A 72,089-nucleotide genomic window follows, 5' to 3' on the forward strand; every position below is an offset into this window, starting at 1 on the left:
TGCCAACTATGGCAAAATTGCTGCCCCGCTGACCTCCTTACTCAGAAAAGGTGGGTTTCAATGGACGGGCAAAGCAACGGAGGCCTTCGAAGCCTTGAAGACAGCTATGTCTACTCTCCTGGTTCTAGCACTACCCTGCATTTCGGCAAGCCCTTTGTGGTAGAGTGCGGCGCTTCGGGTGAGGGCATTGGAGCAGTTTTGATGCAAGAGGGCAGACCCGTGGCATATATGAGCAAAGCATTGTCAAGTCGAGTCGCGACAGCTATCTACCTACGAGCGCGAAATTCTAGCGATTCTACACGCCGTCACCAAATGGCGACCCTACTTGATTGGCCAACGATTTACTATCCGCACGGACCAGCATAGCTTACCCTACTTCATGGAGCAACGGGTGCACACCCCAGCCCAACAACGGTGGGTCACGAAACTCCTTGGGTATGACTACAAATTAGTCTACAAAAAGGGGATTGAAAATCGAGCCGCCGATGCTCTTTCGCGCCAACCGGACACAAGTGAGCTTGCCGCTCTTTCAGCACTAGCATTTCCGATATCTTCAGATATGTGGGGAACCAATGCAGAAGATCACACCAAGGAGGAACTTAAGCCAGAGTTCAAAGATCGCTTCACAAACTTCAAACCTTGAGGACAAGGTTGCGGAAGCGTGGTGGATTGATACGATTCGGACTTCACCGACGTCGTCTTGAGCATGGATTCACTTTAGGAGTGTTTTATTTCATGTTTTAGTATTTAATTTCCATTAAAATAAGTTTTCTGTAAGTCGCGTTCGAACGCGGGTGGAGTGAGTTCGAACGCGGTTTGTGAACGGGGTTGTCAACGTGGTGAAGAGAATGTACTGTGTGTTCGAACGCAGTGCGTTCGAACGCACTGTGAACGCCTGCATCGCGTTCGCAAATACCGACAGGCGCGTTCGATTGCGCGTTCAAACGCCTGCATCGCGTTCGCAAATCTAGAAGAGCGAACTCGGTGCGTTCGAACGCGGTCTAGCGAGTTCGAACGTGGTCGACGAAAATTGTGTTTTTAGGGTTAATTTGAGTTGTTGGTTAGCCTATAAAAGGATGTGGTAGGCAACCAAATAGAGGATTGATTATTGAGATTGAGTTTTGCCTTGCCTGCTTCGTCTTCTTTGCTCCCGTTCTCTCAATCCCCGGCGACGCCGCTTCTAACCTCCCTCGTCCGTCTAATCACCCTAGTCCCTTAGGGGTGGCCCTCTTCTCCCCCTTCGTCCAATCTATCCAACACTTGCCCTAATCCTTCCATCAACCACAACCCTTCCACCATCACTTTTCACCAGTGCCACCACATTAACGCCGGTCCACCATCCACCATTACCTAGGATCTCGTGCCTCCATCCACGGATCCAAAACAGAGCATCCTGACGTTCGTCCACTAAACGAACGATATCTCGAGATCCCCAACTCCGATTCGCCTGAAACTTGATTTGTTGGAAAGCTCTTTTCCGGGCCTACAATATATCAACATTTCACGTCGATCCGACGGCGGAATATTTCGGGATCTTATTTCAAAGTTCTGTGCCAGATCTAGTCCAAATCAAGAATTGGAAGAGATCGACCCTTCACCAAAAAGGCGAGATCGTATCAAGCTGGTATCAGAGCTCCATAGCCAGAGGCGTGATCGTATCAAGCTTGGTATCAGAGCTCCATAGCCAGAGGCGTGATCGTATCACAGCAGAGATGGGTGCCACGCGCCCCAAGCGCCGGCCCCGCCAACCTGGCTGAGCCAGCTGGCATGGTGGGCCCCTACCACCGCCGCCGCCGTAGCTCTCTCCCCATCGCTTCTCTCTCTCTCTCTCTTTCTCTCTCTCTCGGATTCATTTTCATCTCCCTCTCTTTCTCTCTCTTTCTCTCTCAAACACCCCTTCTCTCTCACTCTACCCGCTGCCGCCGCCACCTCCACTAACGTCGGTGAGCTTCCCTCCTTCTCTTTCTCTCTTTCTCTCTTTATCTCTGTATCTCTATCTCTCTTTCTCTCTTTGTCGGCTTTCTCTTGGACCGCCGGAGGATTGAGCCGTCGGCGAGAGGCCGGCCGCTGAGTGGCCACCAGCGGCCGCACCCCTCCCCCATGGCCCAACCTTCTTCTTCTTCTTCTCCTCCTTCTTCTTCTTCTTCTTCTTCTTCTTCTTCTTCTCTTTCTTCTTCCTCTCCTCCTCCTTCTTCCCTTCTCTCCCTGGCTGCACCCTGCAAGGGGTGCTGGGCTCGGCCCAGCGCCTTGCTGTGCATGGTGCTGGGCTGAGCCCATCACTATATATATATATGCACAATTAATTTAGCTTAGTTAATTTAATGTATTTAGGTTATACAAATTAAATATAATTATATCATAGTTAGTAAATAATTCTAATTATACCATGTTTAGCAAAACACCTGCAATATAAATTACTATTATTATCCTAGGTAGGTAATAGTAATTATTAGGGTTATGTACGTATATTCTTACGTAATTATTTATAGTAACTTAATTCTTATTTTCTTAATTATCAAGGAGAATAATAGGTAGATAATTATGCTTTAAATACACTATTAGATAACATAATTATGCTTAATAAATAGCAAAACAATTATATAAATGAAGAGTACATAATTACAATAAGAAACTACCTTTTTGTCGAGTTAATTTTAATTAATAGAAAGACTGATATATTTGTTATAAATAATTTTAGCTCCCGACCCCCATGTTCAAGAACCCGTGGACTTAACTATCGAGGTTTGATCGTTATCGTAGCAACGTGAACAAGTGGTTGTTTGGTATTTGTAGTGGTGGTGAGTAGTCTTATCCCTTAGACGCCTCTCTCAAATTAAGTTATATTATATATTTATGTACATGCATGTTTTGGCCTCCAGCATGATTATATGATTTTATCTAGAGATGATTATAGTCGAGCATATTTTATCATGCATTCGATTATGCTGATTTAGAATATGAGTACATTGGTGATATATATAGAGATGAATAGAGATGATTCTACTATTTTGATTGTTTACTGAGTTGATCTGTTAGCATGAGTCCGGTGTTGCTCCCTTCTTTTTGCCTTCCGAAATAGTGGTCCTGACCGAAGCTGCACCGCATATAAAAATGTGGTAGAAAATATATGACTAAACATTACTTGGTCATAATTTTGCGTTATGATATGTCATTGTGAAGCTACGAAAATCACTTATATGGCCTAGAAAATTAATTTCCTATGTCTAACTATCGGACTCGTGCACTATGTGTTGCTAATGTGGCTCCACAAGGGAGAGGATCGTCCACTGCCTCTTGAGGCTTATTCTTTTCTTATATATATTAAGTAGAGTAAATCCTTCAGATGCAGTCATATTAGCACTAATGCACCGTATCCATCAAAACTCTGTAGTCAAATGTGCTTGCTCAAGAGTAGTAATAGGATGCTTTCCATGTTTCGCCCTCACTCGTGCACCACCGTCTCTTGAAGCTCATCATCTTCTTATATATATTTAGTGGAGTAAATCCTTTAGACGTGCTTCTGATAGCTCCTTCAAATTTTAATTTTAAATTTTAATTTTTGTGCGGCTATTCTCGGTTTTCTTAAAAAAGGGAATTTTTTTAGCATTCTATTTCGGTAAATAAAAGTTAGGAGAGGGCTAGTTCGGTCGAAAACTAAATCGATGAGCTCACGATGTGGTTAGTATCACAACATAATCTTCCTCTACCTTTCTCGTCTGCCGTAACAGATCCACCAATCTGTGTTTTTCTTCTTCGTCCTAACAAGTTCACCAAATGACCCGATTGCTTCTGATACCTCTATATTCTTGACATCTGCCCTCCCGAAACCCAGAAATCATCTATTATGATGGAAAATCTCGCCATGGCCGCAGCCAGTAGAGGCACTGCATGCCTCCAATTCTCCGTCTCCGCGAAGCTACGGCCCACCCCCTTTCCTCCGTTTCTTGATCGACGCTGCGACCGTTCTGACCCTCTTCGTTCCTGTCTGCAACTAACCAAAAGTCCTCTCTGTCCTCCCTTTAGACCACCCTGGCTGCCCCCTCGTCGATCGATGACATGCCGTGCCCATGACCACCACCACCGTCATTACGATCACCACCACCACGAACACCACCATAGTCATGGGCACAGTCATGCTCATGGAGAAGATCGGGAGCCGATCACAAGAGCACAGAAGGCGATTATCTTATTCGCTAAGGCGGTTGGGTGGGCCGACCTAGCGGATATCCTGCGGGAACACCTCCAGCTCTGCTGCTGCTCGATGGCACTGCTGCTTCTCGCGGCCACCTGCCCCTATGCGGTCCCCAGCCGAGCCGTGAAGCCGTTGCAGAGCACACTCATTACTGTCGCCTTCCCTCTTGTTGGGGTATGTTGATTTACTTTCTATGACTGAGCATATTTTCACTCTATCAAGAAGCAGTTGCCCTTTTCCGGATTTACCCGGTGATGGTGGCGCTTGTGAGTCAACGTTGACACTATCTTGTATGTCTATCGGGAGGAGGGAAACATGGAGTATAGATGGGGTTTGTAAAGTGATACATCTTGGCTTTGATTGTAGCAGTAGGTGATGGCATTTCATTTATTGGTAAATACGTTCCTTCTCTGGAACATCATTTAGTGTCTGATTACTACTATTTATGGAGGACTATTTACATATACCAAAGAAATTTCTCAAGTGTCATACCAAAGAGGACTAGGACTGAAAACTACTAGTATTATCTTCTTTATGTACACGGGCCTATCATTTTGATCAAATAAAGATTCGTTGGTATATGAATCCATAAACATTCAATTATGCGTTGCATCTCTGTTTCCTCTCTGAACTTTGAAAATATGAGAAGTGCTTGACGGGCTCCAAATATTTCTAGGTGTATATGGTACTCAAGAGTGAGGTATGTCAATATTGTTAACCGTGCTCTTGGCTCCACTTGAATCTCGTATTAGTCCTAGGGTTCTACCTATCATCACAATAAAAAGGTTCTTATGGATGAATTTGGAGGGGATTTGTGGAAATCGATGTGAATAAAGCCTCCAATTGCACTAGAACGGCAGATCCTTCTTCATGGTAGAAGCTAGAGAAACACATAGTTTGCATAACTGACTCCATGTGCTTCGATTTTGTGACAGAATGGATGTTAGACACTGAAATCTGCCTTCCTTCAATAGGTTGCTTCCATTCATTGGTGAAGAAGCTCAATTTGACAAAGCAGCTAGGCTCAGGGTTTGTGCTATGATCATTGTGTGAGGATGTCAGTGACTGACCATGCAAAACGTCCTCCACAAACAGTTTGATAAATATTATAAGCTTGGGCTTCAGGGTCACTGCATGATGATTTTAGTGGATTGACATTCCTAGCTCCTCATTCTGCTCATCCCTTTTATTTATTTATTACTTTTAATTTCTTTCTCAATTCTCTTTCTTTGCATCATTCCCTTGTTGGCTATTGTGCCCTTGCTTGTTCGATCATGGTGTTACTTTCTAAATGATAACAATGAGAACCTTCATACGAAAATCATAACTATGTTCATGTGGATTGCGAAATGACGAAGTGTACTATGTTCAAGAAAGAGCCACTCCACTTCATTATTGGTAGTGTTCTCATCATAGACAGGACAAGGAGGTCCAGCTTAGCCTCTCCTACCAAATTAGTTTCCAATGGGGCGGCTCTTTGTTGGTCTATGCAATACAAATTACACGCTAGCAACTCATCTATAGAATATTGAAGGTTGAGGAAATTAGTTAAATTCAGAGTTCAAGATTCAGTAGCATCATTTGCAACACTAGCACTATTGCCTATTACTAGCTTTGTTGGATGGCGGTGCTGACCTTGGCTCAAAATTGTACGTATTGCTGGCCTGTTGTCATGGACTTAATCGCTTTCTTGGTTGAAGATCGATGCGGCACTCCTTCATCTTCGCAAAGGAGAGTAAGCCTCACCCAATTTGAGCACAAGAGAGAGGTTAGTAGAGGAAAAATAAGGTAGCAAATCCACTACAGGAAGGTTGCAGAAATTGCAAAGGCTTTCTTTAGTATTATTAGCAACTAAATACTCTAAATGAGATCTCTTATACATAGAGGTTTGCCCTTGATATAGCAATAAGGAAGGTACAAATGGACCAAGGAAAGATTGATGGTGAAGCCTCAAAGCAAGACAATTTATCCAGGAATTCCACTTGGTCTTTGAAGGACTCTAGCTAGATAAGGGCAGCAAATTGCTAAGAAAGGACTCAGCCCTTTTTCCCCCCATGTGCTTCTAATAGGGTTTAGCAACATTTTAATATTTGAAGTAGTGTAGTTCTCAACATACTGCAGCCAGAGGGCACAAATCTAAAAATATTATTATTTGCTGCAAATTGAAAGGCTCTAACATAGTGAGGGTTCCTGAAATACCAAAATCACCAAATACACATGTAAATCGCGTGGGTAAATCCCCTTACACGGTGCATCACATGACCTGTTAGTAATAGTTATTCACAAGACACATAGCAATATAAGTTCATACCATAAATAAACTCAACAATAAGAGTCCGGATACAAGTTCCACAGACCACAACAAGCCTTCAAGATATACATCTAAAATACAACTCTAAAGTCCAAAATACAATGTCAATTATAACGCCCTCACAAATGCTCAAGCCATATGTAAGATTAGCGAATTAATAAAATTAATTACCTTATTAGAGAATTTAGGTTTAGGCATATACATGGGTCAAGGGTCCTCTAGGGTGAGCTCTACGTTATCTTAAAATTCACACTACTTAGATGATAATAAATTGTCTTTAAGAGAGTGGTTAGGCTAAAATAAAGGAATAGGGCTATAGGGTCTAAATAGCCCCCAATGGGCTAGGCTGGGGAGAGGGAATAGCTCATGGGCTGCAGTCCAAACTACAGCCCACGAGCTCCATGGGCTGTGGTTCATACTACAACCCAATAGGCCCGAGGCTTCATGGGCTGCAGTATGAACCGTAGCCCATTTAGCCCTATGGGCTGCGGTTCAGACCGCAGCCCACAACAACCCCCACCCTCGCACACTCTTCTTTTCAAAGGGAAGGAGACAGAGGGAGGGGAGAGAAGGGCTCGGTGCTGCCAGTGGCCCACGCCGTCGGTAGCTCGCCCTTGACGTCGGCGTCCCGCGGCTCTCACTCAGGGCGGGCGGCTGGCTGAAGGGAATGGAAAGGAAAGGAGGGAGGAAATCGAGGAGAGAAAGAGAGATACGGCGACCATCACAATCGATGGTGCTGGCGGCGCAGCCACGCGACCGAGAAGGGTAAGGCATGGTGGCCGAGGGGGTGAGTATAGGGAAGAAAGAGAAACAACAACAATAACAAAAAAAAGGTTTACCGAGGGGTCGCGCGGTTGGCTTCGTTGGCCGTCGGCTTCGGGGCTTCGTCTACTGTGTTGGCAACCTAAGAGAGAGGAGAGGGAGAGAGAGGTGGCGTGGTGGAGAAGAAATAGGGGGTTGGGGATGGTTGCGTGCACGACAAGAGAAGAGGGAGAAGAAGAAGAAGAAGAGGGAGAAGAATAAGAAGAAGGAGAAGGAGAGGATAGGGTGGCAGGGTGCTAGGATGCGCGCTCGGCGCGTGCGCGGGCCCCCCTCTATTTTTTTTATAATTTTGGGGTGTTACAGTTCTTTACTAAATGGAAAGGCAACCTAGCTGAATAAAATATTCTTGTAATCTCACAATATAATTGATTGCGAGCACCAGAATTAAATGACTTCTCAATAGGTGTCATTCCTGTTGCTAGGGAGAGAGAGACGCTAGAGAGAGATGGGGCACTGGTGAGAGAAGAAATGAAAAAAAAATTAGAGAGAAGAGAGATGGAGTGAGAGAAGAGATGGAGAGCCCGTATTGTGAGGGATCGGGCGATACGGCCGATAACTCGGGATCGGCGATATACCTGGCTGAAACCAGGATCGACTGAAACTTGGAACCATGACTATTATATAACAAATTTGAGATTCAAATTTAGAGGTGTTATGGTCTTTATTTTGCGATTCTGAGCGCAGATGGTTGAGGGAAATGACTACGTCATTTTATCTTATATATTTTTTTCATATTTTCACAATAATATATTTTATGACCGAAACGAATAACCCAATGCAAAGTTACGATAATTTAAACTTTTTCTTTATATTCAGCCTATTGGAGAACTGATTAATTTACTAAAAGTTGCTGTGTGAGAGAGCGATTTTGCTGTTGTACTTTTTGAGAAATAGTTTGAACAGTGTTATATTTTGAATTTTTTACTGTAGCAACAGTTTGGTCAAAAACTCTATTAAAAACTAACATAAAAGAAATATATACAATTATGACTTTTAGGAAGTAAGTTCCTTAGGAACTTCTACTTCCCAAGATTACTTCACTTCTCTCACTTCTTGATAACCAAATACGCACCAACTGGGGGAATCTGTGGAAACAAGCCTAGGAAACCTATGGATATTTGGAAACCGTAGGAAACCTAAGAATTATGTATGGCTTGATGCTACACTGCTGATGCACTTGGTCACTCGTCTTGGCTTCTTTTGCTTTGAAATGAAGAAAAGATATGGAATTTTTTAGATGTTAACAACATAGTTGTTGTTTGATGGTCTAAAGGAAGCCTATAAAGCAGAGCTGGACATATTAAATTTATTAAGAACTAGATTTCTGTTGGCCCAAAGTTCCCCCTTTCCTTTTTTCATCTATTTATCTTTTCACACATTGTTATTAATGCTTAGAAGTTATAACCATCTTTTACTTTCATCTTTGGTTATGGTTTCAGATCATATGGATTTTCATATGTCGAGAGAATCATTTGTGGATAGAATATCTCTAAGTTCATTTCCTGCTCGTATTTTAGGTTTCTGCAGCACTTGATGCTCTTGTAAATATTGCTGCTGGAAAAATAAATATCCATGTCCTCATGGCTCTTGCAGCGTTTGCTTCTGTATTTATGGGGAATTCCTTGGAAGGTGGTTTGCTTCTTGCAATGTTTAACCTGGCCCATATTGGTAATTTTTTATCGTTGAACTTTGATGTTTGCTTCCATTTTTGGTAATGATTGAGGCATAATGTTTGCTTTCATTATTTGGTAATGATTGAGGCATCTTAAGGTCTCATCTCTGTTATTTAAAGGATGACGTTAATCTTCACAGCGGAAGAGTATTTCACAAGTCGATCGATGATTGATGTGAAGGAACTCAAGGATAGCTATCCGGACTTTGCACTTCTATTAGAAACGAGTGGTGATGGACCACATCAATTTTCAAAATTGAGTTACATCAAGATTCCTGTACGTGATCTTGAAGTGGGCTCTTATATATTGGTCAGGGCTGGTGAGGTTCGTCGGAAGAAATTCCTTGCATTTTTTGACCTAAATTTACTGTTTATGCTGCTAGTTCATTACCTGCTTCTAAGGTATCCTGTAGAACCTGTTTTTGCTCTTATTACTACTAGCCTACATCCTTGAATTCTACTTTTGTGCTTTCAAGCATTACCTGGTATTGGAGTTCGCAATTTTGTGATCAAGATAAAGAGAAATTTTTGTCAACCACTGATCTTTCATTCCTAGACCCATTGAGCCTGTTGTTATGCTATCTGCACTTATGCATCTATTGTTACAATGGAAAGGCTTGGATGATTGTTCCTTTGTAGGCTTGTTTATCGAAGTAGGAGTCACATGGTTTGCCAGATTGGCAATTACATGAGGGTCTTAATCTCTTCGTGTGATAATGACTTTACTTGGAAAACAACCAATAATCTCGTATTAGGGAAACTTGAGCTAAATTAAGATTGTCTAAAAACTGATCTAAGGGATGATAAAGCCCATGGTCGGAAGATGATTGGGAATTTGAGATGCAGAGCAATAGACAACCCTATCAAGGTCTTCCCTTGCCATAAACTATACAAATTTGTCATTCCCTTGTATTTATGGGTATCCAGATGACCATCTTTACATTTAGCCATAAAGGAATCTTAACTTGAAGTAACACTATTGGATACCATATAGGACTTTGGAATAGATAATATTAATTATCTGACAAAATTTGGGAGATTAAAAATTGTTATCTGTTACTTCTGTGAAAATAAATTGAGCTATCTTAGGGATATGAGAATCCAGAAGCACATTTGAGACTTTTCGATGGGGAAGATAGTTTCATTCACTTTTTGTATTTTCGGATGTTTTAGTTAAAAAATGGATTTATTTTTAGATTGTCTTATTTGGTTAAAACTCTTAAAATCTATGAGATTTGGTTGTTACTTTGTTTTTAGAGAAGTTTTGCTAGGATTTGGTTGATTTTCAAATGAGAAGAGTCATAGTGTGGTTATAGATTAGATTAGAAAAGTTTATATTAGTTTAGATTGCCATTTGATATAATCACAGTCTCTTTTTTTAGGGTAAAGGGAATCCCGAAAATAAGAGAATTCTTGTGGAAAATTTCACGTATATCTCTTCTCCCTCTTCCTTCTCCTCTTCCTATCTTCCCCTTTGTGGTATTTTCCATGATTTCTCTTATCCCCTGCGATCTATGTGTACTTCCTTCCCCGACAGCCATGTGTGTTGCCTTCCTTTCATCTCACAGTTAAGTGGGTTATCTTCCCATCTCTTATCTATGTAGTTACGCTAGTATGGATAAAGGTACCTTGAGGTGGAAAAATAGATCTATTGATGCCCAATCTTCTCTCCTAGGTATGGATCTATGTACCTTCTTGTTTTTCTCCTTGTTGGCACATTTTCTTATCCCATGCCACATTACTCTTTATATTGTTGGAGATATTGTTTGATTGTGCAGCTTACTGCAATTAATGTTTATATTGGTATGACTGTGTCACTAATCAATTTTCTTTGATGCTTGAATTTTCTACGATGAATTGAATAGATTCATTTTCTTATGATGTATTCTGATATCTTATGAGCTATGAATTTTGGGACCTTTAGTTTGTATTATTGGCCGAATAGTAATAAGTACAACTCTTTTGATTCATTGCCTTGTCTATTTGCTTATCCTTGACCATATTTTCACTGTAATTGCATTATATTTAATTTATTTTGTTGAAGGAACTAATCTGATTAGAAAATTCTCCAGTAGAGAATTTAAAGTCTGCCTTTTTTGTTATTGGGAAACTTGATATTGATATATCTTTTGTGGCTCTTAGTTAAATTCACTGTTTTAGTGGCAGCGATGTTGATTTTGATATTTCTTTTGTGGCTCTTAGATGAATGAGATTTTGAGGCTTAAAGTTGTGTTTATTTGATGTACCTTTTTGCTTGTGGCATTAGCGATGCTAGGTTTTCTGATAAAATTGTGGCATTAGCTAATCTTGAGCATAAGAACTCCTTTCTTCTTCTTACTCAGATTCATGCTGATCTTTGCTAGGAGTGTCTCAGTTCATTTATTTTTTCCAATTGTTTACAAAAAAGGTTTTAATTTGAAGAAAATGAAATCTTCATTTTTGTGGAAAATTTTGCTCATGCAATCATTTTGCAACTTTTACCCAATATTTAATTACCCATGTCTATTTCTATTACATTATATCGGAATTGTATGTAGAAGTATATGGCATGGGAAAAAAAAGTGATTTGGCATCGTTCCTTTAAAAGAAATATTGAAAAATACAATGTGCATTTGGTCTACTTCTAGATTCAACCTATATACAATATTCTGTGGTACTGAATTCATGAAATACTGATATCTATTTCCATGTTGCAGTCTTAACCTGGCTTGGTTAAATGTTCCATGACACTTAATTCACGAAATCTTGAAATCTATTTAAAATGTATACTAATTTCAATTTGACCATCACTCTGAACATCCTGGGACTGTTCGAACTTTGTGGTTACTTGATTTCTTGCTTCTGAACTATTTGGTATTTAATTTGATGTAATTTCCAAGAGGAGCTGTAATTATTTGCTTGAGTAATGTTGCTAGGGAAACTGGTCTGCTATACAGAAGATAGGATATTGTATTTGGAAACCTTGCAATATAAGAAAACAGTTTGGAGAGATAGACAGAAATATAAAAATGAGAGGATTAACAAACTAACAAAGAAAAGGTGACTTAAGTATTTAACTATTTCACACTCAAAAAATTCACTAACAATTCTTACAACATTTTTCACTTATGGCCCTATTAGTATGCACCCGAAGCAATTGTAAAAAATGCCCTTTAGTTTCCAATGTGTTTGATCCTAAATGAGGTAGGCAAAGGAAAACAAAAGAACAAAGCCATGGAATCCACCAATAGGTGTTGGAATCCATCAACAAAAAAGAAAGTAGATGATCGCAAAATCTCAAAATATTCATTAAGTCTAAATAAGAAGATAACAAGCCTTGATATAGGCAAACCCTAAAATGACAAATAGAATAAAATACATATAACAGGAAAAAAAGACTAAAATACCTTCAACATCATAATCTCTCTCTTACAATTCGTGGCCTAGGCAAAGTGTCACTGAGTAGGCTACCCTCCCGCGTCTGCGTGATTACACGAGTTTGAAAATGTTGTTTGCACCTACTCTCTCGAAATGGGAGAAACTCGACTTAGTCGAGTGAGGCTAAGGGCCGCAACAGTAGAACTCCCAAAGATTTGGATTGATTTACATCGATTTGTTGTAGCTCTTTGCGAGTAATCCACGTGCTGTTAACATCTAACAGTCTTTTTATTGGACTAGGAAACGGTGAACTCCATCATTATTAAATGTGATAATGTTCATCCAAAATAATATCTCTCTAATTTCTTCATGTGGATGGAAGAGAGGAAATAGTAATGTCAAAAGAAAGCATAACTGGAAGGGTGGAAGTAGGTGTATTATAAGGATCATCTGGGATGGTCATAGGTGGTTTATGAGCAACTAAATCTTCAATATTAAAAGTGGAACTAATGCCACAATTAGAGAGAACATTGATGATATAAGCATTAAATCCTACACGTTTTAATATTTGAAAAGGTCTAACACTACGGGCTTACAACTTCCTTGCAGTTCTAGATGAAAATTGCTTGGTTCTAATACGAAAAATGACATAATCTCCAACATGAAATCCTTAGCATATCTATGCAAATCGGCCAATAGTTTATATTGAATATTACTAGTTTTGATTGGCTTGCCAATCTCTTGATATAATAAATGAACATGATAAGCAAATGCTTCAGCAGATTCAAAGATTTTAAAATGAGATGACATAGAAAGGAGATCTAAAGGTTTACAACCTTTAAAATCATGGACAATCTTAAATGTACTCATACCTATAGGCCTATTAATGGAATTGTTATATGTAGACTGAGCTATAGGAAAAATGAAATCCCATAATCTGTTATCACATATGAGACATTGTAAAAGATTTTTAAGGCTACAATTGACAAACTTTGTTGGACCATCAGTTTGAGGATGATAGGCTACTTAAAATTTTAGTTTTATACTTACCATGTTCCAGAAGGACGATAGGCTACTGAAAATTTTAGTTTCATGCCTTAAAGTTTTCCAGAAGGACGATAAGTATGTCATTGGCGATTCTTTTGGCTACATCATATTTAAGATTTGGCTAAAATGACTCGAAAAGCCACCAACATGAATTCCCCAAACTAAAAAGTCACGTACATAGGAGGTATATAGAGTTTGTTGGCTTTAAATAAATACCCTCCTTGGAGGGAATAACCATTAAGAGATATATTTGAGTTATTAGATAAGGTGAGGTAGGCTTATCCAAAATCAGGGCATGAAGCGTAATCTTCTTTTAGTTTCTCAAATCCAGTGATAGTGATACTTATGAAGGAAAGAAGATTAACTTTTTGATTGAGTGCATTGCCGCCTTCTTGTATTCCTGTAAAAATTCTATTTAGTGATTATGCCTAGCATTGAACTTTTTTTTTGAGAGTTGAGGTATTAGAGGGTTTCATAGTCGGAGTATAGCACAAACACATGCGGGAGTAAATAATGACGCTAGTAGAAAAGAGCTTGAATAATTGCATATAAGTTTTTGTTATATGTGGAATGCCTTTGTTTAGTCTTATTCAACTTCTTGTTAAAATTAGGAAACAAAATGACATTCTTGGCGAAGGACATCGCCTATTCCAATTCTAGAGGTATCACATTCCACTTCAAAAAACTTTAGAAAAGTCAGAAAGGCACAGCATTACATGAGCTTTCATCATTCTTCTCTTGTTTTCCCCAAAAGCCTTATTTGCAGATCTAAGTCCATTGGAAGTCACCTTTTTTGAGATGGTCAGTAATTAGAGACGCAATTGTGCTAAACTCGTGATCAAAATATCGATAGAATGTAGCAAGCTATGAAATCTGTGAACATCAGAAAGCTTTGTGGTTCAGGCCAATCGACAATTGCTTTAATTTTTTAGGGGTCAGCACATATTCCTTTTTAATGAAATCATAGTCTAAAATTATTACTCGATCCATGAGGAATGAGCACTTTTACTTATTGCATAGAGGTTAGAGGCGCGAAGGGTGAGACAGACTTAGCGCAAATGATCCAAATGGTGTTCCTTTGAATGACTATAAATTAGAATGTCATCAAATTACACCAATAGGAATTTGCCCATAAATGGTCGGAACACTTGTATCATGACACGCAAAAAAGTCAAAAAGGCATCACTTACCATGCATACGGACCATCCTTGGATTGAGAGCAGTCTTTCATTTATCTCATGAACGAATTTTAATATGGTGATAACCACTCTATAAGTCGATTTTGGAGAAAATTGTAGCTTCTACCATCATATCAAGCATGCTATCAAGTCGAGGAATTGGGAAATGATGCTTATTTTATTGATAACTTAACTATAAACCCACATGTGCCACGAGCCATCTTTTTAGGCGTGAACAGGGATAGTGCATGGACTTAGGCTCTTGCAAATTAGGAAGATGCACTGCGAACTAAATTGATAGCCATATTGGACATCACACATTGGCGATAGGTAAATGATCTGGAAGATCTTGAGGGAAAACATCTTGAAATTCTTTCAATAAAGAAGCTATCTTTTTCGAAAGTGGAACAATAGTTTGACCTTTAGCTTCCCGGCCTAGTAAGGCAAACATATTGGATTCTTGGTTTGCCTCATTTTTAAATTCTTTTGCTTATATCATGTGTAAACACTTTTTGCTAGTGGCATTCTTCTTATTATCTTTGTTCGCTAGTTGAGGGTGCATTGAATAAAATTTTAATCTTCATGCCCTCAAACATGAAAGAGCACGAGTTCAATCTAGCAAAAATGATCATATCTAGATTGAACAACCAAGGGCGCCCATGTCCATTGGTACGATGTCGCACCAAACATTTTCTTTGCATAAAAGAAATTGGATGGGAACAAGCATCGCTTATTGATGGAGATAGAATAATCATTATTATCCTAAGATACTTTGTAAGGATTTAGGTGAGGAGTAGGTTTTAGTTCTAAGAAGAACACTACATTGGAAGAAACCGCATTGATGCAACTATCGATGATCACTTTGCAACCTTTTGTTTCACACTTGATGTATGTGTGAAAAATTGTGTCTCCGATGTGATTCGGACCTGATCAAATTACCTCGGAAGATATTGGGCTTGATGGATCGAGTCTATTTATTTTATTATTTTATTAGCTAGTTAGAGTCCTAGTAGGCTATAATTTGTTTAATTAGTTAAGTCTGTAGTTAGTCGGATCGGGAACGGCCGAACTCGATCCTGATCCGGGTCCGATCCGAACACTCTCTCTCTTTCTCTCTTTCACTCTTTTTTCTCACTCTCTTTTTCTCTTTTTCTCTCTTTCTCTCTTTCGCTCTTTCTTTCTATTTTTTCTCTCCTTACCATATCATCATTGCTTCTCTTAAAGAGAAATCTAGCTCCAGGGAACTCTGATGAACTTTGGTATATAATTTTTTAATTTATTTTCTTATTTCTCTTAGTTTTTTTTCATTTCTTTCACTTTCTCCCCTTTTATTCTTTTTTCTTCTTTTTCTTCTTCACTACACCATGGTTTTTCTTTCTTTTGTTTGGTTTTCTTCGAGTCACTCTCTCTCTAATCTCTTCTTTTTAGTTTTCATTGAACCATAGTTTTTCTTTCTTTATTTTCTTTTTTTTTTGGTATTTCTTTTTCTAAAATTTTAAAAGTTTTTCTGCATTTTTAAATAATATTCAGAATTTTACGTAATTAAAAAGTCCGATCCGATCTAGGCGACCGATAAGGCTGATACGTATTGTTTATTTGGAAGGCCGATCCTGATCCCAATCTCGATTTTTCGAACCTCGGTTAAGTCCAATTAACTTAAGTTTTCATAGTTTTAGAAATATTTAGAAGATATTCCTTGGACATCCAAATAATATGAAACTAGATGAATAAGATCGGTGACATTATGATCTGGAACTTTCGTATTTAGAATTTCTTCAGATTAGAAATATTTGCGGCAGAACTAAGAACCAATCCAAGGGAGATAAGGAGACTAGTTTAGCTAAGTTTTTGTTATTCTTATTCGGTTTAGGACTCTTTTGTTTTATTCTTTATAAATAGAGCCTTATGGATTGTATCTTAGGCATGCTTCGGAATGGAATGAATTTATCTTTCTTAATCTCTTTGTTTATCTCTCTCTAGCTTCTCCTTTTCATCTAGTATATCCTTTTCTCCCTTGCCGCCCTCTCCTTTTAGCGGCTTTCACCTTCACCACAACGGTACTCTTTCTCATAACACGTATACCTTTCGTCTTTGATTTCTCCCCATTTGTCTCTCTTTGTCTTAATCGTCTGTACCTCCTGTACGGTTTTCGTTTTTTCTCGCTACCATAGCTGTAGGCTAGTCATAGCCTTCAGCTATCTACTTCATCCGCAAGCCACCACCACTATGTATTGCTAAGCCACCTCCATTAACTACTCGACCTCCACTTCATCGTTACCTCTGCCCTACGGTTAGCCTCCATCAGTGATTGCATCATATTCTCAACCCTAGCCACGTTCCACTATCACCAGTATCATTTTTGAGAGGACCCTTACGCCAGGTCATATTAGCTGGTACTAGAGCATTTAACTATGCTGAACTAATAGATCTACCCCAACCAAAATTGGTTCATGTTAGCTGGTACCAGAGCATGTGTTCCTCGGACTAGATGTCGACCACGAGAGCCATGGCATCAAAACATCATGAAGGCACTTCCAAGACGACTAAAAAGACCATATTTTGAGTATTTTTGTGAAATGTTGTTGATGTTTGGGTTTTAGTTCTATTTTAAGCAAAAGTAAAAATGGTTCGATCAATGGGTTGCCTCAATACTTATTATTTTGTGACGATCACATAATTTAGATCGGAAGGGTAGGCCTAGTCTAGCATGGTTACTTTTCAATAAATTCTCGTCTAATATCTTCGTGGGGCTGTGCCTAAAACGGTTCAAGGTCATTCTCTCATCTTCTACAGTGTTGCATCTCAACATGTATTTCTTAAATTAGAAAACATAAGCACACACAGACTTTGCTCCTTACCTAAAATTGTTTTATTGATCCATAGGTCGCTATGTTAAGAATGAGGTAAATATTTTTCTTTAGTTTTTCTTACATTTCGACCTAATCAGTTATTGGTGGTTGATTCCTCCGAATTAAGATTTGTTTAGTGCTTTTGGCAAAATAGTTTGGCATGCCCAATTAGTTTCATTTGGGAACATTTCGATTTTCAGTCAAATTGTACCACTGAAAGAAATGGTCTATTTCACAAATCCAATCAGTGAATACCATCAGGTCCATTTGTCCAATTAAAGTCGGAGCATCCACCTTAACATTTTTCATCATTTGATCCTTTGGGTTTTTATGTTCTCTATACATAGCATTATTTCTAAAATGTTATTCTGATATTGTGCCATTATGAGAATCTATTAGTGATTCTTTCTTGGTAAGGATGGTTAGGGGCTTGCTGAGGGATCTCGAGGTCGGGAGCGACAGGCTTAGCTCCCATGTTGGAAACTTCAACATCACTTCCACTCCCTTGTCTCTTATGACAAGTTTCAAGAGCCTCAAGATGGGCATTAAAATCATCTAGTTTGGTGGCATACTTCTCAAAGGACTCTTGAATGAATTTTTGCATGCCATTCATAGCAGCAGGCTCCATAACAGACTGAGATTGAGAGTTATATGCTATCTGACATTTACATAGGTCCATGCAAAAAGAATTCCACTAATGACAATGCAGTGGGAAATGCAACAATTAATGCTGGTGATGAATGACAAGAGATAACAACGAATCTCAACTTAATTAACTAAATAATCTAAGTCCAATCTCTGGGAACTTCTAGCTGGATAAAATGTCAAAATATGAAATATAAAGTGCAATCCAGTAGTACACACCTCCGTAATCATAACAGTGACTCAGATGTTAAGATTTTCCTTTTAATCTAGCTAGTTACATAGCTAAATGTTGATGGTTCCAGCTAGTTAGGTTCAAAGTGAACAATTCCAACACGAAAATTAAGACAAGACTCACTTTTGATGGCTATTTGAATCTCGCTTCGAGGTTTTGTGGTGATGATGGGTTCTTTTTGTTGTTCAAAGATGACGATCTTCTAGTGCAATTCAAAACTCGTCATATCCATCGTGTGATGGGGTTTGTGACATTCCAACATTTGTGGTGCGATTGGTCAAACGAAGAACAAGTGCAAGGTGGCATAGAACTCGAGAGGTGGGATGTTCATATACGACGGTAGGCGAAGAAAAACAAAAGAATAACTCGTGGAATCCACCAATGGTGTGTGAGCACTAGCGAAAAAGAAAATAGATGATCTCAAAATCTTAAATAAATCTAAATAAGAAGATAACAAGCCTCTATATAGGGAAACCCTAAAAAGACAAATAGGCCAACCCATTTAAATTACCCATAATAGGAAGAAAAGACTAAAATGCCCTCAACATCAAAGTCTCTTCGTCACGACTTGTTGCCTTGCCAAAGTATTACTGAATGAGCTGCTCTCCTACGTTTGGAAGAGTACATGTGTATGAAAGTGGTGGTAGTCTCGGCAGCCTAGCAACATCTAAAACAAGTTCAAATTTTAAGGTCAATGTTACGAACCAGAGTCTGGACGTAAGAAAATTATGATATTTTTGTGGTGGTAGACTTGGAAGTTAGGATTGCAATGGGTTTAGGTTTTACGTAAATTGGAGATCGAGATGGAAGTTAAAAATAAAACAGAAGTAGTTTAGAACGAGACATATCGGTAAATATCTGACATTGTGTGCGGTCGTTGGAGGGTGACAGACAGCCAAAGGTGGTGGTGAATGCTCGTATAATAGGGGGAATCATGGTGGAGTGGTGGGAACAGCTAGGGAAAAAGGTCTCATTAGAAGTAGTGGGCATTAAAGTCTTGACCTCAACCTGAATGCCAGGCCTATGCCCACTAATGAAGGTACTATTTAGGGCTAACTTAGGCCAGCTAGTGACCTGATTGCAGATCCGCTCGAACTCTTTCCGGTAAGCTCGAACCGTTGATCGAGTCAGTTTAGTCAACATGGCTTGAAAGTCCTCGTATTGGGTCGGACTGAATTGAGCACAAATTGCTTTCGGGAAGTCCTGCTAAGACTCAAATGGTCGATTCGCTTAGCTGACTAGTACTATGTAATCGCAACTTCTTCTAAGTGGAATGATGCTAGCCCAACCTTCTGGTGGTTAGGCGTGTTTTGGTACGTGAAGAATTGCTTTGCTAGATAGGTCCAGTCTAGCTGGTCTCCTCTAAAGAGAATTTTAGGATTTCAAGCTTGACGGTCTAAGCTTGGATTCCAAAATGTGGCCTATCGTTGTGAGCCAAGCGACCTCGTAGTCGATGTTGGTCACGTGGGTCATAAGCTTATGGGTTCAGCTCATGTTGCACTAGAGCTACATGCGAGTTCAACTCAGTCTGATGGCGCGGGCCCACCAGGTTGTTACACCAGTCATCCTCAGGTTCGTACTTGGGCTCGGGGTCATGCACATAGGCCTCAAACTGGTTCGCACGAGGTGGTTGAATTGATTCGCAAAAATTTGGCCTGCCTCGAAATTTGCACACTTCATCTTCCCTATGCAGTTGCCCTAACCCTAACCCTAACCCTAGGGTTATGATAGAATTTCGGCCTAGGGGCGCTATCGTAAGCCGTTGTAGCTTCTATGGCGGCTGGGTAAGGGGGCTGGCGACCCCACTTTAGGGGAGTGGTGGGGGTAGGAAGCTCTGGTGAAGCCATCCCAACGAAAGGATAGGCCCTCGTGGTGGTTGCCATTGGATTCAGCCACCTAACGATCTTTGGTGTCTGTGGCGGCCATCGGCTGCAGTCGGTCTGAGGAAGCCAGTTGTGGCCGTCGGTGGTCGTGGGAGCATCGGACCCGCTGCAACCAGTCGCGGGTTGGTTGCAGCGGTAGTGGCTCTCAATGGCGGTCTTTCGGCTGTCTCTAGCGGCTATCGCTGACCTATCTAGGGTGCCAGGGTCTCATAAAAGGGGCTAGATGTCGAGGTCTAGGCTGGAGGAGGCTGGATCGCCACCGGTGGAAATCTAGGGATTTTGGTCCTTCCATCACGGGTGGGGAAGACAACCCCACGACCACTGCTGTAAGCAACTCTAGCGTGGTAGTGGCGTCTAGGAGGGTCCGCAGGGCCGGAGGGGTCTCCACCGCGGCTGAAAGAGGGGTTGAGGCCGTGGTTTGGGCTGGCTCATCCCCTTCCTCATTGCTGGGTATTGATGGCCGCCACTGGCGAGTTTTTGCCGTGGCCGGCAATGCTGGCGACACGGGGTAGTCTTGCTGAGTCAGAAGGTATGCCATCAAGGCTTGAATAGTCTTTTCCATCTTCTCGGTTCTCTGCACGATGGATCTAGTGACCTCGTTAGAATTTAAAAAAAAAATGCCTTCACCCATGCCAGCAGGTCAACATCGTCGATGGCTAGTGGTGGCGGAGGTTCCAGAGAAACTCCCACAGGAATGGAGATGAGTTCCTGGTCCTTCATGGTTGTTTCTTTCTCATTCGTCTTGGGTCGCATGGAGGAACATCGACTCTGATATCATTGTTATGAACCAGATCGATACTAATCTGGAAGTTAAAAAATTATGATATTTTTGTGGGTGGTATCCTCAGAAGTTAGGGTTCTAATAATCTTGGTTTTATTTAAATCGAAGATCGAGGTGAAAAGTTAAAAATAAAATAATGGAAGTAGGTCAGAATAGGACAAATTGATAAATATCCGACGTTGCGGTAGTCGTTGTAGGATGGCGGACAACCAAAGGTAGTGGTGGACAGCCGTATAGTAGGATGGCTCATGGTGGAGGATGATGTCTAGGGTTTGAGCGCTTGAATGTGGATCTAGGATTATGATCTACTCCTATAAAAATAAAGACGATCTAACGGCTATAATAAAAAATAAAGGTAATAAGAATAAATTGTCTAAACTTAAGATTCATTCCACGATAATAATCAACTCATGATCATTCCTATTTATAGGAGGAAAGTCCTAGTGGATCGGATACACCTACGGATTAACCGTTTTATAAAAAATATAAAGCAATAAGATAAATCTAACTAACTGACTCAATTTAACTCGACTTTGACTCAACTGACTCGCTCTGACTTAATCCACGTGGTAGGATCGTATTAGTCAACCTAAATATTAAAATATGATAAAAGGCATTGTGGTGGACATCTCGAATAGACCTCTATAAAGCCTAGGAGTCCTCAGTCAAGGAGGGTCCCTACAGCGGCATGACCACTCTTTTTTAAACAATGGTTAGGACATATGGACGTGAGTAGGAATTGAGATACTGCCTAGTATTATACTAAGAATTGAGATACAAAATGCACTTGGTCTTGTTTGAATCACACTGAAGGGTTGGCTTGGCACTGAACAATGCTTCACGCGAATGAAGGAGAGCTTTTCTTTATTTATTTGAAACAAGACCTCACAATAAACCTTAATAAATTAATAAAAATTTTTAGTTGGATTTGGTCAAAATACTCCCATATAAGTATTAATAGAACTTATCTAACTCCTAACTAATCGACCTAAAAGGACTTAAATTGAGCCTAAAATAAACCCAAATACAGAAGTTATGAAAATACGTAAGAACATGTCAAATAAATGGTGAAATAAACCCATGCCGACCATCAACTAGCACTAGAGGTGGTTAACTCGACATAGTAACCCGACTTTTAAATGGATTTGAGTTTAGTCTAATCGGGTTCGAGTCACAAACAAATCAACTCATCTAACCCTATTATTAAATGGATCATGTTCGTATTTATTACCAAAATCCGATTAACCTGTTTATAACTCAACCCGTCAACCTATTGATGACCCACCAACTCATTTATGACACGGTAACTCGTTTATCTGATTAATTCATTTATGACTTGACTAACCTATTTATGATCCCATTAACTCGTTTATTAACATGAAAAAACCTGTTTGAAACTCGAATAAACTCGTTTGTAACCTGAGTAACTTATAAAAATTTGAATAACTTGTCACCCGAGAACCCATTTATGACTCGTGTAACATGTTTATTGAATGGGTTGTATTTATGTTTGCATTAGCATGACCCAACTTGCATCCTGCTAACTCAACCCAATTGCCACCCCTAACTTGCACGACACATCACATGCCACGACACTCGCTGAGGCCTCAAGAAAAGAAGCTCTATGGTCGGCATAGAGGGAGCGAATAAGAGGAGCGAGGGAGAGGGATACTACTTACTATGCAGCTCTCTCCATCACTCGCGTTCCCTCAAAGAGAGGTGCATGCCTTAGCATTGTTCAAAGGAAGAAGACAACCTATATGGGTTGAACCGTCGAAATAACAAAGATTCGCTTCATGAGTCTGACTCAAGTAGCAGATGATGCCAATTTGCACTGCCTTCATTGATCCTAACTAGACTTCACTCAATGAAAACACTAAAAGACCATCTATCAATTCTCTAATTTGAAATATCTCTTCAATCTTTATTCCCCTGCATCAAACACTTACACTGTCTAATAAATTCTCCCGATTTTTTGCAATCTGAAGTACATTGGAGTCATTTGCTTAAAAAGTTAGCAGATGATGTATTCCTACAAATTGACGCTTCAATATAATTAAGATTGTGATGTCTTGTATTCAATTTTATAGTCAGTTGAAGTTATTATCAATGTTGAACATTTCTTATCACTTCCTTCTGCTCGGCGCCTAGGGTTCCCTCATCTGGGATCCCTGGGGAAGCAGAAGAAGAATTAGGCCAAAAATTAGGCAAGGAATGGAATATTACCAAGTACCCTCCACTCAAAATCATTCCATTCGGAATTCTTTGCTCATAGGAAGCTTGAAGAACACCAAATAATGATTTGTTCTCTGAAATCTTCATCTCATCAAAGCCATTTCTCCTCTTCAATATGACTTTTAAGTACTTAGGAAGAACAATGCTGATTATATGACGTCTGTTAAATGTATTATCATCATTTGATTCAATTGAACTTAATATGGAGAATAATACACTTAATCACCCTATTCAATGGACATTCAGTAACAATTTCTCCAACTTTACTATCTTCAAATTGAAATTTTTTTCCTTAAAAAATATCTTCTGTGGGTTCCACTTGTTCTTTCTCCATCTCTAGTGAGTTATCTTTAGAATTCTCAATAGGGATTGTCTCAATTTGCATTATAGACTTGACATCTGCTTCTGAATTTTCCAAGTCAGGTTTGACTTCTCAATATAATAAATTAATTTGACATGTGATATCACTAAGAGATAGATCTTCCCTGTTGGGTTCTTCCAGCAATTTTTGATTCAAAACTGCTGAATTGATGCGATTATTTCTTTCTTTTCGAGCTTCCCAATGTGGAAATTCATTGTCTTTGGCAGAATATAATGATTTTGTCATTGGAGGATCTTCATAGTTTTCGAGCTTCCCAATGTTGAAACTCTTGCCAGAATTCTTTTACTGTAACATTGAAATAAGCTTGATGACTGCAATATTTCTCCCTGATCTTGTCTAGCTCTAGCGTCACAACCTACTGGATAGATATTTTGAGCAGGTTGACGAGTGATGATGAAAGCAATTGTGACTCCTTGTCCTACCATTTTATTGCTTTGCCTCTTAATCTAAATTTCGTGAATATAACTCAATATGCATTGCAATCACATCTTGAAAGACAATTAACTTTCCAAAGCTTTAAGACATTCAATGACTCGTTTGGCTCTAATTCTCCCCAAGAATCTAAATCAGAAGAATGAATTTCAGTAGAGTGGTTCATAGAAAAAGATGGACTTTTTTACTTGACAGATATATCCTCTGAAAGACCTTTTCACATCTTCCTGACGGAACAGTTGCCGCTGCATTTTTTTCCAACATGCTTAAATTAGCAAAATATTCTTCATATCAATAAACCATCTCCATGCTTGATGTGTCTCCTATATTCCAGCAAAAACTAGGCTATGATTTATGAATAGGCCCTCGATAGACCACTGCATCCGTATTTTATGAACTTTGGATCAGCCACTATGACGGAACGTGATGGCTAAGCGAAGCTCTGAGACTAAACTGATGTAGGACAGATATAAGATAACAAGGGATTCATGGAAGAAGATCAAAGATGAGAAAAAAAGTTAAGAGTCAAATAGAAAAACAAGAAAAGAACATAAGGAAAAAAAAGAGTCAGATCTAAAATATAATTTAAAAAAAATGTTTGTATGAACTGCTACAGTACCTTACTCTATCACTGCTGTAGTGCCCACGGCATGGTTGCTAACTGCAACCCCAAAAAGATCTTCTGGTTTTCAGTAGTGAATAGTCAAATAAAACATAGCAAGGAAAAGGATATGTAGAGAAGAAAGAGAATAACCCAGGAAGAAAAGAAGAAAGAGAGGAAAGAATTAGAACAATTGACTAGATATAAGGGATAAATATCGTCTCATAGAATCACACTGAAGGATTGGCATCATATTCAATGCTTGACCTGAACGAAAGAGAAACCAACATTTTTTCTTTATTTCTTTGACGCAAAACCATAACTATCATTACAAAAGGCCCATATCTTGTTCTTTTAATAATGGGTGGATAAGAAATCGTAAAGTCTCACATTCCTAGCTTGATTAAGGCAAAAAAGACTTTACCCATATATGCACCAATAAGAACTAACCAACTACTTATTGACCTGAAAAGCCTTAATTTGACCGTAAAGCCGGCCCAAATATAGAAGTTATGAAAATACATACAAATTGATAATTAGCCTAAATGAGCTTTAATCCTAACTAGACTTTGACTCAACAAAAATACCCCAAGACTATCTATGAACTCTCTAATCTGAAGACGTTCTTCAGATTTTATGCTCCTTCATCTTTTGTCCTCTTTTTTATCCATTGGGTTTGTTATGCAGTCTTTTTATTTTTCCATCCATTAAGTTTCTTATTAAGGTTTATTACTCGCCTTATATTATACAATGTAAATCTGTTTTAGTTCTGGTATTTTCAAGGATCCTTTGTTCATGTGTATGGTTTGCATATTTTCACCTCACAATTTGACAAATCATATTTTGATTAGGCTGTGCCAGTTGATGGGGAAGTTTTCCAAGGGTCATCTACAGTTACTATTGAACATCTTACCGGTGAAACAAAGCCACTAGAAAGAAAGGTTGGAGATACTATTCCTGGAGGTGCTAGAAACTTGGAAGGAATGATGATTATTAAGGTATGGAAGAATATTTCATGGCAACTAATGATGCCACTGCTTGACTTATCCATTGTTTGATTTCTTTAGCAATGCTAAGTATAGACAATGCCATCTTTTTATCTATTGTTTCTTTTGTCTATCATTTTGCTTCTTAGTAACACTAGTTTTTCCTTCTTTGGACATAATTAGTTCAAATCTTTTTGTCAACTCTATTTTTGCCTCCAAATTTTGTTGCCCTTAAACAATTGAGACCTTGAACTTTTTAGCAAGCTAAGTGGTCAAAATTTACATGTAGTGTAAATCTTTTTATTCATGTATGTCTACTGTACCAATAGATTGCTTTGCTGGTTGATACAATCGACACAGGTCGATATGTATTGTGTTAGTGAATTATCAACATTGATACAAAGGGAGTATCTTGATACTCCTTCATGGCCACTTATGCTGGTGTGTGCCATTAGGAATTGAATGTACCATTTTTTAAACAAACATAATTTGAAGTCTCACTTCTTTGTATTTTAGTACTTAATCTATATAAATTATATTTAAAATTTTAGAAATCCAAGAGAAATTTTAATTTTCCGCAAGTTATTTTCCTTAACAAATTGGTTCCAAATTTTTTTTGTGGAAAGATCATTAGATTAGAATCTAGGGAAATTTGTATATAACACCCTACTTTCTAATGTAATTGTGGTTTACACCCTGGATTTTTACTATTTACAAATTGAGCCCTATAATTTAGTGAATATGTGTAGAAAATACTCTATGTTAGATTTGAATTAACACTGTGAAAATATTTAATCACAATTTTAGCAAATTAAATAATTCAATAAATATTTAATTTCAATTTCAGCAAATATTTAATCTCAATTTTAGCAAATTAAATAATTCAGCAAATATTTAATCTCAATTTCAGAAAATTAAATAATTCAATAGATATTTAATTTTAATTTCAGAAAATATTTAATCTCAATTTCAGCAAATTAAATAATTCAGCAAATATTCAATCTCAATTTTAGCAAATAATTCAGCAGATATTTAATTTCAATTTCAGCAAATTAAATAATTCAGCAAATATTTAATCATAATTTCAGAAAATTAAATAATTCAGCCAATATTTAGTTACAATTTTAGTAAATTCAGCAAAGAACAATTTGGATTTTAAAGAGTTATTTTGTAGAAAAAAAAATCAGTAAAGAGAAGAAAAAGAAGAGATTAGAGAGAAGAACATCAAAAGAAGAAGAGATTAGAGAGAGACATAAATTATGAAAACGAAGAGATTAGAGAGAGAGAGAAAGAAAACAAAAAAAATGAAAAATTATGATGCAGTGAAGGAGAAGGAGAAGAAGAAAGATAGAAGAAAAAAGAGAGAGTAAAAAAATTAAAAAACTGAGAGAAAAAATTTAATAAAATTATAAAATTATATACCGGAGTTCGTCAGAGTTTGCCAGAACTAGGAGTTCACCGGAGTTTTCGTCGGAGCTAGATCTCTCCGTTAGAATTTAGAAAGAGTGTGAGGGTTGGAACTTTGAAGAAAATGAGAAAGATGAGTGAAAGAGAGAAAGAGAGAAAGAGAGAGAAAGAGTGAGAAAAAAAAAAGTTAAAGTTGTCTGGCTTGGCTTGGGGACATCAATGATTGATGTCCTCGGGTCGGATCCGGTTCAGATTCATAATGGATCTGACCCAGTTTAACTAAAATAGGCTGATCTCGATTCGGACCAGCTGATCCGACGAACCTTGGTTTTAAAGTGCAAAAATAAAAAGATAAAAATAGAAAACCTGTGTCAACCAGCACTGGGCATACTGACCGGTATAGATAACCTAGTCGATATCGTTTATGGTGTAATAGCTCTACATCAAGAAATTTAATCTATAAATTCTATGTGTAATTTATGTTGGATTTAAGTTTTCAGTGCTCAGCTAAAAGGGAATATTCTATCTGTTATGTTTTCAACTCTTTCACAATATGTTCATATAGTGCTATTTCAATAATTTCCAAGATATTTATTTCCATTTAATTTACCATTTGTAGGTGACAAAGTCATGGGAGCATTCAACATTAAATAAAATTGTGCAGTTAGCTGAGGAAGGTCAACTAAACAAACCAAAGCTACAACGATGGCTAGATGAGTTTGGTGAATATTACGGCAGAGCAGTTGTAGCTATATCTTTAGTTATAGCTCTTCTTGGACCGTTTCTTTTTAAATGGCCCTTCATTGGCAACTCAGGTTTCCTACTAGACAATTATTTTGCTCTGTTCAATTTAGTTTGTTAATTTTTGGATTGTCAATTACAACCTATCTAGACTTTATTGTGGATATCCTGTTTACTATAAAGGATGTGGGCATCTGCGTAAGTTGCAAACTCAAATAAATGTAGTATCATTCAGCATATTGATTTTTCATTTCATATGTTCGTGACTCATGATGCTACATGGAAATCAACTGTATGATCCACCCAAAAAGCTAAAATAGCAGGAAACTTTTTTGGGAGAAAACTGGCATTGACATCTATTGATATGCTTTGGAAAAATATGCAGATAACATTCACATAATCTTGCTTGTGCCCTCCAGAACTTGCTCTCCGTGAAAAGGAATTATATGTTGGTAAGATGAAAAGGAGCAATAAATTGATCTATTGATTTTTGTGCCAGTCTGAAGGTTTCCAAACTTGCACAACTTTCTTTAGGTAGATAATAGATTCATAATGACACTGAAGGCATAGCCTGTTCTCTCCTGCAACTAACAGAATATGACCTAATATAGTAATATTACTGTCTCCACTGTTACTTGCATCTTTTTGTTTTTTATATTTTGATAAAGCCAATCAGTACAAGACTTCCAAGTTCCAGACAATGTCTTCCAACTTGTACTGGAAAATGGACAGTGCATTAAGTTGATCACTCTGCACAGAAGAATTAAAGAACTTGATAATGTGACCAAATTGATTACGTCTACAAAATTTCTGCTGGTTATGAGCCTAAACATATGAAAGCTTTCATATGTTATCTAACAATTGTACAAAATTCCTCTCTACTTTTATTAAAAATGGTGTATGTGCTACAGATGCAGTTTTTTCTTCCTTTTCTTTTATTACAGTGACATTGTTATATTATATATAATCCTCGACATTGTGTCATTTTATCCTCATATGTTGAGCTGGAGGTCTAAATGACTTTTCCATGAATGTGACTTCCTTGCAGTCTCCAGGGGTTCTGTTTACCGTGCCTTAGGGCTTATGGTTGCAGCATCTCCATGTGCATTGGCTGTTGCTCCTTTAGCATATGCTACTGCAATCAGTGCATGTGCAAATAAGGTAATTGGCTATAGCTCATTTTAATAATATCTTTAATTTCTGAATAACTGCTACTTCTTCAGCTGATCTTCCACTAGAAAAATATCAACATCTGCTGTTATCAACTAATGATGGTTAGTTGTTTAGTCTTTAAACCAATTTTCTTCTTAAATTACTGTTTATTTCTTTGTTATTCTATTAGCAAATTCAGTAATTTTTTAAAATAATATGGACAAAATTAAGCATGGAAATGCATTTGAATTTCAATTAAATTTGCTCTATTGATAAATGAAGTTGCTCAGGTTTACTTTAATGATGCTCCTAGGAGAACTACTTTGGAGCTCATTCCTTTAGCCTCTAGGACATTCGCATGAGACCACATAGCTTTGATACCAAATTGATGTGTGATAAGTGAAGACTGGGACCCACAAATTAAGGTTCACAGCAAAGGGTAGTATTAGAACAACAAGTTCAGGTTTGAACTTTTAAATGTTAATAAGGATTGTTTTGTGTGGATTTTAGTGCCGGGAGTTGGTTTGACACTAGATTTTGTTTTGAGATGAAGTATGCTAGCTTCCGGATAGCTGGTTTAGGATAATAGCTGCAAGATACGGTCCAAGTCTGGATTGAGCCCGAGTCCAAGTTAGCCTGTGTCCATGAATTGTAGGAATTTACAGTCTGCGCAGTTCAGGGAGAGTAATCAGCAAATATTCATATGATATCCAAAAAATATGAAATTAGATGGATTAGATCAAGGATGTCATTATCTATGTTTTCCGTATTTGGACTTTCTACTGTTTTAGATTCTATCTAGGGTAGAACTGCAATCAAATCTAAGGCAGAGACAAAAGTTGGATGAATATGATTAATTCTTAGTTTGTTTTAGCTGCCTCAGGGCTCTTTATTTTTTTTCCTATAAATATGGCCTTATGGCTTGTAACCCTAGGCATGAAATGGAATGATGAATTGAGTTGATTTAAATATTTAATCTTCTCTCCAACTCTCTCATCTGTGGATTCCCCCCTCTTGTCCCTCTCAGCCCTAGCCGTCTCTACCACCCATATGACTTTTTTCCTTTCCTTGGCCGTCGTTGGCTTATCATAGCTGCCGCCAGCCATCTACCCACAAGGCCAACTCCCTCACACGCTAGCCACCATCTAGCCGAGAGCCTCACTACCATTGTCTCTCCTCCCTTCCTTTTCTTGCTTGCCCATCTATCCACCCGGTTTTCATCACTGCACATCTAGAATTTCTAGTAGTCTACAAGGTTACGACCCTCTATAATTGGGCCAAATTTGAAAGTGCCTCATTGAACTTTCATTAGTGTCACTTAACTCATTTTAGTAATAATTTATTGGAATTTGCAACTATTATTTTTTTTGTCCAAAACTATCACTGAAGGTAATTTTTTATTAGAACTGTTAAAACTTTTGACAGTTTGCAGCATATTATCTCTTTTTGAAAATTTAAAATGCCCAGAATGTAAATTTAGAATGTAAATAAAAGAAGTGTAAGACAAAATGATTTTCACAAAAGCTTGTTTTTCTAGTTAGTTGTTGTAAAACAAAAAAAGCATTTTGGTCTTTCTATATTAAAATTTATGTCTGTCAGGTAGTTGCATATAGGTTAGAACTATAAGGGTTAACAAAAAATTAAAGTCCAAGGAGACACTCTAAATTTTGGCCTAACTATAGGGGTGAAAATTGTATTTGGTATTTTGTGTGCTTTTGGATGCATTGCATATTGAGACAATATGGTAAATTGGAAATTACTGAATGTGCAACTCGTTGCCTCCAATTTTTGTTGCTTATCAATGAGCTGAATTAAGGTCAACTACAAATTGCAATAAACATTGTCTTGATCATCACCATTGTATCATTTGCAGTGGATGAGTTTGCCTTGATTAGAACCACTGCGTAATTTTCTTTATTAGAGTTGATCTGTTTTGATCACTTGTAGGATTTTATTCCTAATGTTGTGAAGGAAAGAAGTCTTGAATCCATAATGTTTAGTTGCCATGTTGTAGGTCCAAGGTAAGCTCACATTGCTGCAAGAACTGCATCGTACAACTCCATCTTTGTAACCTTATCGAAAATAAAAGCTGCATTGTAAATTGATCTATTGCATCACTCAACCATAGTCATTTAATTGGGCCAGGTGATATGGATATCTTTATTTTCCATCATTGTGACCTGAAATTCTGTAATTTTCTTCTTATCAAATGTCAATCAACAGTTCTCATAACCTATAATCTTATTAGAGGATTTGACCTTTATTTTTCTTTTCTAGATGGATCTCTAACTTTGCCTTCCTTGCTTCGAAGAGGATGTTTGTGTATTCATATTTTTAATTTGTGTTGTTGGCTTTGTTTATCACGGTTCAGTTCCCTTTTTATGTCTTAGCTTAAATCTGTGATAAGGCGTAGTGTGTATTATTTTCCTGTGATGCCATTAGATTCTTCAAAATTTGAACCATATCTTATTAGAAGTTTTGCAATATATCTAGAATTAGGATGTTTTGTGAAGCTAAAATATGCAATTGAGGAGATCAACTTCATCTACATTACTGTGTTTCAAATACATTTCGTAGATGATCATCCACTTACTAGGTTTCAAATTTCCTATGTCAGAAAGCTGCTCTTTCTGAAGGTTATATTGCACATTTGGAATTGTGTGTTATGTTTCCTTCTTCTCTGTAGGGTGTTTTGCTGAAGGGTGGGAATGTACTAGATGCCCTTGCTGCTTGTCAATCAATTGCATTTGATAAAACTGGTACACTAACAACAGGGAAGCTTATGTGTAAAGCAATCGAGCCCATTCATGGACATTCTGAAATGGAGAGTAGATCTGAAGACGCATCTTGTTGTGTCCCTAACTGTGAAAGAGAAGCTCTAGCTGTAGCGGCAGCCATGGAGAAAGGAACTACGCATCCTATTGGCAGGTAAAGTTTAAGCACGTAAACTTCTTCCTGATTGATTTATAGTTAGGATTAGCAGGACATGTTACTAGGTAATAAACAAACCCTGAATTAGACAAATGAACTTCTTCTTTTCCTTAATGCTTAAAATGCATCTTCTACTCTCGACTATAAATATCTGTATATTTGATTATCTGATGCTCTTTCTTCAGGTTATAAGCCTGCTTACTGTTTAGGTGTTTTTAGATGAAGATCTCAAAATTTCATTGCCTACTTAAGAATTGTGCTTTCCACTTATTCTGACAACTGCACGATGAACAGAGCTGTTTTAGATCACACTCTAGGGAAAGTTCTTCCAGAGGTTGCAGTTGAAAGTTTCGAGTGTTTACCCGGTAGAGGTCTTGTTGCAACTCTCGCAAGGAAGGTAGGGAGTCTATGCTATCTAAATGATCTTTGTATTTGTTTTTCTCAATTCCATTCTGTACAATAAACACGTAATATTGGTTTTCTATCAAATCAACTGAAATGATATGGAAAATTGCCTTCTTCTTTAAAGAAAAAGAACCAGTGTGGGTATGATGGTAATATACCATAATTTCGTAACAGATTTTGCATATCTCTATGACTGTATGTTCATTCTGACCATGATTTTTAATTGTTATTAATCTGTCTCAATCTAATTTAGTGGCATTACTCTTGAATCCTTTTGTCAACAGGATCCACTTTCCTCACCTTGATGGTCTGCCCTTCTTCTCACACCATGTCTTCTAAATGAAGAGGCATGATAAATTGAGAAACTAATCCTTTTTCTCTTATCTGAGAAAAGGTCAGATTTTACTCTTAGTTGCACGAATGGCCAGACGAGCATAGACTAGCCAATTTTTTAAGTACATATTCGTGCAGTCAGATTATTCATAATTTAGTTCCAAGCTCCAGTTACTGATTGAGATACAGCATGGGGTTCACCTACTAAGAAGAAAAGAATATCATACTGCATTTTCTCATTCTGTTTCTTTGTTATTCCTAGGAGACTTATATGTGATAATTGGCCCCAATTAATTAATAATTATAGAATTTGAAAGGAGTTACTCAGATGAACTCAAAGAAAAAAAAAACATCACGCAAGAGACCTACTTATTTTCTTAACTGATTTTATAGTGAACTATAGATATTTTCTTTCCGTTTACAAGTTTCCTTGGATTGCTACTTGAGAATGCTTCTTAAGTAAACTATGATTAACATGAACCTTTCGTTTTCTGCCTGATGGAGTTCAAGTAGCTAGCTGTACTATCTTATTTCATAGTTTTAGTGAATGAAATGTGAGAATTTGAGAAATACAGTTACCTTTAGAAGTTCAGATTGTTTAGTTACCTTGTTCGCTTGAAGCAATTCACTTTTCTTGGATCATGATGATTGTGATATTGAAATATCATTTAACTTTAACTATTAATTCAACTCAATTTGATTATCATACTTTTCGAAGTTAATTGCTTTTTCTGTCCTGTTTGGATTGAGTTTGTGACTGGAAGTACAATAGCAAGTGTAATACTTTTTTCAATTTATATGACTGTTTGGATTGAAAATGCAATTATGCCAAACCCATATTGTGATTAGCTTGACACTGGCCTATCTCTTTTAACAGCCAGGAAATGGTGACAATGAGCCTTTGAATGCATCACTTGGTTCGGTGGAGTACATTGTTTCTTTATGCAAATCTAATGATGATTCTGAAAGAATAAAAAATGCAGTAAAGGCATCTGCCTATGGTCCTAATTTTATTCAAGCCGCTCTATGTGTCAATAGAAAGGTAAGATACGCCTTCAATTCAATCTTATATTTTGAATATGATCTCATTTGTATTAATTTTCTCTAATATGAAATAAAAACCTGCTACTTTGAGCTCTTCATGATAATGGATTTACTTCTATGTTAACATGCTGAAAGCTGTCAATTATGATTGATGCACTATAGAGCATGGATGCGGATAGCCGGATACCAGATATGGATAAAGGAATATGACAAATCCTTAAAAGATAGGATACAAATATGGCAAGGATAGAACAATAAATAAATTAATAAACTATATTTGCAATCTATTGTCAACCAACGTAATATATGGCAAAAAAATGCATATCATTCAATCAATAATAAGCTATTCATAGCACCAAAATAGTGCCAAAGTTCATAAAGAAAGTCACTAACCATGTTCCATCATTACATAATATATATACTAAGTTCATACGCCATGCCACCAAATGACCAAAAGTGCTCGGACAAATAAAACTAGAAGAGTCATTGCTACTAAATTGATCATTCATTTTATTCGTTAACTTCCTCATTCTTGCCCTCATTGCCATCATTGGTGAATACAACACTCCTAAATCTGGTTCATCAAGTGAGAGCTTGACAATTTCTAACACATCCTCTCTATTGAACGAAACAAATGCATCTCCCCTCAACATCCCACATCTTGGTCAATTCCTTTACAACATGATGATGACCATGACTATCCAAGTAAATCGAGTGCCAAATTTTAAGGTGTTGGTGCGCAAGCACTATGGATAAGCCACCACTTCTTTGATTCAATAGCTTCTTTATCTTCAATGGAGTCATTATCTTGAAATCCTCGGTGACGGTTCAGAAATTAGCATACTCATCATTCATAAGTCTTTTCTCTAAATATGGAAATAACATTTTTAAAGATTTATTTGTCATACGAGAGATCCTTAAGTCTTGTGCGGAGGAGTATAGTTTGGATCCTCTCCAATCCAAGATCCCCTATAGTACATAGTAAGACAAACACCCAAATAAGTTACATAAAAGAACCAAAGGAAACTATGTAAATTATTTTAGGATATTGATGTTACCTTGGATTCAAACTGTGCTAAACAATGAAGAGGTATATTAATGCGGACATCAATGACATATTACATGAGCACATGTATTAGTGTAGTTTCTTCTTTAGAAAATTAGTCTTAAGTCAATTATTTTTATTATATATTTGCTATATATGGTGTTTAAGGTTATATTTGCTTTTTTTGCAATTGTTTAGGGTGTGATTTGCTTATTGTTATGTAGGCTGTCTTTGTACAAAATGATGATAGGTTAGTGAAGAAATCAAATTTTTTTGAGATTTATTTCCAATGTGAGTTTTGGTGTGAAACTCTAGTTGCGAATGAAGGTGTGAAACCACATTCATTTTCTCTTCCTAACCATCATCATTCCTAGAATCCTAATTATCCTATTGTTTCACATTATTTTAGTATTAGAATAATGATTTTTAGGATTTGAATCTTCTCCAAACCATCATTTTCTCTCTCCATCACCTATTAATTTACCTGTGTTACCTATCTTCCCCAACCTTTATCACCATTTTCACTAGGTATAGATGGCCCATCTTTCAGGTTTTTTGCCGCTTTACACTTGTCATTCGTTCGATACTTGCATCACGAATGCCATTCCATTATGAACTCTACCACGTTTGTATGAGGATATCACTATTGTGGAGGAACGAGAACAAATCATCATTACGAAATTGCGAAGCCAGATTGGGTCAGTCTGATACGATTCGGACTTCACTGATGTCGTCTCGAGCATGGATTCTCTTTAGGAGTGTCTTTGTTTCTTGTTTTAATGTTTAATTTCCAAGAAAATAAGTTTTATGTAAGTTGTGTTCAAATGCAGGTGGAGTGAATTCGAATGCAGTTGTGAACGCGGTTGTGAACGGGTTGTGAGAGTGTGCATTGTGCGTTCAAACGCCCCGTTCGAACGCACTGTGAACGCCTGCATCGCGTTCGCAAATCCAGAGAATGGGAAACAGGCACGTTTGATCGCACGTTCGAACGCCTGCATCGCGTTCGCAAATCCAGAGAAGAGCGAACTCGGTGCGTTCGAACGCGGTCGGTGAAATTGTATTGTTTATGGTTAATTTTGAGTTGTTTGGTTAGCCTCTAAAAGGGATGTGGATGGCAACCAAAAGATTATTTGATTATTGAAGAATTGAGTTTTGCCTTGCCTCTTTCATCTTCTTTGCTCTCGTTCTCTCAATCGATTGGCCAATCACCCTTAGACCCTTAGGGGTGGCCCTCTCCTCCTCCTTCTTTTAATCTATCCAACACTTGCCTTAACTCTTTCATCAACCATAACCTTTCCATCACCACTTTTCACCGGTGCCACCCCACAAACGCCGATCCACCTCCAACCACCATCATCCTAGGATCTCGTGCCTCCATCCACGGGGCCTAAACAGACCACCCTGACGTTCGTCCACTAATCGGACGATATCTCGAGATCCCCACATCCGATTGGCCTGAAACTTGATTTGTTGGAAAACTTTTTTCTGGGGCTACAACATATCCAAATTTCACATCGATCCGATGGTGGCATCTTTCAGGATCTTATTTCAAAGTTCCGTGCTAGATCTAGTCCAGATCAAAGAATTGGAAGAGATCGAACCTTAGCCTAAGGGAAAATCGTACCAAGTTTGGTATCAGAGCCACCATTCCTCGGGCAAGCACTTCCTTCTTCTTTGTCATAGACTCCAATAGTCCATCACCAAAATCAACCTTCTTCTTTGTCATATACTCCCCATAGCTAGCAATTTCTCTACCGACGTTGTCGTCGCCAACAGTGCTCTCCACCGACGCTAACATCGCCAGAATCTCTCTCCACCATCTTTTCTCATCCTCATAATCGGTGGTCTTTCTAAAACTGAGAACAAGTCTTGACATTAGGAAGATTTGGGTTGAAACTCTAACTTGAGGGTGAAGGTATGAAACTTATCTCTAAGCATGATGATTTTGGCTTGACTAAAGTGACTTGGAATGGTAAAAGCCTGACAGGCTAAAGCAGTACGAGGAAAGTCTCAATTTTCTACTCAAAGTCACTGAGGACAAGTCTTATCATTAGACAAACTTAGGTAAGAAACCCTTGTTTAAAGGTGGAGATGTGAAACCTATCCCTAAATTTGATGATATTTCGCTTGAATGAAGTGACTTGGAGTGTCAAGAAACTGTGGGACTGGAGCAATATGAATAATGCAAAGGACACTCGATAGAGTTTAGTTCTCTCCCTCTCGGGGAGAATGATGCGGACATCAATAACATTACATGGGCACATGTATCAGTGCAATTTCTCCTTTAAGAAATTAGTCTTAAATCAATTATTTTTATTATATATTTACTATTTATGGTGTTTAAAAAGGTTATATTTGCTTTTTTGTAATTATTTAGGGCGTTATTTGCTTATTGTCATTTGTAAGGTCTATATATAGGTCATTTTTTTACTCAATCGGGTTTAATGAAGAAATAATTTTTTTTGAGATTTATTTCCAATGTGAGTTTTGGGTGTGAAACCCTAGTTGAGAATGGAGGTGTCAAACCCCATTCATTTTCTCTTTCTTTCACCGTCATCACTCTTAGAATCCTAACGGTCCCATTGTTTCACATCATTTTGGTGTTAGAGCTAGGTTTTTTAGGATTCAAATCTTCTCCAAATCACCATCTCTCTCAGTTGCCCATTAATTTACCTATGCTACCTATCATCCCCAACTTTTATCACTATTTCCACTGGGTATAGATTGGCCCACCTTCTATGCCTCTCTACAATTGTCCTTCATTTGATACTTGCATTACGAATGCTTGATCATCACGAACCTATCACATTTGCATGAAGAGATCACCGTTGTGGACGAACGAGAAGAACCAGTCATCATTACGAGAAGAACCAGTGATCATCAGAATATGGTGACTATTTATGTAAGGAATAGAACAAGTATGTAGGGCTGATCTAAGGGTGTGGATGGAGGTGGGGAAGGCCAGTGAATGAGGTGGAGAATGGCCAAGGGTTTGGATGAAAGTGAATAGATGGATTAGGGCGTAAGGAAGGTGGCTAGGTTGCAAGAGAAGGATACAAAGGAAGGTGAGTCACACCTTAGGGTCAAGGGGGACACGGCCGGTCGAGGAGGTGGTCAACAATGGTGGGTCCTAGGAAGATCTAGGTCAACCAAGCTTTGAGGAAGGAGAAGAGAAGAAGAATAAGAGTCCAAGTTCTTTGATAAATCAATAATGAAAAGAAGCTGTCGAGGCTAGCCAATCATCCAAAAACCCTAGAAAAGTCTTATTACAACTCAACTTTTCCGTCGCGCGTTCGAACGCACCCTGATCACATTCGAATGCCTCAAATCAGGTCTATGGATTTGCTAATGTGAGTCAGGCATTCGAACGCCAACCATTTGCATCGATTGTGTTCTAATGCCCCAAAACAAGTCTCTGAATTAACAAGACTTTAAGGTCTAAAAATGAAATACAATGCATAATTAAGCAAAAGCTAAAAATTAAGATAAATAGGGACTCCAATGAACCGTCACAATTTACTTTAGGGCATGTCAAAATTCCACATCTACTAATTCTCATCACATGAGCCTTCACTCTATAGCAAGATCCTTCATATGTTTGCTGACAATAATTGCCCTGAAACCTTGTAGTTCCTCCTCCCCATCTTACATATTTCAAAGTGAGGCGCTATCATCTGCCGCCGCACTCTGCTAGTACTAGAACTCATACTTTCAGTAGCCATTTTTGTCTACGTTTTAACACTATACTAATCTAATTGTTAGTATTCAGTTTCTCTTCTCTGAAATAAAACAGAGAATTCTACTAATCATTCCACATTCCACAACAATTTAACATTTAAGAAGATGAAACCACATCATTCAAAGTAAATATAAGTAGCTGAACTAGGAATCTAAAGCAACAGATTGGAAACAATTCTGGAAAATGAGTCTATGTGAAGAAATTGTGAGTGCGAGAGGATTAATTAAACTGTAATACTTAAGTAACCATATCAGAATTAAGTAACCTTACTTAATCATCTGATACTTAAGTAACCATATCAGAATTAATTAAACTGCAAATAAAGTAGAGAAGAAAAATCCATCGAAGAAAATATGCACAATTTTAAATGAAAAAAATTAAGAGAACAAGGGAGAAAAAACTGAGAGAAAAAAAAAAGAAAAAGAAAAGAACAAAAACTGAGGACTAAATGGAAAATTGAATTTGAAAAGGGGAAGTGGAAGAAATCAGATGAAGAAAATTCAAAGAAGAAACTAAGAAGAAATTGAAGAAAAACTGAGAAGAAATTGAGGAAAAAAACAAGAGTCAATTAGAAGGGAGAAGAAAATACCATTGTGAGAGAGTGAGACAGGAAGATCGTCGCAGTTGAATGTCGAGGGAATGCTGTCGGCGGCGGCTGGTTTGTCGAGAGAGAGAGTGGGACAGCTAGGGCATGAAATGTTTGAGTGGGGGAGAAAGAACGGGTGGGAGGTGGGGGTGGGTAAGTTAATAAGCTTAACAGGTTTATAAAATTAAAGCCGCTCGATTACCCAAATAAACTCAAAATGTATCCAAAACGTATCCCTAACGTATTCATCTGTAGCCGATAATAAAACTTAATTATTTTAATTTAGGATACTCTGAAAATGTATATGATACGGATACTTACCCCAATTTGGGGTATTTGTGCTTCCCAGATAGTATGTTCTGTCAATTGCTTACAGAGTAAGTCTTTATATGCTCATCATTTAGTACTAAAAATCCTGTGAAATTATGCAGAACATTTTGCCAACTAACATTGCATGATTTAGTAATGATGTCTACTATATTTTGATTTTATTATTTTGTAACTTTAGCGTGAATATTGTGCATTTGTATTTTTCAAGTTGATTTTTTTAGTTTCACTGATTTCTGTAATTATCTTCAGCTGTAAATAGTGGTTTTGCTAATGGATACAAATAACGACTTTCATACACAATGGGACTTGAATGTACCAGTAGACTTATTTAGTCAGTAAAGTGTGATCTTTATGAGGTTTAATCTTCCTTTTAGGTAACACTCTTCCACTTTGAGGATGAACCTCGTCCTTGTATTGCTGAAGTTATATCTATTCTTAGAGACAAGGCAAAGCTACATATTATGATGCTAACTGGTGATCATGAGTCAAGTGCTTGGAGAGTCGCTAAAGCTGTTGGTATCAACGAAGTGCATTGCTCCTTGAAGCCTGAAGATAAGCTCAATCAAGTCAAAACTGCTTCAAGAGATACAGGTAGTGTAGAGAGAAGTATTGCATACCATTTTATTTGATTTTCAACTATAACCATGGAATATCATGCTATTTTACAAGTACTTGATTTCAGACCTGAGATACTTTCACCCTTTTAGGACCTTCTGAAGTCACTAGGAAAGAATCAACAATCAGGAATGACCTGGAAATGATCCGCATATTGTAGTCACTGCTTAATTGGAGAACGAACATCTAGTTGAAAAGCTGACCTGTAGTTCTTTTATCTTATTCCATTAACTGTCCCTTTTCCTTAGTTGAATGAAGAAAAAATCATTCAGGCAAAATCAATTAGTTGAGTCATAATGTTCTTTCTGTTGCTCCTGCTGCTGCTTTGGTGGTTGGCATCGTAGTTCTGGGTCATGTAGTAGTGGATTCAGGTTGATTAATTTCCATTGTTGAATGAGGCTGAAGATTATAGATTATCCTTGTCTACTTTTGCCGCAGCTATATATTTACTTTTTTATTTGAAGACTTTGTATTATCGAGTGTCTGTGTTAGATTTCGTTTGGGAGAATATTTGGGCTACTGGTCCACCTTAACTTGCATTTAACAAGTGATTCATAGTGGTGCTTCCTTACTTGTGTTGCAGGTAGAGGTTTGATTATGGTAGGTGATGGTATCAATGATGCACCTGCTCTTGCTGCTTCAACCGTGGGTATTGTTCTGGCCCAACGTGCTAGTGCAACCGCAATAGCTGTTGCTGATGTTCTTTTGTTACAAGATAATATTTCTGCTGTTCCATTTTGTATAGCTAAAGCTCGTCAAACTACTACATTGGTATGGTCTTTGTGATCTTCCAATCCTTTGTTCTCTGGCTATCATGCTATCTTTTGACTTTCCAAATTTCAATTGTATTTGCAGGTCAAGCAAAGTGTTGCACTTGCCTTATCTTGTATTCTTTTTGCTGCTCTTTCTTCCGTATTAGGATGTGTTCCTCTATGGTTGACGGTATGCTTTCAACTCTATTATTATCTGTTGGAGATGATTCTTTACGTAAGTCACTTCCTACTGACTATTTAACTAGCTTCCATTTATAGCAATTTAGTGCATCAGGTATAATGTCTCACTGAATTGGTAAAATCATAGAAAGCAAAAAAAAAAAAAAAAAAAAAAAATCTGCATATATTGTTGAATTAGTCTTGTTGGATCCTACATCACCATTTTCTCCACAACTAAATCAACAGAAGTGTTTGATATCTCAAATTTTATGGTAATTCCATTGTAGCTTATTATCATGCATCTTCATTCGCTTTAATTTGAATAACACATTGATGCAAAACGTGGTGGAGGAAAATGAAGTAGAGAAATAAGAAGGGAAGGAATGGGGTTTCACACCTCCACCCTAAGAAAAGGTTTCACACCAAAATCCTCTAGAGAACAAATCACATAAACTTTCATTAAGTTCCAAAGGAAATATAACGGGTCTATAAATAGACCTACAATGGAATTAAGCAAAAAAACATCCTACATAGGAAATAAACAAAAGACACCCTAAATAAATAAAAATCGAACCAAATCCCTATAGGAGGGATCATCAACCGTCGGCGCCTCCTCGCGCCGGTACACACGCCATCGCGTCCTATCGTTGATGTCCGCATCATTCTCCCCGGGGGGAGAGAAGTCGACTCCGTCGAGTGTGCCGCTCCGCTGCTCTCATACTGCTCTAAGGTATTAGGGTGATGCACCTCCAAATCGTGACGATCAAGCCACGTGTCATCAGATGTAGGTCGTCCTTTCCAACGTACTAGATACTGTTGGGATCCACCTTCTCTAGTTGAAATAATTTTATCATCTAAAATTTTATCAATTTCGTCTGCTGTGTTAGGTGGAATATTGGGAAGTGGAGGTAAAGAGGGTCTCTCATAAACAGGCTCATAGGTAGGCTCAGTATCTAGTGGGTTATCTGGAGTAAAATCTGGACCTTTATAAGCTACTAGATCCTCAATATTAAAAGTAGAACTGATGCCAAAATCACTAGGGAGATCTAGAACATAAGCATTATCATTAATTTTCTTGAGAATTTTAAAAGGTCCGACACTTCGTGCATGCAACTTTTTGACAGTTCCGGGTGGAAACCGTTCTGGACGTATCCGGACCATCACAAAGTCTCCAACATTAAATTCTTTGAATCTCCTTCTTAGATCAGCTCGAATTTTATAATTAGTATTATTTTGAGCAATTATGTTACTGATTTCTTTATGCAAGTCATGAATATGTGATGCAAATGCAGATGCATACTCAGACAACCTATGATAATGGGACATAGGAATGAGATCTATAGGTTGTCTAGGTTTATAACCATATACTACCTTAGTTGGACTCGACACCTATGGATCTATTAACGAAATTATTGTATGCAAATTCAGCAAGCTTGGTGGTTTTTGATCCCGCCTCTCTTAGATTCTCGCCGACAAGAGTTCTCGCAGGTTACCTAAGCTCCTATTGACTACTTCGCTTGCCCGTCGCCTTGTGGGTGGAAAGCGCTTGAATACCGAAGCTTAGTTCCCATCTTATGCCATAGGGTTTTCCAAAAATAACTAGTGAATTTTACATCCCTGTCTGATACAATAGTTTTTGGTAGCCCGTGCAACTTAACGATTTCGTCAAAATAGATTTTAGCAACTCGAGAGGCGTCAAAAGTTCGGGAACAGGGTATAAAGTGGGCCATCTTAGAAAATCGATCCACCACCACAAGAACGGAATCATGCTTTCGGGTAGTCTTTGGAAGTCCAAGCACGAAGTCCATACTAACATCTTGCCAAGGGCAATTAGGAACCGGTAAAGGCGTGTACAATCCTGTATTTTGCTTTCGCTGCTTAGCAAGTTGACATGCATGACATCGACTAACAAGTCTCATAACATCCCTCTTTAAGCTTGGCCGAAAAAATCGATGTTCCGTAGCTTCGATAGTTTTTGCATGCCCAAATGTCCCGCTAAACCCCCAACATGCAATTTCCAAATTAAAAATTCCCTTAACGAGGTGCTAGGAATGCATAACCTTCGGGACTTAAATAGATAGCCATCCTGCAAGATGAAACCATCTATTTCTTGAGTCTCTCCATTGCTTAATAAATTGTAAACTTCATGAAAATCCGGACACGATTCATATTCAGTTTTGATTTTATCAAATCCTATTACTTTTGCGTTCATCCTTGAAAGAAGAATCATGCGACGACTCAGTGCATCAGCCGCTTTGTTGTCTGCTCCGGACTTGTGTCGCAAGGTGTACGTATAGTCTTGGAGAAATTCGACCCACCTACCGTGTCTAGCATTAAGCTTCTTCTGGGAATTAAGGTAGCGAAGAGCTTGAGGAAGCAAATAATGCCTCCGGTGGCGAAGAGATTGAACCACAGCATAAAATTCCTTATCGTAAGTGGTATATCGCTGTCTAGTTTCATTCAGCTTTTCACTAAAGTAGGCAATCGGATGGCCCTCTTGGCTTAGGATTCCCCCTATACCAACTCCAGAAGCGTCACAAGTGACCTCAAAAACTTTAGTAAAATCGGGGAGTCGCATGACAGGGGCTTCCACCATTTTCCTTTTGATTTCAGTGAAAGCTTTAGTAGCACTTGCTGACCACTTAAATTCACCTTTCTTGAGGCATTCTGTTATTGGAGCCATAATGGTACTAAACCCTTTGATGAACCGACGATAGAAGGTAGCGAGTCCATGAAAACTTCTCACGTCTCTTATGGTACGGGGTTCAGGCCACTCTTTAATAGCTTTGACCTTATCAGGGTCAGCAGACACTCCTTCAGATGAGACAATGAAACCCAAGAAAACAACTTTGTTTGTCAGAAACGTACATTTCTTAGGGTTTGCATACAGTTGCTCTCTCCTCAAGACAGCGCAGACTTGACGAAGACTCGACTATAGATAAGGATGTCATCAAAGTATACGACTAAAAATTGTCCCATAAAAGGTCGTAATATTTGAGTCATCACTCTCATGAAAGTACTCGGAGCATTAGTCAAGCCAAAAGGCATAACTGTCCATTCATATAACCCATCTTTTGTTTTAAACGCAGTCTTCCATTTATCGCCGGGCGTATACGAATTTGGTGATAGCCACTTTTTAAATCTATCTTTGAAAAGATCGTGGCCCCCGCCATCATGTCCAAAGATGTCATCCAAACGAGGAATGGGGAAACGGTATTTTACCGTTATTCGATTAATAGCGCGGTATTGTCGACACACATACGCCATGTTCCATCTTTCTTTGGCGTTAACAATGCGGGAACCTGCAAGGGCTTAGGCTCTCCTTCGAAAACCTTTTCTCAATAACTCGTCAACTTGTCGTTTTAGTTCAGCGTGTTCGGTTGGGTTAAGTCTATAATGAGGCAAGTTAGGAAGAGATGCACTGGGGACGAAATCGATAGCATGTTGAATATCTCTCATTGGTGGCAATTCATCCGGAGATCCTCCGGAAAGACATCCGAGAATTCCTCAATCACAAAGAAGGTGGCTTCAAAAGGAATCGATTCACTAGGCTCATTCAGAATTTCTCGAGCCGCAAGAATCGAATAGGAGTTCCTTTACTCATCTCACGTTCAATGCCTCTCGCACTAATCAAGCTGACTTTATTGTCGGAGTGGATGGGATCGAGACTTCTTTTCTATCTTACCACCTCTAGGCCGTGATGGAAGAATCTTGATTTTCTTACCCTCATGTTCAAACATGCGAGATATTTGAACGGCCATAAATATGCACATCTTTATCAAATAGCCAAGGCCTTCCAAGGATAATTTGACCCACATCCATGGTCAATACATCGCACCAGATTTTATCCTTATAAGTCGTGAATTCAATTGGAACCAAACAAAGCTCTTTTATTTCCGTGGTGGTTGAATTAATCCACGAAACCTTGTAAGGATTAGGATGGGAAACCGCTCTCGCATTTAGTTTTGAAATAATGGTGGAGGACACGGCATTTATACAGCCGCCACTATCCACAATTACTTTACAATTTTTACCTCCAATTTTCGTGAATGTGTGAAAAATGGAGTTGCGCCTCCAATCATCATTGACTTTAGGTTGAGAGAGGGCACATCTAACAACATGTAACCTTGTGGAGGCTATGTGCCTCAGGCATCCTAGGGTATTTTCTTCCTCTTCATCTTCAAAATCTCCTCTTCACCATCTACATGGTGAACATACCCATCAAAGTCTTGCTCGGAGTCTTCTTCGAAGGGTTCCTCAATTAAACTTATTTTATACGGGCTCGCACAATTTGCAGCAACATGTCCATAGCCTTAACACTTATAGCATTTGACCCGAGGATTAATCTTAGAAAAGTCTTTCTCAATGTTTTTACCTTTGTATTCTACCTTGGATTGAGAAGGGCTAGGGGTAGATCGATTAAAAGATTGACTAGTAGATTTGGCTTGATGAGGACCTGTGGAGGATTTATGAATTTGAGGTCTTGTTTCATAATTTCTTGGAATGTGGTTAGGTCTATACTCCTCTAAGTCTTGAACTAAGCTGTAGGCCCTTTCCAAAGTATCAACATTACGAGCAAAAAGTTCACTTCTCAATTCTTCATGTAGGCCAGCCCTAAATCTGGACAAAATTTGCATAGGGGTTTCTGATTCGATCACGCTACACCGAACAAGCAATTCATCAAAGGCCGCAACGTAATCCTTAGCGGACTTACTCCCTTGGGTAAGTCGGTTCCATTTGTCTAGAAGCCTAGGGTAATAGGAGGGTGGGAGGTATTTACGTTTTAGTTCATTTTTCATATCAACCCAAATTTCAATTGGAAGCTCACCCCTAATCTCACGAAGAGTCTCAACGTTGGTCCAAAATTGATTTGCTTTCCCAAATAATTTCATGGCAAAGAACATGACTTTACGGATTTCCGACATATCATACCATTTAAAGTAACGGTCCATGTCTTTGATCCAAATCAAGAAGTGTTGCGGATCTAGACGACCATCAAACATCGGAGCATCAATTTTAATGCTTCGAAGGTACCGTTCATCAGGATCTCGCTCATTCCGTTGAAAATGTTGACGAGGTAAAGGAGTGGGAGATTCACCACGTTCAAGGTCAGGGCGGTGATTATTTTGAGGAGCGGTGTGCTCACAGGGTCTTTCTACCCTATATAGTCGTTCATCGGTCACCCGTTGATACCCAAGCAAAGTATCTTGAGTATCTCTGACTTGTTGAGCTAAGGTACCTAGTTGTCCCATAATGTCGTCGAGCTTCTTACTAAGTTCGGGATCCATACTGCTACTGCTGGACTCACTAGAATCACTGAGGAGATAAGCCTTACCTCTATGTGTTGGCATACACTAATATGCAATGAATGAGTTATGTATTGCTTTATATATTTTATTTATATATATATATATATATCCCTTTTTTTTTTAATCTTTTTAATTTTATGCTTGCTAATTTAAATAAAATTAAATAATGTTCTAACCTAATGGAATGCAGACGTCTCTTATATTTAATCCAAATACAAATGCCTTAATCTAAATGATATGAGATGATATGCTATGCAATCAAGAAAATCTTAAAAATGAATACTTAATTGAATTTAGATTTTTTTCAGGAGATTCAAAGACTAATGTCAAGACTTAATGGTTTTTAAACAAAAGTCACATTAATAAATGCCAAACCCTTTAAATTTCTTTCCAAAAATTAACATAATGCTAATATTCTATTTGTCACAGTTCATCTCTTAATATCAGGACTAAAGCATATAAGGTTTCTATGTAGTCTCTCCCTCACTATATGTGGACAGCAGGAATTGATAACAGTTTAGAGATGATACTAGAAAAGAATGACCCAAAAATATTTAATACATTGAAAAGAGCACGTACCTGATCATCTGAGGAAAAAAAAAAGGAATTGAAATTAATTAATTTGTCTTCACCCTTTTCTTCCTCCCCTCACAATGTGTCACTGTTCATGTCCTTCTCCGTCGCACACCGGGGAGGAGTGGTCGCAATGATGATCGGCGACGTCGGCGGCAAAGTCCGAGACAAGGTGGTCGCCGTTGACTACGGCAGGGAACGAGGCACGGAGATCACGACGTCGGCGTCGTCGGTGATGGTCAGTAGACGTCAAAGGAATGGCGTCGTCGGGGTGGAGTGACGGCGTCGGGTGGAGTGGCGCGTCGGAGTGGTGTCGTCGGGGCGGGGCAGAGCCGGGGCGGCGTCGTCGAGTGGAGTGACGGCGTCGTCGGGGCGAGGCAGAGTCAGGGCAGCGTCGGGTGGCGTCGTCGGAGTTGCGCTAAATCGGGGTGGCGTTGGGGCAGCGCCGGGGCGGCGTCGTCGGATGGAGCGATGGCGTCGGGTGGCGTCGTCGGGCGGGGCAGAAACCGGGCGGCATCGTCGGGCGGGCGAACCAGGGCGGCGTCGTCGGGCGAGGCGAGCCGGGCGGCGTCGTCGGGCGAGGCGAAGCCGGGCGGTGTCGTCGGTTGGAGCGACGGCGTCGGTGGCGTCGTCGGGCGGGGGCGAGGCTCGGGCGGCGTCATCGGGCGCGAGGCGGAGCCGGGCGGCGTTGGGGGCGGCGGCGACGGCGTCGGGTGAGGATTTTGGTGTGAGGTGAGGGGAAGGTTAGGGATGAAGTTGGGTAACGGGTTGGGAGGAAATGATTAATGGGTTGTGGGTTTAGTCTAATAAAGTTTGGGTTTTGGGGCTAATGGGTTTTGGGTTTAGGTTTGATGGGTTTAATGGGGTTGGGTTGGTTTTAAGTTAGGGAGGGAATTTGAAAATTGGAAATATTTGAGGGATGAAAATTAGGATAGATAGGATTTGTTGGGATGTTAGAGAAGAAATAGGAAATTTGGTAGGAGGTTTAGGGGAAGAAGGAATTGGTTGGGATTTAATAAAATTAAAAGCAAAAAATGAAATTTTCGAAAATTTGACACACTGATTTTTTTCTTTTCACAGCAAAAGAGACGTGTTGTTTCTTTTCTTTTCAATCTAAAAACAAATAAAAATAACGATGGAAACTAGATAGTGCAACAACAATCAATTTTTTGAAGGACTTGGAATCTTACACGGTAGCGATTCTTGTTGTTCCTCGTCGACGGTAATTTCTTTGCTCGTTGTACGCCGGATTTCTTGACGTTCCGGTGAGAATGATGCGGACATCACTGATAGGACGCGATGGCGTGTGTACCAGCGCAGGAGGCGCCGACAATTGATGATCCCTCCTATAGGGATCTGGTTCTGATTTTTATTTATTTAGGGTGTCTTTTGTTTATTTCCTATGTAGGGTGTTTTTTTGCTTAATTCCATTGTAGGTCTATTTATAGACCCGTTATATTTCCTTTGGAACTTAATGAAAGTTTATGTGATTTGTTCTCTAGAGGATTTTGGTGTGAAACCTTTTCTTAGGGTGGAGGTGTGAAACCCCATTCCTTCCCTTCTTATTTCTCTACTTCATTTTCCTCCACCACGTTTTGCATCACACATTACTTTGATTAGAGCTTAAGAGCTTTTTATAACCGGGGAAGTTTTGCCTAGTTGCATATGTTCATTGAAATTTTTCATTGTATATTGAAGCTTAATATTGATATATATGACTATCCTGGAGAAATGATTGTAAAATTAGTAATCATGGTAGACAAGACTTCGCTTTGGTTGTTTGATATAATAATAGTTTACTTTTGCTCTAAAGTTCTCCTTTTATAAGATTCATGTAGGTCTACCTTAAAATAGACTTTTCAGTTGTCTCATCTTTACAGATCTTCCTTAACCACCATTTTATCTGTTAATTCTTTATTTGATCTTTGATCTCGTCTTATTTCTCACTTATATAAATTAATTATTTTATCTGGTCAATGACATCATATATATCAGGACAAGAACAATCAGTTTGTACCTATTGTTTTTCCTAACATCATATATCTGCAACTCCATTGAGCTTAATACTATTGAGGATCTTCAAGTTTTTAGCTAGATGTAGGGCACTTATATGAATAAATAATCTCCAAGTTTCATATAGTTACATGTTTTATATCTTCTTAAGAGTTTTTTCATTTGTAGTAGTTGAATAAAATCTTAAAATTTCGTGCGCCATTTTGTTCTACATTGAATATTCTGATTTCTGATACTCGTCTGACTTAAAGACACTGAGAAGTTCATCTGGTGGATGATTTTCTTTTCGGACTGTTTCTCACACAAATTATTGCATTAAATTGTTCCCTCCCAATCCAATGTCACTTTCAATCGCTACAATGCAATAACCATTCTGGAGGCATGCAATTATGTGATAGAAATGATGTCCTTCAAGAGGGGTGTTGCTTTATACCACATTATTTTATAAGATTTACCTCTGTGATCATTACCCCAGGCCCAAGTTATTGGTTCTGGGAAGTGGGAAATGGGAACTTTGTCAATCCAATGTGTACGCTCTTTATTTCACCTATCAATAGGTGTCTGCAATTACAATATTCTTAATTTTAACATGATTTAACATAGGCTCTTGAAATATATACTGTGAATCATCTATGATGTATGTCTCCTAAATCCATGTTGAAAGTCATCAATCTCTTCATATTAATTGTTGTCCTAATCTAAACTTCTAGTAAATCGTTGTTCAGTCCTTAAACTACCATTATCTTCTTTTCCTTTTTTTTGTTAATTAATCCTGTTAGATGACTAGTTGGCCTAAAAACTTTAGCTATTATGTAACGAACTAGCAATATATGTCATACGTTTAATATGCCCTCTCACATGCAGCTCTATGCACTGTATGTTAACATATTAAAGATAATAAGTGTCCAGCTGGTGGGGACACCACTTTTCGTCACGTTTATTCTCGTAAGTACAAAAGGGCTACACCCGTGGCCCTTTGGCTTAACGAGGGTTATGACTAGTCACCTTCTAGGGTTATTTTCGTCTTTTGTCTTTTACTTTATTTTGCCTATATAAAGGCTTGTAATCATCTTTTATGGGTTAATGAATATTTTGAGAGCTTTTGCCTATTGAGTGTTTGTTGGCGGATTCCAACGTCGATGGATTCCGACACCCCGATTGGTGGATTCCACGGGTTTGATTATTTCTCCCTACTTTTTCTTCTCAACTCTACAATCAAGACGTTATCATGCATCAGCTTTGGTATCAGAGCAGATCATTTTCTAGTTTATGGACACTCCACCGCCTGGATTCTATGCAGCGCCTCATCTTTTCTTTGTCAGATCAATCGCTCCACGAACACCAAATCGCTATGAGATCCGTCGCCCGATAATATTAGGATCCGGATCCAAGTTATGGGATGAGATCACCCTCAAGGAGGAAAACAATAAACCATTACCATTACCCAATTTTTATACAAAGAGATAATCACAAGTAAGCTTTATTCAATAGATTTTCTTTCCCTATTTTAGATTAAAAAAAAAAGCTCTAGAAAAAAGGAGAAAAAAAGAGCTCTCTGAAAAAAAAAAAGAGAAAAAAAGAAGAGCTCTCTGAAAAAAATAATAATAATAATTCCGAAATTCAGTTTATTTGTTTCATCTTTATCTTTAATTTTGAATTTCGAAAATTTCGAAATTAATTTTAGAAGATTTTTTTTTCTTCTTTTTCTTATTTATCTTTCGTTAATTTTAGGAAATTAGTTTCTATAATTTTGGGATTAATTTCCATAATTTTGGGGATTAGTTTTCAAAATTTTAGGGATTAGTTTCCATAATTTTGGGAATTGATTTCCACAATTTTAGGGATTAGTTTCCACAATTTTAAGGGTTAGTTTTCATAATTTTTGAAAATTAGTTTTCCTCATTTTAGAATAAATACCTATCTTATCTACTTTCCTAACTTAATCCCAACCAACCCAAAATCTAATCCCATTAACCCACTAGCCTAAACTTCTCCTCATTCCAAAACCCAAAGACCACTAACCAACTAAGCCCACCGGCCTAACCTAGCCTATCTTTTGGCCTTAGTGTATCGGTAGAAACCTACCTAAAACCGACCCGTTTACCTACAACCCAATCCAAACCCATCGTCAACCCATCGTCATCTTCTTCCTCTTTAGCCCCAGCCGTCACTCACATCCATCATCCCATCTTCCTCTGTTTGCCGACATTGCCGCCGACCTCCACGGACGACGCCACCACCGATTTTCATGACCCTTTCTCTGCCGTGCCACCATCTTCACCACCACTGCCTACCGCTGCCCCTGCAGCCCTTGCTGCGGCCGCCGCTACCGCAGCCACCCGCTGCTGCAATTTTCAGCCGTCGCCACCGCCGCTATTGTCGGATTTCAGCCACCGTTATCACGACCACCCTCTACAGTGAACGTGCAACATTCGGTAACATCCATCCTTTCTTTACTGTTATTTGTTAGTCTTAAAATAACAACTGTCTTTCTGTTGGTATGGATCATAACCATATTGAGCCTGTTATTGCCTGCTATTGCCTACCTATTTACATTGCTTAATTCATTTGTTTTATTTCAACAAGTGCTTGAGCCTGATATTGCCTACCTACTTCTTTTTGTTTGTTACAAAAAAAAATAATTAATATTAACGATAGAACTAGCTAGGTTAGAGGGAAAGTCTTGACATATCTGTAGTCCCCGTTTCGATCTCGGGAGCTTGTACTACTTGGTTTGCAATTTTTCTCCGAGTCCGACCGGCTCTTACTGAAAACTTCATAAGTGGCTGTAGGTTATTTTGGTCATTACTCCCTTATTGTTCATTGTGATCTCTTAGCTTGCATATCATCATTCATTTATTGCATTTATTTCTTTAGTGGTAGAGACACTTTATATGAACCTTCATAGTGGTAGGAGAGTCTCACCCTTCATCCCAGTCTGTTATGGAACCCAATACCATGGAAGATTTTCGTCGATTTTTATAAGAGTCCATTGAAACCATTACAACCAGATTGGACGACTTCAATGCTCGTCTTGAGGCTATTGGGATAGGTCGTGACCAACATAAGACCAGGAGTGACGTCGGTGCGTCCAACACGGGTGCCATGCGTGCCGCTCCTAATATCGAGACCAATCGACAGACTCCATACTACCCTCACCATGAGAGAGGTCCTAAGAGAGAACTCCATAGACAACATTATCGTGAAGATACATTTGATTTTATAATAACAGGGGGTTTAGAGGCAATGTTGCCTTTAGAGAATCTCAAAAACCATGACAATCAAATTATAAAAAATATTAAGGTGGATGCCCCAACTTTTGACGGTCGCTTAGATCCTGCTGTATTTACTAACCGGCTCCGTGAGATGGACCACTTCTTTGAGTGGTATGATCTACCAGAAAACCGACGCGTTAGATTTGCCTAGATGAAACTAGTCGGCTAAGCCAAACTGTTTTGGCAAAGTATAGAACAATTTTTAGTGCGAAGAAACCAACCGCCCATAATTCATTGGCATGAAATGAAAGAAAAATTAAAAGAAAAATATTTGCCACATTCTTATCTTGGTGACCTTTTGGATCAATGGAATAATTTTAAACAAGGAAATAGGCCTGTGAGCGATTATGTCTTCCAATTTGAGCAATATATGCTGAGGTGTAATGTTGTGGAGGATGAGAGGAAGACACTAAGTCGTTTTAGGCGTGGCCTTAACGACGACATTCGAAGAGAGTTAGTTTTTCGGGAGGTTACCTCTTTGGACCAAGCTTATACTCTTGCGTTGAACTACGAGATAGTTAATAGGCAACAATTGCCTAGGCGACTAATTGGGCGCACCCCTCCCAGTTACGCACCTGCTGGCGTAAAAGCTCCACCATCATCGGTACCTACTAGAACTACCCAAACTGCCGCACCTGCCCAACTTGACAAATGGAAGGGGCCCCTCCATGAAACTACACCTGTTAATAACCCCCATCGATGTTATAAATATAGACAAGTTGGTCATGTAGCCTCAAACTGTCCTCAAAAGGCCTTTTATCTTGGGGAACATGATGACACTATCGAGAAAAATGAGCTCGATGAACAAGTTTATGAACCTGACCCTGATGATGTCCAAGATAGTGACGAAGATCGTGATTATGGAGACCATACTGTGGGTGTCGTTCATTGCGCTTTGACGCAACCCCGGGAGACGATGATTGGTGAATGAATGCAATATTTCACACTTACATTAAATGTGGGACTATAGATTGCAAAGTCATCATCGACAGTGGGAGTTGTATTAACGCCGTCTCTTTTAACGTTATATCTTGCCTAGCGTTAAAGTCTACATCTCATCCGAATCCTTATAAGGTATCTTGGGTAAATAATTCTTCCATTGCTATAAATGAGAGATTCCTCGTTCCTATCACTTTTTTTTCTTATAAGGAAGATGTGTGGTGTGACATTGTGCCGATGGATGTAGGGCATATCATTTTAGGCCGCCCTTGGTTATAAAATCATGATGTAACTAATTTTGGGCGTTCTAACTCGTGCTCTTTCAATTTTGAAGGCAAAAAGATTAAGATAAATCCTATGCGCCCTAAAATAATTAATAAAAATAACAAGAAAAATGCTCCGGTTTTGCACATAATAAATTCTAAGGAATTTGAAAAGGAAGCAAACTAAGACTTTATTGTGTTTGCCTTGGTGGCTCGTGACGTTGGGAGCACTACCCTCACTCCATCATCCGACGAATCTGCTCCTATACTAAATGAGTTTCAAGATGTGTTCCCGGATGATCTACCGGACCAATTACCTCATTTACGCGATATCCAACATGCAATTGACTGTCCCTAGAGCGTCTCTTCCAAACTTGCCACATTATCGAATGAGCCCCAAAGAACATGTTGAACTACAACATCAGGTAAATGAACTTCTTATGAAGGATTTTATTCACGAGAGCCTAAGCCGTTGCGCTGTGCCTGTCTTGCTCACGCCAAAGAAGGATGGGTCCTGGCGTATGTGTGTCAATAGTCGAGTCATCAATAGAATAACAGTCAAATATCATTTTCCTATTCCACGACTTAATGACATGCTTGATATGATGGCGGGAGCTTCAATTTTCTCTAAGATCGATCTTAAAAGTGGTTATCACTAAATCCGAATTTGCCTAGGCGATGAATGGAAAATTGCTTTTAAGACAGAAAGACGGGTTGTATGAATGGTTGGTAATGTCTTTCGGTTTATCAAATGCCCTAAGCACTTTCATGCGTATTATGACACAAGTGCTTCGCCTATTCATGGAAAAATTTCTTGTGGTGTATTTTAATGATATTTTGATTTATAGTTGATCAAAAGAGCTTCATTTGGACCATTTGCATCAAGTCTGTCTAGCGCTTTGCTGCTCAACTCTATGGCAATAGGAAGAAGTGTTCTTTTCTTGTCGATCAAGTCATCTTCATAGGATTTGTGGTTACTTCAGAAGGAGTCCGCACTGACCCTGAGAAGATCAAGGCAATTGTTGATTGGCCGGAACAACGAAATATTCATAATGTGTGTAGCTTTCATGGCCTTGCTACTTTTTATCGCCGCTTCATTCGAGGGTTTAGTACTATCATGTCGCCGATCACTGCTTGCTTGAAGAAAGGAGATTTTCATTGGAGTAAGGCAGCAAATTAGGCTTTTGAAGAGATTAGGAAGAAAATGACAATAGCGCATGTAATGCATCTTCCTGACTTTTCTAAAGCTTTCGAGGTGGAATGTGATGCCTCAGGCATCGGGATCGGCGGTGTCCTTAGCCAGGAACGCCATCCTGTTGCCTATTTTAGCGAAAAACTAAATGAGGCTAAGCAAAAGTATTCCACTTACGATAAAGAATTTTATGCGGTGATTCAAGCTTTACGCTATTGGTGCCATTATTTACTTCCGCATGAATTCGTGCTTTATTCCGACCATGAAGCTCTTCGATTCCTAAATTCTCAAAAGAAACTAAATTCGAGACATGCTCGTTGGATCGAGTTCATACAGGAATACACTTTTGTACTCAAACATAGAGCTGGGGTTGAGAATAAGGCGGTTGATGCGCTTAGCTGAAGGGTTAACTTTTTGTCTGCCATTAGCATCAAAGTCACTGAGTTTGACAAAATGAAGGAAGCAGGCGAAATCGTTCTCACTTTGCTGACTGATCTGAACTTAGCTTTGCACAGTTATTCCCTCCAAGACAGTTACCTGTTTAAGGCTAACAAGCTTTGTGTTCCCCGTACGTTCGTGCGTGACTTCCTTGTTTGAGAGATCCATGCCGGTGGCCTATCGGGTCATTTTGGACGTGAGAAAATCATTGAGGAAGTGGAGCGCCAAGTCTCAAACGTGACGTCGCAAAATTAGTTGGTTAATGTAGGACTAGCAAAGCACAGAAAACAAAACACTGGACTTTACACTCTGTTACCTATGCCTGATCATCCGTGGCAGGATGTTAGTATGGATTTTGTCCTAGGATTGCCTCGCACATTTAGAAAACATGATTCAATCCTCGTGGTTGTGGATCGCTTCTCTAAGATGGCCCATTTTATTCCTTGTGCTAAGACCTCTGATGAGTCACAAGTGGCCAAATTGTACTTTGCTCATATCGTTAAGTTATATGGTCTTCCAAAAACTATTGTTTCCGACCGAGATGTTCGCTTTATAAACTATTTTTGGAAAACCTTATGGCACATGGTCGGCACAAAATTAAAATTTTCTACTGCCTATCATCCTCAAATCGATGGTCAAACTGAAGTCGTTAATCGTAGTCTTAGAAATCTTTTGCGTTGTCTCGTGGGTAATCATAACAAAAACTGGGATGCCATTCTTCCTATAGTCCAATTTGCATATAATAACTCCATTAATAGGTCTATTGGCATGAGCCCATTTGAAGTTCATGGTTTTAAAGCACGCAAACCTTTAGATCTGTTGCCTATGTCATCTCATTCTAGAGTCTCTGAATCTGTCGAAGCATTTGCACATCATGTTCATTCTTTGCATCAAGAGATCACTAAGCAAATTGAGACGAGTAATCACCAGTATAAATAACATGTCGACTTGCACAAATGTGCTAAGGAGTTCGATATTGGAGATTATGTTATGATTCGTCTCAGACCCGAACAATTCCCTTCAGGAGCTGTTCGGAAGTTGCATGCCCGTAGTGCAGGACCTTTCCAAATTCTAAAACGTGTCAGTGCTAACGCTTATGTCATTGATATTCCCCCTGATTATGGCATTAGTTGTACTTTTAATATTGAGGATCTAGCAACCTACCATCCACCTATGCATATCCCTACCGAACCCTATGCTACATCTACTACCCTTCCAGACATCCCTGCTGTGCCACCTACCACTTCTCCTTTCCCATCCACATCACTAGAAAAGATAGACACTATTTTAGATGATCAAATAACATCTACTGCAGAAAGAGGGGTTCACCGTTTTCTCATTCGATGGCACGGGCGACCGAGTCCGATTGTACGTGGATCACTCGCGAGGAGTTACAAAGCAGCTTGACCCTGACATTTTGGAGTACTATCAGAGCCACTCGACTGGGTCGAGTTTCTTCCACCCTGGGAGAGTTGGTGGGAACACCACTTTTCGTCACGTTTCTTCTCGTAAGCATAAAAGGGTTGCACCCGTGGCCCTTTAGCTTAACGAGGGTTATGACTAGTCACCTTCTAGGGCTATTTTCATCTTTTGTCTTTTACTATTGCCTATATAAAAGCTTGTAATCATCTTTTATGGGTTAATGAATATTTTGAGAGCTTTTGCCTATTGAGTGTTTGTTGGTGGATTCCAACATCGGTGGATTCTGACACCCCAATTGGTGGATTCCACGGGTTTGATTATTTCTCTCTACTTTTTCCTCTCAACTCTACAATCAAGATGTTGTCCTGCATCACCAGCCCTCTACACTGAACAAAAATAAATAATAGAAAATAGGGATTAAGCTAAATGATGTTTGAAATTTGGACCTATAGAAAAACATTCTGATATCATGTTAAATAACTTGTTGTCCCAAAAACTTAACTTGTGATATATGGATCAACAATGTATACCGCAGTTTTAACAAGCCCAATTGAGAAGTAGCTTGATTAAATATCAGCCCTCTATCCTTGTTTTCCATTTGGGGTTGCATAGTTTCTAGACACTTTACCTTCTTCTCTTATTTCAGCAAATAGTTTGCATAAGCAAGATTTTATGCAAGGTGTTGAATATAAGAAAACACCATATTTATGTTCACACTGAGATGCAACAATTGAGCATGGGAAAGATCAGGGAAAAACAAAATACGTTTTGCTAAAAGCATGAATACTAGCCAATTTACTCGCTTCTTTTCTCTCTGTCTCTTTTCATGTTGCTCTCATCCCTAAGAGCTGTCAGCGAGTCGTGCAACTTGTCATGCCAAGTGTAGGACAACACTTAAACCCTTTGCTTAAAATATCAATTGAATGGCTGAAACAAAGCAATTGTTAAGTAATTTGTAGATTAGACATCATACGTAATGGTTAAACCTTTCGTTTCACACATTTATTACTTTTTATAGTCTTCTAATGCTGCTGAATTTGTTATCTACTAGTATAGTCTTAAAGTCTTCTAATGCTGCTGAATTTGTTACCTACTAGTATATAGTCTTTCAAGGACTTGTAATGAAACATCCACTACCAAAAAAGCACCTGCTAGTCACATGGGAATTACCCATGTGGTGCTCATGTGACCCGATTAACATTTCCATATAGTATTAAAGCAAAAATTGGTTTTACTAAAAAAAATATAAGTCCACAAGAAATAACTAACACAAAATACTGGCCACAACAAGCCTCTAGAATTATGTCCATACAACTCAAAATATCCAGCATACGTAGGAGCAATAATTTATCTAACAAAGTCAATATAAAACAACTAACAATCAAGGAGTAGATAAATTCGTAATCCTCCTCTAGTTCTATAATATATTCTACTAAAAGATTATGAGCATAAATGTCCAGGAAGTGCAATCTACGATAGTCTAAAGATAACGTAAACATAATAATGTATAATTCATAGTCACAAAAATGCTTCAGTAATATGCAATCCAAATGTATGATAATGAAATCTCATTCATTGTCCCTTAACAACTTAGATTATCCATTTTTCAAATGTCAAAATACAATTATATAATCTCATATCATATTTTTCACTCACCCAAAATTTACACTAATTACTACTCGACATATCATAATAGCTTGCATAAAGTAGCTCACGAAAAGCAGTCACAAATAATAGCTTGCATAAAGTAATACACAACAATGAGGGATATATAACTAGCGATAACATTACTAGTACATGTCTGACGACATTGCATATGATCAAGTCGGTTGTCTATGATTGTCAAACTAAGAACTATCGTAAGCTCATAAACCTTATATCTAATATCATCGGACGTAGTGGAATCAGGAGCATGTAGCTCGAATTATTGCAGACAACAAAATAAGGAGAATGCAACTCAAAAAGATGCCCTAACCCTACGTCATCGAATACTGCTAGGTCTATAATCCCTTCCTCGCATATATAAGTTATATTATTATCTGCGCCATGTAATGTTTAGGATAATTATAGCACGCATGATTCTATAATGCATGGATCAGATCATCAGAAATATAATAAACAAATACAATAAAGAATAGAGCGTAACGAATATGATGCATGCTATAATATATCTACTTTGTTATAATAATTACCACATCATGTTACAGTCTATATTATTCCTAGACTATAGAAGATTTATTTGCCTAGAAAGTATATTCGAATTGCAATAAACTCTCCTCAAATGTCGATCTCCTATGTCTTGTGATCCTCCCTGTATGGTAATGGTTGGTGGTTAAGATGGATTGGTTGGATTTCTCCAGTGATGCTCCAACAATGAACATGGTACGTTGAACACTTCAGCCTGAAAACAAAAAAGAGGAGGTTTTGGAAAGAAATACCAAATGAAAGGGTGGAGAAGAAGAGTTTTGAAGGGGGTTGGGTTTTGAAGAGGTGAGGATCTAGGAATTGGATCGATGATTCATCTCCCCCAAATCGTGGTGAGGATGGTGCCAGTCATGCCCTCTTTTAATGGGTAAACGAGAGGGTGAAGGAGAACAGTCACGCACGTGCCTTGCACATGCACCTTTGTTTTTTCTTTTTTTGGGTGTTGCATGTGAATGTTTTCTGTCCTTAGAATTACGTTTCTTATTGAATTCTATAGATCTGTTTTGAACTACTAATCTGTTTCAGCTTCTATTTCTTTATCCTCTTTTAACATAAGATTGTGCATATGGTACAATTCCTCTATTGCATAATCCCTTACAGAAGTGGATGGTCAAAGTCAACCCATGTAGTCCACATTACTCTTGATCAGAAATGTGTCTGCTTTTGGTTTAACAGAATTCAATTCTTAACTAACTATTTATATTTTTGATACCTTATGGTGGTTAAATTTCAGGTACTTCTTCATGAGGGAGGGACACTTCTGGTCTGCTTGAACTCAATCCGTGCTCTTAACGACCCTACATGGTCCTGGGTACAGGATCTACAACAGTTGCTCAATGGACTAAGAAAAATTGTAGTGGGTTTCTTCTGGAGGCCTGCCTCAGATCATACAGCGCAAGCAGTTCCAATGTAGATTATGTATGATATTTTACAACCATTACTATCACATCCTAATCATTGTTTTTTTTTTCTCTGAATTGGATGTTAAGGATGTAGTGCAGAAGCTTCTATATGCTATTGAAGACAGCACTTTGTGAATCTGAGAAATCGCAAGAATGCCAAACCTTCTTTTGTGTCACAGTATATTACATCTCTCATTTATTGTTCTGCACTTAGCATTTCTATGCAGTGTTCAATAGGTTTATCTAGACTGTCAGTAAAGATTTCAGAACTAATTGGTCGGGAAACAATAGTGTTTGAATATGATCTTTGATTCACGATCGGGCCTCTGGTTTGGAAGTTAGATCTATGCGAACCTTCAAGGTTAATAGTGTCCTCGAGATTCAACAGTTGGATCGGAAAGATAATTTAGATTTTGATAGATCATGGGGGATTGAATCCATTTGAATGGATCGGCAAAAGAGTGGCTGAGTGGTGGTGGTGGTGGTGAAACTCAGCCAGGGTTGGTAAGATAGACTAATGGAGATGTAAGGTAGGTCGAGGTGTTGTGCAAGACAGAGAAGAGGAGGGAGAAGTGGGTTGTTTCTTAGGATCGAGAGGGGCGACCAAATAGAAAGGGGAGGAGCTCGGCCAACAATGGTGGTCGGCTACATTGAGGGAGGTCGAGGAAGAAGATAGAGGAACAAAAAGAAGAATTGATTCAATTTTCAAAAAAGTGACTAATTAGGTGCGCACCATAACTATTTGTAGGTCCTGTGAGCCTAACCCGCGTCGTTTGGTCCACTCTACAAACTAGTGACTCATAAGCAAATAACATAACAAAATATTAGAAAATAAATACTTAACAAGTGCTCTTTTGTTGGGCATTCGAACACCCCAATTAGATAATTATTACAACTCATAAACATGGAATTATTAAGTAAGGAGCGAGTCTGTATTAGACCACTCTAGAGTCAAATAAGGCTTGGTTTGGCAAAATCGTATCAGTCCACCATGCTTCCCCCACCTTTTCCTCAAGGTGTGAAACTGGGGAACGCTCCAAATTGGGACGATGTGAAGTCTCGGGTGATGTTGTTGGTGGCTGAGATATCTTCCACATGTCTTCTCCTGTCCAAGTGGGTTGAGGTAGCCCAACCATCAAATGCAAGGTCAGGTTTGGCTGTAATCTCACCCCATCTAATCGTATCACCCTACTGTCATGTTGGAACATTATCCACAACTTGCTAAAATCAAATGTCATCGGCCCTAGGCTCTGCAGCCATTGTGTTCCTAGAATCACATCAACTCCTCGCAAGGCCAGCGGATATATGTTTGCAATAAAATTGTGGCCTTGCACTTGAATTCGAACCTAACGACAATAACTATTCGCCCATAACATGGTATTGTCGTTGATCACCACATCAAATCCAATCATTAGTTCCTCTCTTAATCCAATCGTTCTAACCAGCCACTCAGTCAATAAATTTATGTGTGCTCGACCCTAGATCTCATGATCGACCTTGCGGTTGGCTCTTGGTTCAGTGCTAAACCTTCGAGGCAGTGGGTTGAACTTGGGGTATCCTCTTTCATGGTCTATCTCATCTCTGAAATGGTCTATGTCATTGAAGCTCTGCCAATCTTCTTCGTCGACCTACAACATTAGGTTGGCACACCGATCTGGTTCCACCGCAGTCGGCCTTAATGTTACCATTGGTGTAGGTCTAAATTCATTAGGAGAAGTATCAATGGATCTTCATGTCTTTAGGTCTATATTGGTGCTGGTGGTGGAATCATCACTGGTCTGTCTTATGCTCTATTCTTCAACGTGGTGTAGAAGCGGCTGACCAATTCCGCATCATCTCTCTCAACTCAGCTTGCTCGTTTTGTAGGTGGTCCATCCACTGTATCGTCAACTTGAGCATGGCATTTGTGTGGCCCAAGGCTGCCGCAAAGTAGCTTCCATGGTTTGGGTTAGCCATGATTATCGATTGGCTTGACACCGTGTTTTGAGTTTTCGGTAGTTGAAATATCTCCTTGTAGTGGTGTATCTCTTGGTTGTCTCCTTAACCTTGTATCCACCATTAATGGAGGTCCAAGGTCCACCTAGCCCTGATATCAATAATACGAACTACCTTCGAATAGTGATCCGTAGTTGTCTTCCAACTTCCTCGAGCGATGCAAGTCCAAATATGATATCTAATTCATGATCGAACCTCCGATTTGGAAGCTAGGTTTCTCGCGAATCTTCAAGGTTAATAGGTTCTTCAAGATTCAACAGTTGGATTAGAAAGATAATTTAGGGTTTGATAGATCTGGAGTGGGGATCAAATCTATCAGAATGGATCGACAAAAGGGTGGCTGAGTGGTGGTGGTGTTGGTGGAACTCAGCTAGGGTTGGTGAAGGTAGATGAATGGAGATGTAAGGTAGGTCAGAGTGCTACGCAAGGTAGAGAAGAGGAGGGAGAAGCGAGTCATTTCTCACGATCAAGAGGGGAGTCCAGATGATGGGGGGAGGAGCTCAACCAACAATGGTGGTCGACTAGATTGAAGGAGGTTGAGGGAGAAGATAGAGGTCCAAGAAAAAGAATTTATTCAATTTCCAAAAAGAAGTGACTAATCAGGTTGCTACCTACAACTCGATCAGCCTAACCCACGTTGCGTGGTCCAACTCCACTAACTAATGACTCATAAGTAAATAACATAAGAAAAGACTAGAAAATAAACATTTCAACCAAGTACTCTTCCATCGGCCGTTCGAATGCCGCGTTCGTACCCCTAGTGTTCAAATGCCCTAGCTAGAAAATCCTTATTTTTTAGCAAACGAGCAAATAACTACTAGAACTCATAAATAAGAAATTATTAACAAGTAATGGTTTTATATCAGCCCACTTTAGAGTCGAATCAGGCCTGGTTTGGCGAAACTGTATCAGCGTGACACAAGGGCTTTTGTCCAAGCATGTGAAACTTGACAGCGGGCAAAGTCTTTAATTTTGAAACCGACGGGATTGTTGTGACCACTACCTATACTGGGCTGTGTATGGGAAGATATTTCTGTGGATTTCATAGAAGGTCTTTTGTTGGTACATGATTATTATGTTATTTTTATGGTGGTTGACAGGTTAACTAAGTCGGTGGCTAAAATTTTTGTTTGAGATGTCGCTAGACTCTATGGCATGCCACGCACAATAGTCTCCAACCATGATTGTGTGTTTATCAGCAATTTCTAGACTGAGTTTTTTAGGTTACAAGGGATTGATAGGACTTGGTCAAAATCCCTTAGTTTAATTAGATTTATTTGCTTCTTCCATTTAGTCCTTGTATTAGATTATTGCTTTTAGCTTTAGTTGATTTGAGTTCATGACGATACAAATGGGGTTGGACCTAGTTCTCTCGAGTTGAATCACTTTTCTTTTCAAAGAATTAGGATTCTATTTGAACGCGCTCGGCGAGGATGCATTGTTTCTAGGGTTATCTTTTATTTATTTTTCTTGTTAAGTTTGCCTCTAAATATGTAGAAAGCAACCTTATAATATCTTGATCAAATCTGAGTTGATGGAAGAAGTCGAGGGAGAAGTCCCGATTGGTGTGCTGGGGTTCGTCTAAGATCTAACCACATCCGTTGTCACTCCTTCGATAGAGGTGCCTTCATTGGGTCTCAACACCATGGATCTGGTTGTTGGCATGGTGACCAAGGAACGGTGGCTCTGATACCTTATTATGGCCCGATCTCGACTACCCGATCAAGCTCGGGTGTAGGAAAGCATTCTATGCAGTCGTAGAAAAATATTTGTTAGATATTCTCCTATAACCAAAAAATTACAAAAATCGATGGGTTCATTTTGTATCTCTTTGGTCTAGTCTTTTTTGTATTGATGACCTTCACAGATTCGGACTATAGATAGGGAGAAAATAGGCAGAGTTCTCGTGGTGGTGTTGATGATAGGTGGTGGTGATGAAGGAGGAGATGGAGTGGACATGGGTTATAGGTAGGGTTTGCACGAGGTGATGTTGGGTGAAAGAAGAGGGGGAAGAAGGTGGTCAGTATCCCAAGAAGGAGGGAGGGTCGAATAGTTGGAGGAGGCTAGAGGTAACCGACATTCCATATATTTAGAGGCTAATCTAACAAGCAAAACAAACAAATGATAAACTTAGAAACAATGCATTCTCGTTGAGCGTGTTCAAATGGTTCAAATGGCAAATTATGTTCCTTGTATTTGCAAACGTATGCAGGTTGTTCGAACGGGCGTTCGAACTCAACTTTCTCACATTCGAACGTGACAGCTAGAATTCTTATTCTTCAAGAAAACTAAGAAATTGGAACATGAAAAGATTCATATGTTGTATCTATACACGAGATGACTTAGTCTGGTCCAAATCACATCAATTATTAGTGCGGGTAGTAATTTCTCGTGATGGGTAGTTGCTAGTGGTGGTCGTGCTTCTGCCTGTGACTAGATGACAAGTGGAGGTGGACGTTAATCTGGATAAGTAGGAAGCAGCGGTGACCTTCCATGGGCCAGCGCTAATGCCCAATTCACCTATCGATGTAGCGACTAGATCTAGTTCAGTAAGTTCACTTGTAGGTAGAGGGCTTCGTGTGGTGATCCTTGCTCCTAGAGCGTTGGCTAGGATCGTCATTATTCTCTCCTATTGTAGGCCCATATCCCAACATCATTATTATCATCATCACCTCTCTAGTAAATCATCGCACATAGTAGAATTATTACTTGTAGTCGAATCATCACACATACCATAATCATTTCTCATAGCAAAAATAAGAGCACATTGCTCATAAACACCATGACCCTGATCATTGGGTACCGCTAGGTCTATGACCTCTACCTCTCAATCATAATTTCAAATCTCCTAGTGTATAGTATTATAATAGCCTGTACTAAAATAAATAAATAAATAAATAAATAAAAATTATTTCTAGACACGTGCCCTACTACCCCTCAGTCTCCCCTCCCTCTCTTCGCTCTCTCTCTCTCTCTCTCTCTCTCTCTTTCTCTCTCTCTCTCTCTCTCTAATACGACCCAGTCGGATTGAATCCATTCACGGCATATTGGGCTCATAGGATTGAGCATATTTATCTAGTTATTTATTTGTATTCTTTTTGGCTGTTGTCTTGTTGGTTGAGCCATGAACTCAAGTACGTGCTAAATGTGGACTCAACTTGTTAATTTAATAATTTAGTCTAGTAAAGTCGATTAATTGTTTTAGTCAAGTCATGAGTTCTATTGGGAACCCGAGTTCAACTCGGGCTAGTCAGTTGATTGAGTCCTAATCGAGATTGGTCTAGGATTTGCCTCTATAAATATGTGGAGAAAACCGTAATTAGGGATTATCTCATTATTAGATTGCTTTGCCGCCCCCTACCTCTCTCTATCTCTATCTCTTGGCCGTCGGCCTCATCTCCTCCACTACGCCACTATTGTTAGTTCGGTTGCTTCTAGCCTCTAGCCTCCCTCTTCTCCTTCTCTACTTCTCATTCGACCTATATTCACTAACCCTATTACAAAAGCAAGGTAGATATGTGCTAGAACAGCCATCAAGAGCAACAACTTGCAAATTGATCTAAGTAGAAACAATCTTGATTCGTTGGGTTGTATCACCCTCCAACCTTCATCTACTATTTTGAAGATATCTTCTAATCTAGCCATCTAGTTGGTGTGAAATCTATGTTGAAAAGCTCACTCCCAGATCTACAACATATTAAAATTTCATGAGGATCCAATGACTAGATGAGTAGAAAAATCTCTTGAAAGTTTCGTGCAAATTTTTGTCTAACACCTCCTTCGGCAGATGAGTTTCTCTTTTCTCTCTCTTTTATATTCTTCACCTATTATGATTATTTATTCCCTTCATTCTAGTAATGCTAGTAAGTTATCTTGGACCCATCAAACCATGTGGATTCTGTTTCTATTGTAGCCCATGCTAGTTGTGTTGTGCTGCGACCCAGCCCAAGTGGCTATCTGTGGATAGTTTGGGCTTCGGACTTAACCATGGTGAGTTAGTGTTATGGTCTTTGGGTTAGTTACAACCCAACGTTGGGCTGGCTCAAATAGATTAACTACTCTTTAATTTATTTTAATATAATTTAGTCATTTTATTTAATTATCTTTGTCAACTTGAACCTTAAATATTAATCACCTTTAGATGATAGCTTTGTTAAACATAATAATTATTATAAATTCATATTAATAAATTAGACTATAGTCTAAGTGTACCTCTAATAATTGCTTATAATGGGAAATTAGTTCTAATTATTAACCTTTTAAATCATGCTTTAATAATCAGTTGAATAAGCTAATTAAATATTGTCTATTAAAATTTGCTTTCAATTGACAATTATTAAGGGAATAGTGATCGTGATGATAGTTGTGTTAGTAACCCTTAATAACGTGTCAGACCATCATAATTTATATATTATTTATACTTAATTTAATAAATGTAAGAATTCTCATGTGAACCTATCCAAACCTATAACAGTTGTCAGTATGATTATTTATTAATTAATGACAGGTGTGCTTATGTTTATTATTTTTATTATTGAGGTAGATTTATTATCGTGCAAGGATGATCCATGACATAGTTGGAGTTGATTAACTTGGAAGCGATATTAGGCAAGTAAATTCTCTATAATCTATAAATTGTGTAATATTAAAGTGATGTTTTATTTTATGAGTTTATCTCATTCATATCACACAAATGTAGATGTTTATTCATTATTCAACATAATTCTATTTAATTTACTACTTCATAGTTATTTATGGATTTTTAGACTATTTCTAATTATGATATTTTTAATGTGCATGTCTTATGATTAATGATGTTAATCACTGCACCACTTGCACGTATCACCATGTAATTAAGTCCCGTCTTAGTAGTGCCTATTTACCTACTCAGCCTACGGTTAAGAGACAGAGTGTATATTTATTATCTATAGTTATATCGGCCAATGCCTAAGGTCGTGAGGTTATGAGAGGACTATTAGGCACCATGTGCGCTGGTTTGAGCAGCATAACACTCCCGTGTATGGAGAGGTAGAGGTCGCAGACCTAGCGATACCCGATGACGTAGGGTCAAGGCATCTGTGAGTAGTGTGCTCTTGTTTCCGCTATGAGCGATGATTCGTCTACAAGTAATGATTTTACTATGCGTGATGATTTACTAGAGCGGTGATAATAATGATGATATTAGGATATGGGCCTACATTGGGGTCTTTAGTCTAATGGCTATAGACAACCGATCATATGCAGCGTCGCCAAGCATGTATGGGCAGCATTACTACTAGATGTCTATCCCTTCTCAATATTTAAGGTGATCTGTGAGCCTATGTTTTATTACGTGGTGGATAGCTCTTTGAGCATGTTTTAATAATTATGGCTATGGTTCAATGTGAGCTTGATATAAATGATATGATAGTTTAAATGATACATTTTATGTATTTTTTATTAATACATGTAAGATATAGTTATGGGTATGCCGCATGGACGTATTATTATAATTATGTTAGCATACATATGTACTATATAACATCCTTCTTTACATTATTTTTAAACTATAAAGGTGTAAACTTATTGGGCTTTACGCTCACCACCTTTTGGTGAAACTATTTTCAAATTAGTAGATGATCCCGAGTTTACGGAGGAGTTGGCGAAGATTTGCTTATAATTTTTTATTTTATTTTATTGTTGTAAATAAGTTAGATGAATTGTAGCTCCTACATAGGTATTTATTTCGATAAGGTATATGGATATGTATTTTGGTTGTATTAATTAGTAAAATATTAGATTTTATTTTGTATACTATGTAAAAATATTGACCAACAGATCACGTGGGCTCTACCCACGTGAGGGGCACGTGTATTTGGATGTGGGTGTTTCACTTCCGATCACTTTGTCCTCAAGGTATCTATGGTGGTTTTCAAACCTTTTATAGTTGTCGAATCATTTCCACCAACCTTCGAGCCGAGTTCAAGAGTACAAGATTTGTGGTGGAGGCTAGGGCACAGCCAAATATAGCTTGATGTGTCCTATTGGTTGGTGCTCAACCAATTAGTCCAATGGTTGGACTAATCTCACTCGCGATCCAATATGGATATGAGTCTAATCTAAACCTCACGCACGGTCTAACCAATTTGGGCTTTGGCTCATCACTTATGGACTGAGGAGGTGGCTCTTTAGTAGCCCTTGGTTATGTTTATGAAAATGCTAAATCATCGAGATCTACCTATGATTTATCTTCCCCAAGTTGCGATTCAACATATTCCGCTGGATTGCCCTCCTCAAAGTGGTGCATTATCGGTGTGAGTAGGAGCTTCTCGCAATTGGTCGACTCCACTAGTGGTGGCCAGTCTTTGACCCGTGGTTGGATGACAAGCAGTGGTGGATGTCGATTTGGATAGATAGCAGATGGTGGTGGTGGTGTTCCACAAGCCACTACTAGTGTCAGTTCAGCTGTCGTTGCAGTAACTGGATCTAGTTCGTCGGGTTCACTTGGATAGGTCGGTGTTTCCACTGTGATGGCTATAGGTAGAGGGCTCTATATGGTGATCCTCGCTCCTAGAGCATTGGCTAGGATCGTTATCATCCTCTCTTGTGATGCCCTAGTCGCTTCTTGATCAGCTCGCATCTTTTCTCGATCCGCCCATATCCATCAATTAAGAGGAGGAGTAGCAAGTTTGTGGTCATGGTGGTCCAAGGAAAGTCCGCTCTGATACCAATTTGATACGAACCGGCTTAGTCCGACTCGTAACGGTCCTGGTCTGCACATAGATTCTGAGGGATTTTTTAGTTGGATCTAGCCATTGGATTGACGTGAAATTTTGATATGCTTAGAGAGAGCGTCCAACGAATCTAATTTCATGCCAATTAGATGGTTAGATTAAAAGATATCTTCTGAGAGGTGGACGAAGGTCGGAGGGTGATACAACCCAATTAATTGAGATCGTATCTACTTGGATCTATTGCACCTTGGTTGTCCTTTATGGATGGATTAGTGCAGATATTAACTTGCTCTTTAATGGATATTGTTGTATCATTTTCTGCATTTATTTTAAAAATAAGATGGCTTTCGGCGGCGGGTGTGTTTGAACGCAAATTGTGTTTGCATATCCAGAGCCCTGTTTTTGGCCATTCGAAAGCGGTCGAGGGGCGTTCGAACACACATCAGTCAAGTTGTTTTGTATTAGGATTTATTAATATTTTTGGATGATTAGTTAGCCTCCAAAATATGTGGAAAGTAGCCATCTTTGCATTATTAAATATTGAACTTGGTTTTGCATCTAGACTTGAGCCAAACTTCTTTCTCCTCCCCCACCCCCTGGTATCCAACCCAAACTTTCGTCGCTTCTCCCTCCTCACTCTAGCAACCAGCCATACATAGAAGCTTCCTTCTCCCACCTCATCTTGTTCAAGATACTAATCCATCCACCATAGCCATTATCAACTTCCGAAAACCTAACCACATCATCAACATCCATCCCGCCATCCCTTGATCTTTGGTCACTATTTCCTTCATAACTTTTGATCTACCTACATGATTGACAAGATTTCGGTTGCATTGGATTTCTAACTTCTAGAGGATTAACATATTCGAATCTCATATCGTTCCAACAATTGGATTGATCCCTATTGCCTTCAAAATTTTCGTATTGAGTTTTGTCCATTTTAGTAACTTGGATAGACAATCATCTTCCTCGATGTTGACCCTAACAAATATTAGGGAATATAGAATGAAGGAGAAGTAGATGATAAGAAAAGGGAGACTAGAGGCTAGTAGAGACCTATCCAACGAAAGATCATAGTGCGGTTGGCAAGGAGGGAGGAGGAAGACGGTGGCCAACGATGACCTAGAGATAAAGAGATATATGGGGCAGTAAATAAATAATTGTTGACCAATCCTTTCTCATATACAAGTCATAAGGCCCTATTTATACAGATTAAATAAAAAAGCCCGAAACAAACTTAATTAAACGATCTTCCTTATCTTCTCTAATTATTCATTCATTTCATCGCAAACAAAGTCCTAATCTGGAGAAATCTTGAATTTAAAACTGTAGATCATGATATTGCTAATCTTAGTTTTATAATATTCAGATATTGTTACCATCTCCCTTTTGGGCGAAGGTTCGATCTATTTTGATTTTTAGATCTGGACAAGATCTGACATAGAATTTTAAAAATAGATCTTGAAAGATGCCGTCGTCGAATCGATATAAAATTTTGATATGTTGTAGCCTCGGAAAAAAGCTTTCCAACAAATCAAGTTTAAGGTGAATTATATTTTGGGATATCGAGATATCTTCCAATTAGTGGACAAACATCGGAGAGTTTATCTTAGGATCTGGGGATGGAGGCACGAGATCGTAGATGATGGTGGATGGTGGTGGATTAGCGTTAATGGGGTGGCACCTGTGAATAAGTGGTGGTGGAAGGGTTATGACAGATGGAAGGATTAGGGCAAGTGATTGATAGATTGGAAGAAGGGAGAGAAGTGGGTCGCCCGCCCCTAAGGGACTAGGGTGATTGGTCGGTCGAGGGAGGCTAGAAGCGGCAACGCTGGGGAATGAGAGAACAAGAGAGAAGAAGACGAATGAGGCAAGGAAAAAACTCAATTCATCAATAATAATTCCATGGTTGCCATCCACACCTTTAGAGGCTGACCAAACAATTTAAAAATGACAATTATTAACCCTAAATAGTACATTTCCGCCGACCAGGTTTAAACGTGCTTGATCACATTCGAACGCACATATTTCGCACTTCTCTAGATGTGCGAATGTGATGCATGCATTCACAGGCGTGTTCGAATGCACATTTTGTACTCTCTAGAGTGCGAATCTGATGTAGGCGTTCATAAGCGCATTCGAACGCACTCCACCCGCGTTCGAATGTGACATACAGAAAACTTATGTTTTTTAAAAATTAAACACTAAAACCATAAACAAAGACATCCCTAAAGTGTATCCATGCTCGAGATGACATCGGTGAAGTCCGAATCGTATGAATCTACCACGCTTTTGGAACCTTGTCCTCAAGGTTTGAAATTGGAGAAGCGATCCATGATATCTGACTCTAGCTCCTAGGAAGATTCGTTACTGGGCTTGCCTAGCCACTCGATCAACACTTCGGTCTCCAATCTGGATCCATGGCATCTTCTCCTACGGCCTAAGACTTGGACCAGTTCAGCTGGGCCATCTTCCTCTATTGGTTTGGGCAAGGCCGAATCCACCACATGGTTAGGCCCGATCTGGGCCTTCAATGTCGATACATGAAAAACTGGATTGATCCTGGTCCCTTCAAGTAGGTCCAACCGGTAAGATACTATACCGATTCGTTGTAGCAGTCGGTACAGACCATAGTACTTGTGACCCAACTTCTGGTTCAAAATTGGCCTCAATGTGGATTGCTGATACGGTTGAGCTTGAATGAACACCAATTGATCCTCCTCAAACTCTCGCTCACGCTGGCCTTTGTCATGGGTCTGCTTCATGCGGTTTTGGGCTGTTGCTAGGTGAATCTTGAGCCGTCTCAAGGTTTTATCTCGATCAGCAAGTTCCAAGTCGAGCTTGGTCCTATCCGCCACCGCGAGTCTATCATAGCACGCAAGACAGGGGGAGGGCGCCCATAAACCGTCTCAAAGGGGGTCATGCCGATGCTAGAGTGATGAGCGGTATTGTATGACCACTTGGCCCATGGAAGGAATTTGACCCAATCCTTTGGTCGGCCCTTCAAAAAGCATCGCAAGTATTGCTCTAGTCCGCAATTCACCACCTCGGTTTGGCCATTCATTTTGGGGTGATAAGCTGAACTAAGGTTGACTTGAGTCCCTTGTAATCTAAAAAACTCAGACCAAAACTCGCTGATGAAGATGCGATTCCGGTCTGACACGATCGTCCTAGGCATCCCGTGCAAGCATGCCACTTCCCGAACAAAAATTTTAGCAACCTTTTTCGCTAAAATGAGCATATTTGCTCAATCTATCCATCACAACGAACACCACCAATTATCCTCAAACCTCCGGCAGCACCTCAATGAAGTCCATGGAGATGTCCTCCCAAATATGCTCCAGTATAGGCAGCGATTGCAATAGTCTATTGGGATTGAGTGTCTTTGATTTGACTCATTGGCAAATTTGGCATTCACGCACATACTTCTTCACGTCCGTCTTCATCGCTATCCATGTATAGTTTTGGGCCACCCGCTTGTAGGTACGTAATACCCCTTCATGACCTACTATAGGAGTATCATGGAAGTGTGTTACCAATAGTCTTTGTAGCTCTTTGTTCCCAAGTACCTTGATCTGCCCGCGCTCAAGTACTAACCCATCGCGCTCCTTGTGCTCGGGGTGGCTTGATAGGTTCTCTCTCAGCTCCTCCATGAGTCAGACCCGATCACTATCCTCGACGCTGACTCTTCGCAGATCTAAGAAGAAACGAAAGGTGGGTGCCGAGAAAGAAGCGAGCTCCCTTGCATCCCCTATGTTTGGAAGTTCAAACAGCGGTTGACTTCCATCCAGTAGCACTCTCTAGTCATTCCTCCAAAATGTCAACGTGAGGCTTGTAAAATCAAATGTCACGGGCTCCAAGCTTCGAAGCCATTGAGTCCCCAAAATAATGTCGGCACCTCGCAAGGCCAATGGATAAAGATCTAATTTTTCTTATTGCGTTAGTTATTTGTTTTCATTAAAATAAATTTTCTGTAGGTCGC

General features: G+C 38.9%; 1 protein-coding gene across 3 annotated transcripts; it reads left to right on the plus strand.

The window, feature by feature from the left end:
- Positions 1-3,702: 3,702 nt before the first annotated feature.
- Positions 3,703-59,577, plus strand: LOC140799702 (probable cadmium/zinc-transporting ATPase HMA1, chloroplastic). 3 transcript variants are annotated; one of them, XM_073154139.1, is made up of 13 exons: positions 3,703-4,366; positions 8,843-8,993; positions 9,138-9,322; positions 25,471-25,617; positions 27,632-27,827; positions 28,802-28,914; positions 31,592-31,833; positions 32,131-32,233; positions 33,452-33,616; positions 39,693-39,909; positions 40,517-40,704; positions 40,789-40,920; positions 59,228-59,577. In XM_073154139.1, exons 1-13 carry the CDS (start codon positions 3,845-3,847, stop codon positions 59,405-59,407), a joined length of 2,541 nt encoding a protein of 846 aa, XP_073010240.1. In that variant the 5' UTR covers positions 3,703-3,844; the 3' UTR covers positions 59,408-59,577. The 3 variants fall into 3 exon arrangements, with proteins under 3 accessions (XP_073010240.1, XP_073010242.1, XP_073010241.1); XM_073154140.1 differs by having other exon boundaries at positions 3,705-4,366; positions 40,789-40,875; XM_073154141.1 differs by lacking the exons at positions 8,843-8,993; positions 9,138-9,322.
- The last annotated feature ends 12,512 nt before the right edge of the window (positions 59,578-72,089 follow it).

The sequence above is a fragment of the Typha latifolia genome, chromosome 13 (genome assembly GCF_019914945.1).
Source record: "Typha latifolia isolate L0001 chromosome 13, TyphaL0001v2, whole genome shotgun sequence".
NCBI classification, from domain to species: domain Eukaryota; kingdom Viridiplantae; phylum Streptophyta; class Magnoliopsida; order Poales; family Typhaceae; genus Typha; species Typha latifolia.

What these genes read in the sequence shown, in the direction of transcription:
- LOC140799702 (XM_073154139.1), top strand. Translation starts at nt 3,845, where the DNA reads ATGATGGAAAATCTCGCCATGGCCGCAGCCAGTAGAGGCACTGCATGC. An exon ending in GCCCTTCATTGGCAACTCAG is followed by an intron (nt 27,828 to 28,801) that starts GTTTCCTACTAG and finishes ACTTCCTTGCAG; the next exon opens with TCTCCAGGGGTTCTGTTTAC. An exon ending in AACTGCTTCAAGAGATACAG is followed by an intron (nt 39,910 to 40,516) that starts GTAGTGTAGAGA and finishes CTTGTGTTGCAG; the next exon opens with GTAGAGGTTTGATTATGGTA.